Source organism: Alosa alosa, chromosome 19, assembly GCF_017589495.1.
Source record: "Alosa alosa isolate M-15738 ecotype Scorff River chromosome 19, AALO_Geno_1.1, whole genome shotgun sequence".
Lineage (NCBI taxonomy): Eukaryota > Metazoa > Chordata > Actinopteri > Clupeiformes > Clupeidae > Alosa > Alosa alosa.
The window spans coordinates 27665854-27737942 of NC_063207.1; the positions used below are offsets into that span (position 1 = coordinate 27665854).

At 40.5% G+C, this 72089-nt stretch overlaps 2 protein-coding genes across 2 annotated transcripts; both read right to left on the reverse strand.

Annotated features, from left to right (window-relative positions):
• Positions 1-17436: 17436 nt before the first annotated feature.
• Positions 17437-34771, reverse strand: cenpf (centromere protein F). Its single transcript, XM_048227983.1, has 21 exons — positions 34688-34771; positions 33806-34004; positions 33121-33317; positions 32858-32970; positions 32665-32756; positions 32329-32563; positions 31037-31239; positions 30709-30834; positions 30467-30595; positions 30228-30350; positions 29892-30027; positions 25520-28122; positions 24757-25338; positions 22434-24536; positions 22181-22324; positions 21889-22020; positions 21439-21600; positions 20967-21141; positions 20295-20741; positions 19873-20027; positions 17437-17954 (listed from the first exon to the last, which is right to left on the reverse strand). The coding sequence occupies exons 2-21, from the start codon at positions 33965-33967 to the stop codon at positions 17760-17762; spliced, it is 8214 nt and encodes a 2737-aa protein (XP_048083940.1). The 5' UTR covers positions 33968-34004; positions 34688-34771; the 3' UTR covers positions 17437-17759.
• Positions 34772-35901: 1130 nt separating this feature from the next.
• Positions 35902-53411, reverse strand: smyd2a (SET and MYND domain containing 2a). Its single transcript, XM_048228737.1, has 12 exons — positions 52954-53411; positions 51910-51973; positions 50405-50515; positions 42446-42506; positions 41732-41856; positions 40701-40768; positions 39306-39408; positions 38407-38517; positions 37921-38044; positions 37467-37641; positions 37260-37368; positions 35902-36848 (listed from the first exon to the last, which is right to left on the reverse strand). Exons 1-12 carry the CDS (start codon positions 53124-53126, stop codon positions 36771-36773), a joined length of 1302 nt encoding a protein of 433 aa, XP_048084694.1. The 5' UTR covers positions 53127-53411; the 3' UTR covers positions 35902-36770.
• Positions 53412-72089: the final 18678 nt, after the last annotated feature.

The following is a 72089-nucleotide window of genomic DNA, read 5'->3' on the forward strand; positions in this document are numbered from 1 at the left end:
CGGGAAACCCATCAGAGCAGCCGCTCCACAAACATGTCTTAATTAACGTCATGCAGTTAACAAGGTGCAAAGGAGCTTGCTCTTCGCCGCAACCCTGTCTATCACGTCATCAGCATCCAAGTTCATTATAGGACCTCTTTCTCTGTCGCCATCAGCATAAAGGCCTCCAAATTATCCTGTGACAATCGTGTCCTTAAATTCTTGATGAATTTAAGAGTGGAAAAACTCCGTTTGCATGCCACTTGAGCAGGGACGGATTAAACAAATATGGGCCCCTGTGCACAATATCAAAAAGCCCCCCCCCCTCCCCTGAGGCGACGCGCGTTTTGCGCATGCATGCGATGCAAGTGACGTGCGCGTGCAGCCAGCGCTTCTCTCTTTGCTGTGGCTGTGCAGGCTGGTGCACAATTTCACACAATGATAATGTAGTACATTATGTCATATATTATAACTCAGGCCCACACAGAAATGAATTCCAGCAGCTGTTTTTATTATTAGGCTGTAATCTCCCTTTGCTGGCCAAACAGTCTACAGCAACATTTTTCACTAAACGGACCGGACAACAGTTGTCATATTTCTGACAGACCGGTAGCAGGGACGTTGATAGTATTTTGTGAGAGGTGGTGCTGATCATATTACGGGGGGTTTGGTGGTGTCTCCCCGGGAAAATTTCGAAATTCTGGCTGTTAAATATACCCTTTTAACACAGTTTGACACCATTCAGTTGTGCCGCAAATTAACAGACAGAAGCACCGGGCATAATCTAGCCTAAATTCATGGCAATTTTTTCTTTTAAATCCGAGGGCCCCCAATGGCTGAGGGCCCCTGTGCAAGTGCACACTTGGCACAAGCCATGATCCGTCCCTGCACTTGAGTACATGACAGTGTTAGTAGGAATTCTTTGCTAACCATATATAGTTGTAGGCAGTGGCGTCATGCCCATTGAAGTTAAGGGGGCACGTGCCCCCTCGGATTTTTCGTCCCTGATATTTTTTTTGATCATAACTTTGTTCCTATTATGCTCCATAATAAGCCAGAGCCTATAACGACTCAGATGTATTCTTCTAGATGTGTAATAAACCGTAGCAAAATAGCTGAAAACCAGTCAACAGCCCTTTTCCTAAAATTGGTGTCTGTGTATGTTCCCGTAACAACTCACACGTGCATTGAGCTCGCAATGTTTTGCTTGTGTTAAACTGTTACAGTTTAGTAGGCTACAGTTTGAACAGTTGAACTGTTACAGTTACAGTTTAAACAGATACAGTCAATGGTGTTGAAGTGGTAAGTAGTCTAGCTAAGCAATACAAAGTAGTGGAATTATTTGTAGTTGACCAGGAAATTTTGACTTGATGATCAAATAGTTAGAACTATAGATTTGATGTTGGCCGCGAATTCAGAGCATTACGTTAAGGTTAGCCTACATGGTGTCAGTATAACGTAGCCTAGGCTACTCTTACAAATATTACAAATATTTGGCAAAGTCTCCTGGTTCAATTGTTTCCAGTTTCATAAACGAGGGTGTTAGATTTGCAGTGACTACAAAATCCAACCTAATAACATTAGGCCTACCAAGGCATTGCGTTGGGTGTTTCTCCACATGTTCTCTTCACGTATCTGGCTGCTAATCCATGTAATGAAAAGGGATAGGCTACCCGTTCAAAAGGAGGCTTAAAGTTGTTTTATATTGGATCGCTATGACCGTGATGTAGAGGGCAAGAAAGTATAGGCTAATAGTCTCTCTCGTGCTCATAACTTAGGTTATTATCAGGTAACTTGCTCATGATTTGCAGATAGCAACTTACAAATGAGGTAGCCTATCACTTGCCATAATGGTCCTGAAAAATATATTACTAGTAAAATATTCAAATAAGGGTTAACCTTACTCAGCACTGAAACCTGTCAAACTTCTTTCAAAGTCCTTCATCACATGAATTAAGATTAAAATAATTTAATTTCTGAGCACCACAAAGTCAGACCTCAGCAACTTTTTTAATGTAAGATTGTTCTTACAGTAGGTCACATATCAATCAAATCATTACAACTAGCAATGATACTGCTTTTAAAATCATGTGTAGTAGGCCTAAGTGTGTGTCTAAACATGCTTTAATGAGCTGAATTTGAGCTTACAATTCTTTCACCAACCTATGTGTTTTACATTAACTTACAAAATAGATACTTTAGCTTAGTCCTCAGATAGAGGATGGTTGCTGCTTGCTGTTTCTGTCCCTCCCAAACTGCATTGAAATGGTATGTTTAGCAGCCAGAATGTCAAATCTCCTGGGGGAGAAATCCCCTCTAACACGACCCCCATAGACATAATATACATAGACGCCGCATTGGCTGCTGGAAACAAGAAATGCGGCCGCCATCTTGGACCGGTCATACTCCTCGTTGTGTTGCAGCAGAAGACAGAAGATGACAGCACTGTGCAGCATGTTCCTTCTCAAATCGGCGGACCATATTCGGGGGATTTACTTTTCACAAGTAAGATTTAACATAACCGTACTATTGGTTGTATTTTGTGAATAGAATATTACCAGAGAGCTGAGAAGGAGCAATCTTTGATATTACTGTATGAAAATCGTAGCCATCTAGCTAGGCTATGTTTACTCGGTGTTCACCGCTATGAACTGAGACTTGATAAGTCATATTCCATAACACTGACTTAGATTACAACTGACACAAGAAGGCTATTGTAGAAATAAATCATACTAGATTTGGCGGTGAATTTTACACAAGTGGCACAGACTAGCCTATTGGGCAATTGCTAGCTGCTACTTGTAGCCTAAGTGTGTTGGTGGTGGCCTCACTATTTCCTGAATAAAGTAACTTTTCAATAGCTCAACTTCTTTATTTATCAAGTAGCTTAGCCAGACAAGCTACACTTTTCTTGTCATGTGAAATTAGCACAATTTAAAGTAGCTTCCTATGTAGTGAACTAGCCTACTGCTGTGTTTGTGTTAGGCTACTAATACATTTGACTGGGTGGTAGTTTTGTGTAGCGTTTTATTCATGGCAGAGTAACTGATAGTTTAGCTCACTAAAATTTCGAAGTAGCTTGCCCAACACTGTATTATTCACATGTCATTTACCCTAACAAGAATAAGATGCCTCTCAAATTCCTTTTCATTCATTTATTTATTATTTTGTATCTCTCCAGAACAACTGCCTTGTTCAAGAAGAGAATGAACTGAACGGTCTCCTCACACCCCTGGAACTGAGGAAGGTGCAGCTCTTCATTGCAGTACTGCAGGGCATCTGCTACACTGTGACTGAATGTTTGATTTATGAGCTCCACCTTCATCACCTGCATTCGCCACTCTGTGTCCCATTTTCCCATCGTCTGGTTGACTCAGTCCTCTTTTATGGAGTTTACCCAGTTTACTATGCCATCTTATTTGCCCACCTGCTGTCTGAAGCACTTTTGTTCTCAGCCAAAGTGTACCCAAGCAATTTTAGCAAGGTGGGAACATACAAAATGACATGCACCAGTTGTTGAAATCATAGAACCAACTGCATGACGGTAACTCTGTCTCACTGAGCCTGTGAAGACACTCCCTGATTATTTACTGATTGCAATGAACGGGTTGATCTTAGCAGTTTCTAAAATGTTTCTTAATTCCTTTTATTTAATCTCTTCATTGGGGCTGGAACCTTTCTGTGAACTGTAAATAACAGATGCTGTTGATGAACCCATTGACACTGTACAAGTGACAAGTCACCTTTTGTCTTGAATTGATGAACTGTTACACTTACTATGCCAAACCAATGTCTGTTTTTTAAGGATCAGAAACAAACCTACAAACTTGCACTTTACAATATTTATGGAACTTGTCTAACAAAATGCTGTTGATATTGAACCCAGTTACTCCATTTCCTTTATGCCACACCAATGTCTGTTCATCACTTTATTTTTGATGGCACTGAACTGAAAATGTTAATGGATTTTTTTTTTTCTGTAAATTTAACTCATTAAAACTTGTATCAAACCAGTTTTTGTCTATGCTGTCAAAAGTGGATTAGTTATGTTCCCAGTTTTATATTGGATGTCCTCACTTTATAATATATCATATATCAGAATATTCTATTACTGTTAAGCCCACTATGAATATTAAAATACACACAACCATGTTTCCTGTATCATACAGCTTTTCTACTGGGAGGTTTACAACTTATTCTGAGTCAATTTACCCAAGTTTGTCACTAAACCACATAGGCCTACTTGGAATACCCCTCAGATGTCTGAATGGCACTGATCTCACTTAAATGTTTATGGAACCTTTCTGTGGACTGTGAATAATGCTGTTGATGGAACTTTTCTGTCAACTGTGAACTATATTTAACTCATTAAACTTGTATCAAACTAGTTTTGTCTATGCTGTCAAACATGGATTATGTTCCCAGTTTTAATATCGGACGTCAGGTCACTTTATATCATATATCAGAATATTCTATTACTGTTAAACCCACTATGAATATTAAAATACGCTAAATCATGTGTCCTGTATCATAGCTACATGTATGACCTTTGCAGCAAAAAAACGCGTGAGAATCTGTTCGGTATTCAGTGAGATATGATTAATTAAGTGCTGACAGCTCATCTCACCGCCAAACAGAATACACTGAGTGGAGTGGATGACCGGTCCAAGATGGCGGCTCCAAATCTCGTCAGCGCTAGTAAGGAGTAGCGGTCGATGCGGCGTCTATGTATATTATGTCTATGACCCCCCCCGAAAACTTTGCCTCATTGTGCCCCCTCTGAATTTTGCCTTGCATGACGCCCCTGGTTGTAGGCACAGGTAAAGAGGTTTAACTGCTGGAGAAGGAAATAGCAACAGATTGCACAATTCTTGCAGGTAGCACATTTCTTGCTCACCAGGTTTATTTTTGTATCTTCCTATATCTCCGCGGCATCATCAAAGTCCGACGCTTTGACTGTATAGGCCTACTCGTTTAGAGGAGACTTTTTCAGGCTGTCCCAGTGCGTGGCGAGATGTGTCAATTTAGCCTACCTGCTCCACCACTGAGTTCTTATCATGTAGCCTCAATTAGGCTCCACCACTTTCTCACTGTCCCTCTGCTCTGTATGCTTGCTTACATCCTCGTTCAAACTCAACGAACTTCAACATGTTGCTGACATATGCTAGCCTACTTGCAATATTGTATTTTTGAAACTTCTACATTGGTGTTACTTTTTCACTATTGTCACTACCGGCACCCGCCACAATTTCGTGTAGGCAACTTCGATTAACTTTTGATGCGCTCACAGAATCCTGGCTCTGAGCCAAAATGCGAGGGGTGGGGCCTGACGTGAGCTGTTATTGGATCAGTCGAGTGTCAATATGGAAATGTAACCAATGGGCCGCTGATTGTCCTTCCTTTGGGCCAATCGTTGGCCAATTTTTTTAAATTATATAGGCCTATAGCCTATTCTATCGGCCCAAAAGGTGCATCGGCCCACAGGGAAAATGCCCGGTATGCCAGATGGCCAGTCCGCCCATGGGTGATCCTCACAAGGCTGTCAGTCAGCTAAAGGATGACCGGATGAAGGACCCAGGAGCCAGAACACAAGTGGTCCAACACACGTGGCGAGTCTTCACAAACAAATCAAATACTGGATTATTCAACTCATACAGTTGGTTAATCTTACCATTCATCGGGTGTAAACACTATTTGGGTTTAACGATGAAGTGGTGCATGTAGAGCATGATGATGATGATGATAATGATGATGATGATGATGATGATGGTGGTGATGATGATGGTGGTGGTGATAAAGAAGATAAGATAAGTGAAAACCGGTGGTTTAGTGAACCGTTTAGAAAACCGGTGGCCTAGTGGTTTCATTCCCATCGGAGAGCAGTTTATGTGTCAAATCCAGAGTTTTCAAAAAAAAAAAAATGAAACCATATCAGTAAACTTATCAACAACATCAGACATCCCTAGTCATTGCGTTGGGAACAAAACCATTAGGGTGTGATGAGATTACTTTCCCTCCCTATGTAGCAAGGATGATGATGAAGATGGTGATGAAGATGACAGAGATAATGTTGAGAATGATGAAGATGACCAAGATTAAAAAAAAAATTGTGAAGCGACCTTAAGTGTCTTGAAAGGTGCTTTATAAATAAAATGCATCATCACTAATGTATTATCACAATCACTAAAGGAAAATGTTGCTGATCAAGGGGAGAATCTAAAAGACACACATGAAAACACACGGGCACGAAAACACATACACACGCAGACGCACACACACACACAGACACACACACACACACACACACACGGCTCATCTTAAATACACCACCTACTTTTCTCCCACTTACTGTATGCACACACTGTGCCATTATTCAGTGCTGTCTTGGGAGCTGCTGCTGGTTCAGTTGGCAGCCGTCCCAGCCAGGCAAGGTAAGATGTTGCCCAGTGTTTAAATTAATTGAATATTTCACAGCTTCATTACTATGGTGAGGTGACCTCTATTTTTAGACTGGATTGATGCCTTGGCTCAGCATCACTCACATCTCTGCAGATCCTGCTGACTCTCAGCGCAGCGCAGGGAAGGCATAATAAGGAGTCCTGAAATAAAATATCAATGAGGAGACCCACAGAAAACAGAGAGAGAGAGTGAGGGAGGGAGAGAGAGAGAGAGTGAAAGAGAGCTAAGCAGTAGAAAGGTGCAGCTGTGGCTGTCGCCGCTGTTCCCTTTCTGTGAATGGAATGTAAATAGGCTGTTTAAGGAATATACCTACTCAGCCAAACCCACACTCTCAGGCACACACGTTCACAACACACTCACACATCCTTGAGCTCAGCTCTTCCATATGCCCCAGGGCACGTGAGAAAGGGGATGCTTCAGAAGCCAGTAAGCTAAGAGGCAGCAGACTTCAACCGAATATCTGAGACACCAAAGGAATGAAAATAAACCGTGAAGACAGAAAAGAAAAGAGAAAAAAACATGTTAGTGTAGACCGAGTGAGGTTGAGTGTTAGAAAGCCACTTCAACATTGTTGATAAATTACACTTAAAAGACTTCTTAAAATGATGAGTGGAATAGACCTTGTGTTGACACCCCAATCCAAACAAGCTTTTGTTATGCTAGCTTTGAGGCCAGAGGTCAACCAAACATCATCCCTAAGTTTTTTCGCCGTGCTGAGTGAAGTATGGCGTCCAACTGCTCTCGTTTTGTGATTAAAAATACACGCCGATGCACCCAGGTAACATGGAAGTGGAAAGCTTTTTAGAAAACTCACCAGGCCAGATTCACCAACGATGAGAACATTCATTTCTCCTGACATCTCTAGCTCATACGGACATTTCAAAAGTGACAGCCATGTCAGCCAGCTTCCTGCCTCCCCCATGCCCCCAACATGCTCTTTTCAGCCTCTCATATCAGAGTCAACAGGAAGCCTTCATTAAATCACTCCTAAATGAAACCCCCGCTAACATGGAAGTGCATGAGTGAGGATGCTGGAACGGTAAACCGGAGTCATGGCTGAGTGGAGATGGGTGTGTGAGAGAAGCAGTTTGAGCTACTGTGCTGGTTCTCCAAAAACGCTACTCTGTGAGCCACTTCAAAAAGGTCATTTTGAAGTGGTCCGTCCTGGTGAAACCAAAATGCATAGATGTGTGTGGAGACTATTTAAACCTACCCTGTGTAACATACAATTTATAGCTTTTTTGTTTAACTGTGAATTGAAGACTTCAACCACCTCTTAGTCTCCTCTTTTCTGTATTCTGTTTTTTCTTCCTCTTTAACAATCCAGTGAGACACTATAATCACTGTGCAAATACTGTTTTTCTATGTGCATCTATTTTGAACAAACCTATATTGAAGAGATAGATCATTTGATTTGTGAGGCTTGCAGTTACAGTGAGATGTGGTTTTGATGCTTACAGCTTTATGAGTTCCAGCTGGCCTGAGGTATCTTATCGTAGGCCAAGCAGACTGGTCTGACAATGTCTGCTCACCACAGACAAACAACAAACAGAAAGAACAAGCCACCATAAAAAGCAAATAAATATTTAACTGTTCTTTAAAATTTTTGTTTGGCTGGATTCTCGTAAGTGATGTCTAGACCAGCACCTTAAAGGTATCAGCTCTGTTCCACACAATTGTGTTAATCAAGGGATGCCCAACACCTTAATTGCTTTTAGTATTAGGCCTACTTGTGGGATAATACAGAAGTCTAGCCTGACGTAGCCATACTTCGTATTTTATTCAGAATTTGAGTCTGGAACTGAAGCATTGGGGCGTGATTATGGGTTGTGTGTTTCAACCATTACAGGGGGTAAAATGCCTCTGCACACAATTGGATAGACCTAACCAATCAGAGCAACAAAATAGCTTACGTGAATTCTGCAGAACACTGTCAGAACATCCTTCTTCTCGACAAATGGCTTGTCCCTGTTTTCTGTTCATTTTTTAAAGTTATGGTGCCAGCAATATCTTGTACAACAGACACGTTAGCGATATAAACATGTAGCTTCTCTAACGACAAGCTTTTTGCTGTAAACAAAACAAACCTCTTCTCTTCTCACTCTCTCTAACTCTCTCTCTTCTCCCTCCTACCTCTTCTCTCCCTCCCTCTCTCTCTCTCAACTCTCCCTCCTACCTCTTCTCTCCCTCCTCTCTCTCTCTTCTTCTCTCCCTCTTCTCTCCCTCCCTCTCTCTCTCTCAACTCTCCCTCCTACCTCTTCTCTCCTCCCTCTCCTCTCTCTCTTCTCTCCTCCTTGACCCTCTCCTCCTCTCCTCAGCTCTCCTCCTGCCTCTTCTCTCCTCTCTCTCCTCTCTTCTCCCTCCTGCCTCTTCTCTCCCCCTCTCTCTCTCTCTTCTCTCCCTCCTACCTCTTCTCTCCCTCCCTCTCTCTCTCTCAACTCTCCCTCCTACCTCTTCTCTCCCTCTCTCTCTCTCCTCTCCCTCCTACCTCTTCTCTCCCCCTCTCTCTCTCTCTCTTCTCCCTCCTACCTCTTCTCTCCCTCCCTCTCTCTCTCTCTTCTCTCTCTCCCTCTCTCTCTCTCTTCTCTCCCTCCTACCTCTTCTCTGTCTTGACGTTCAGCTCCCTCTTCTTTCCCTTTCTCTCTCAACTCTCCCTCTCTTGCCTTTTCTCTCTATAGTATAACACTATAGTACCATTGATATGCTTATTAATACTAACCATCATGACAATAATACTAACCCACTCTACAGTATATCTCTCTTTCTTTCCCCTTACCTCACTTGTGAGGTAAACCATTACCAGTCATCAGCCATCCTTGTGTTTGGCCCTCAACGCACCTGAAGTCCCATCCCTATGACTGCCCTAGCATCGCCTGTTGCTGTCCCCTTGCCCGGACTCCTGGCCCGCGCAATCTAGTGACCCACTACTTGCCCTACGACAACTCCTAATCCCTATGAGCAATTAATTCCCTACACTGGACTATTTGAACTTTCTGACACTAAATAGGATTCATGCATTATCATACTGGATATGTAACCATCATTCCTCTTTGTAACATACCTCAGTTGGCTTTAAACACCATGTTCTATTCTCTACACCTATAACTAAACTTTCATTTATCATGTATACAGACCTTACTACCCTGTAACTGACCCTAGGCAGATGGGTCAGGCCCTTGAGTCGTGGATCTGCTTGAGGTTTCTTCCTATACTGTATGTATCTCCAGTTTTTCCTCACCCCTGTTACTTATGGGCTCTCTCTGAATGTTTTAACACTGTATAGCGCCTTGAGACCTGTAATGATTTGGCGCTCTATAAGTGAAATAAAATAAAATTCAAATGAAATTCAAATTCAATCAAAGCGCGCTCAGGTCATGTGAATGAAGAGGCACCTTGCTCATCTGTCCATCATTGTATAAAGCCCGCCCGGACGATTCTATTGGTCTCCACAGTTCTCAAGCTTTCATAGAGGCTTGTCAATGGAACAAGTCCAGACCGAACTTCCCAACCTCAAATGTTGTGAGCGGCTAAGTTCGGGCTTTCTTTCCAGGCTAACAAAAGTCATGAAAAGAAGCACAACATTGGGAAGGTCTATTCAAAGTCAGGGAAACTTAGTGTTATAGACTGACTGTTAGTTAGACTGAAGTGGGGTGAGCAGGGAGAGAAAGAGGACATGCAGAGCAAAGGTGACCCAGCGGTAAGTATGAGAACCCCTTACACTGCGTTAATGTGAAGGCACAGACTTGTGTTGTATTGGACTGGTGTTAACATGCCTGTTTGAGAGGCTTTTTGAAACAAACACCAGAGGTGGTCCTTTCGATGGTGCTTTGAGAAGGTGGCGTCAAGGAGTTCTCCTCTGTTCATGCCCGGTCATCAAAGTGAATAAGTTGTGTGCGGTATTGATTCCCCCAGCCCTGGCATGTCATACGCTGGCACAGACACAGGGCGCATGAACCAGCTCTGCACTCCAGTGTAAGTGATCGTCCCTCTCCCGGGACGCTTTGGGTGGGCTTCAAGGAGACGTCCCACTGAGTTTTTCTGTCTTAATTTAGCTCATCCTCTTCCTATCCCCCAATCTGAACAGCGGGGCCCACATCTCTGCATGATAAAAATAGCAGACAAAAGGAAAGTCAGGACAAGGAAAAAGTTCCAGCTTCTAAGCAAAACAAAGAAGTGTGGTTGTTTGTGGGCTTTGTTATGATGGGAACTGTGACCGCTTGTACCCAAATAAACTAGAACAGCATGAATACAGGAGTTGTTGTAATGCTGAAGTAAACAAGTGCTACATCTGTGCTTTTTTGCCTCTTGATTACTCAACCTGGTTGCCTTGGGGAACAGAGATTTCTCTTACCAGCTCTATAGCCAGATCCTAGCTGCACCAATTAAATTACAATACAATTCAATAAAGTGGTAGTGCAAGGGGAAAAAACCCCAAAAGAAAGCGTGAGCTTCCATGGGATATGGAAACTACTGTTTACATTGTGACTGTCGTTTTGCGGCAAGCACTACTAAGCGAGGGGTGCCCTGGCAACCATATTACCAAGGATGGAAAGCTGGTCTTATCTAATGTGGCCGTGCCAATAACAGCAGGCTGGATTTGATATAGTGCCGTGATTGCATTTCGTAACGTCCCTGTGTGAAGTCAAAGTGGAGGACCCTCTTATTTTTTGGAACAATTGACAGCCAATTGGGCAGCTGTTGCGGAGCAGAAAGGCCATTCATCAAAGCCATGCTTCATCCACTGCCCAACAAACCTCAGTTTGGGTCTGTGGTTGTAAGACAGGATTATGAAGTATGTGTTCTTGATTGTTATTCTGAACCATCTCAGCTGTATTTACAGTGCAGTAGACAGTATGCAGTGCACTCTGGGTACATTGCCCCCTCAGCAGAAACAAAATGGCAGTTTTGAGAGGTATATTTCTAATCCCCATTTAATTTCCTGAATGTAAGAATGCAAATGCTTTTTTTGCACAAGAGTTGGCATTTTTTAAAGCATTAGACAACATTGTGAAATGCATTGCAAAGTCATCAACATTTAATGGAAGTCTAGACACTCACTGTGTCTAGCACAGTGTGCTTTGCTCGATGGTGTTTAACCCACCGTCGACTTCAAGGCAAGCGCTGCAACCGTCGACTTCAAGGCACCTCACCCTAGTGCCTTCCATGGAGCGCTGCCTGGAAGACGACGTTGGGGGCTTAAAACACCATCGTGCGAGTGGCTCCAGGTTTACACATGACTCAGCAGTCTTGTCACTTTATTGCAGAGTGCTGGGTTAGATTTCAAAAAATGTAGTATGCTACAAAAAAAATAGATTAGGTCAAGTGCATATCTCAATTGGACAGTAATGTTTGGCACACAAGAAACAACCCCTGACTCAAATGTTGACACAAATCTACTCATAATGTGGTAAGGGTACTGTATTTCTAATTAACAAAACATCCATCATCTTACATAATGGAAAAATATGTAATTACCAATCTAAGAGATTTAAGTAAAATATGACAAGAAAATGGCATCTGCTGATTTTGGCACTTCCCATCTTGTTACAGTCCCTCAGACTCAAGGAGTCCAGGATCCTCTGAAGAAGAGGATGGTTGTTAGGCTCTTCATAGGCTAGTGACAAATGGTCAGAAAGGGCTTTAGTTTTTGAGATACCCCTACCGGAGGTAGAACTAAACCCAACAATGTTTTTCCTCATCTCTAAGGTCTCCCATATATGAAATGGATTCTTGGCTAAAAATATTTTACTGCTAAGATTTAACAGATATTGTTATACACCCCAAAACCAAAAAAGGACTAAAATATAGCCTGTCCGTATTGGAGTTAAGGCATATAAATTAGTGCAGATCAATCACACAAGCTCTGAGACCTTTGAAACTTGGCATGTTTATAGTCAGGAAGTTGCTTTACCTACTAGAAAAGACTGGATGTGAATATATTGATGTATGGAATGAGTAGAGACATGTAAACATACACCTAAAATAAGTGGACATGCAAAAAATGAATATCTATGCAGAATGTTTTCATTTACTTTGTGGCTGCTTTGCCAGGGATTATCATAGAAACACATATGATGGCTTGTTGGAAAGGTGGGGTTGTACTGAATCCAACAATACCAAATATGTAAATATAGTATGACAAATTAGGGTGTTCTGTCACTCAATGTATAAGGTGTCCAAAATGAAAGAAAACAGAACACTGGCAAAATAGTCTCAAGTCCAAATCACATTATCAGTGGTGAGAAGAATGTTGACAAATTCATTGTTACTGCAAGGTAGTTGCTGATCTATATCTACATTTAATAATGATACATTTCATATGAAACACAGATCCAACTGAATCAGGTTAACATTGGAATGAAACACCTTTATTAAAATATTTACATTCACTTGAATTTTGTTTTGGTCAAGTCATTACTGAATAATGGAAAATAATATTGTTAGCTTTTGTCTGTCCAGACCAGCAGTGGACAGTAGAGCCTACACTGCTTACTTCACCCCTAAGTAGCTAAACAGTTAGTTGTAGAAACTACTTTCCCTAGCTAAGAAAGTACTTAGCCCTCTGACTAATGTTGCATGTGTAATTCAACTTGATTTGCATTTCAATGAAATATCTGAAATGTATATAATTTGTCCTTTTCACTAGTCTCTTGAATTATGGAGAATGTCTTATAGACATTGGATCCAAAGCTTTGTATCATTTGTGGAAAACATTTTAAAAAGGGCAAGAAAAAAGATCCCTATGTCCAAAACCCCACAGTAGAAGGCCTCCAACGCATACTTACCCTTGCTCAGCAGAGAGAGAGATGGTGATGTCCATAAAACTCTGGCTCCATATACAGATGATAAAGTTTCATATCATGTATCATGTAGAGCGAACTACTGCAGTAAGACAAAAATCAGTGAGCAGCAGCAAGTTGCAAATGTTGAGAGTGAGAGCACATCTGCACCAAGAAGGCTGAGTAGGGTTGATACATCATTTCAAATACGGAGAGATTTTTTCATTTGTGGGAAGGCCAGCTCTAAACCAGAACCTCTGGTTAAGATGAAGATAAAAAGCGAGATCCAAGGTCTAACAAGAGCCAAGGAGCTGGACCGGAGCACTCAATGCTTAAAGTGATTTTTATTCGACGCCCATGCGTCTTCTTCAGAGTCAAAACCAAAGATGATGAAGATGTACAACTTTGAATTCTTTCATGCTCAAATCTCTTTGCATACGATACCAAATACCATAAAATGCCTTGCACACTACATATCTAAATGAAATATAGCAGAAGCCATAGAAAAGAATAAAAAAGCAGACCAATGTCTATAACAAAGCCTTTATTAAGCTCACTGAAGACATTGATGAAACAGTATTGCCCAAAGGTATGAAAGTGAGGACTCTCAACTCGTTTACTGATAGCTATGAGAACAAGACCATTGCTGAGCAAGAAGGTGTGTCAACACAAGAAATATAGATCAAGGACAGTGGTGTCTACATCCCAACTGTTCTCACTTGAGATGCTGAACATGGAATTGTTGATGCAGCCATCAACAACTTTTACCAAAATGAAGACACCCTTCTCACTGCTTTGGGTTAGTGTGTACTTTACCTCATTGTGTTCACTGTGTGCTCTGTGTGTTCACTAATTCATGGATGGGATAAATGCAGAGACCAAATTCCTTGTATACGCAAGTATACTTGGCCTATAATTTACATTACGCCTGTACCAGTCGAAATGGCTGTCAGAGGTTCTGATCTAGAGCTGGCCTTCCCACAAATGAAACAATCTCTCCGTATTTGAAATGATGTTGTATCAACCCTACTCAGCCTTCTTGGTGCAGATGTGCTCTCACTCTCAACATTTGCAACTTGCTGCTGCTCACTGATATTTGTCTTACTGCAGTAGTTCACTCTACATGATATGAAACTTTGATTTTGGAGGAAATATCAGTAGTATATGGAGCCAGAGTTTTATGGACATCACCATCTCACTCTCTGCTGAGCAAGGGTAAGTATGTGTTGGGGGGTTTTGGACATAGGGATCTTTTTTCTTAAGCAGTGTAGGCTCTACTGTCCACTGCTGGTCTGGACAGACAAAAGCTAACAATATTATTTTCCATTATTCAGTAATGACATGACCAAAACAAAATTCAAGTGAATATAAATATTTTAATAAAGGTGTTCCATCCCAATGTCAACCTGATTCAATTGGATCTGTGTTTCATATGAATTGTTTAATACTGGGACATATGAAATGTATCATTATTAAATGTAAATATAGAGCAGCACTTACCTTATGTAACTTACTTTGCAGTAACAATGAATTTGTCAACATTCTTCTCACCACTGATAATGTGATTTGGACTTGAGACTGTATTTTGCCAGTGTTCCGTTTTCTTTCATTTTGGACACCTCATACATTGAGTGACAGAACACCCTAATTCGTCATACTATATTTACATATTTGGTATTGTTGGATTCAGTACAACCCAACCTTTCCAACAAGCCATCATATGTGTTTCTATGATAATCCCTGGCAAAGCAGCCACAAAGTAAATGAAAACATTCTGCATAGATATTCATTTTTTGCATGTCCGCTTATTTTAGGTGTATGTTTACATGTCTCTACTCATTCCATACATCAAGATATTCACATACAGTCTTTTCTAGTAGGTAAAGTAACTTCATGACTATAAACATACCAAGTTTCAAAGGTCTCAGAGCTTGTGTGATTGATCTGCACTAATTTATATGCCTTAACTCCAATACGGACAGGCTATATTTTAGTCCTTTTTTGGTTTTGGGGTGTATAACAATATTTGTTAATTTAACAATCTTAGCAGTAAAATATTTTTAGCCAAGAATCCATTTCATATATGGGAGACCTTAGAGATGAGGAAAAACATTGTTGGGTTTAGTTCTACCTCCTGTAGGGGCATCTAAAAAAAATTGGGGCCATTGTCACTAGCCTATAGAGGACGTGTCACAATGGCACAATACCATATCGGTAATGCGATACATAGTTATGTTGCCGTTTTCTTCATCTTGGCCATAACCCCTATTGCTATTTCTGTAGACTCTCTTTTCATAAGACCATAAGTCTTGTGCATAAGTCAAATGCATAGTCCCCCCACCCAGAAAAATGCACAGGAAAACCTTCCTAACTGATTTCACCTTAATAAACATAATACACAATACATAAAGTATGGTTCAATACCATACACTTTCTGTACAAATTGACAAATACTATTAAGAGCTCATACTAGATCCAGTGGCCCTGCAGCAAATGCCTTGTGTGTGTGTGTGTCTGGCTGCCTGAACTCTAAACAGGAGATATGGATGAATTCATGAGTCTCCTACAAGCTGTAATTAAGTACAGATATGATCGCTTCCTCCTTTCAAGAGTTTACTTGAAAGCTGAAGTTTACTCAGTAAAGTGTATCTGTAATTATACAAGCTGAGATATAAAACTCCTCGTTAAAGTTGATATTCAATTTAGAATTGGGTTATGAACAAACCATAAGAAAATACTGTCCATAGAAGTTTACCAATGACAGTCCATTCATTCAGCAATGACTAAACTTTGTTTGTAATGACTATAATGAATCCCTTAAAGAATGTGTATGCGCTTTGGGAGGTCACTCAGTCACATAGCGGATCACATAGACTTCCTTGTCACCTCAATCACATAAGCCCCAGTGCGTTCTGACCGGTCATATTTTATTTCTCGGTGGGTCCGAATGAAAGCCCACCAAGTCGACATGAAGGATTGCCCACCAGGAGGACGGAAAATTGGATTTCTGCATGGCCTACACAGGGGAGAAGTAAGAAAGCCAGCTGCTCGCATGTTCTGCAGAGTGCAGTGTGTGTGTGTGTGTGTGTGTGTGTAAAATGATGGCTACCTTGGGTGGGCAGGGTACTCGGGGACATGCGTCCTCCCATCACAGATCTAGAGGTGAAAAAGATTGACTTTGTAAATGGGTAGGCGGACGCTCACACCATTTCGGCACTCCTCACAACACGCCTGCTTTCGGTTCTCACTTTGGAGTGAATGTAATCCAGAAAGTTCTCCCAGAATGTGGTGGACACACAAATGTAAATGTAAATGTAAATGTCTGTAAATGCCCACCAAAAAATCCAAATACTAGTAATATGACCATTCAAGTTACCGAGAATAATGAAATACACTGAACTGCATTAAGATAAAAAAAAATGAAAGCATTTTGCTACAGAGGAATAAAGACACATCTGCCTCATAATGAGAAAAAAAGAGAGCAGAGGGAATTACTTTGCTCTTCTCCAAAACCAACATGGAGGCAACAAGATTACAGCTGGGAGGAGGCCAACATTGGAGGCGGGCAGCAGGGATATTGATTCCCAAAATCTGCGGGATAGAATCGTAAGTAGGACTCAGAGTGAAGTTGACGCTGGCAAATAAAAATCTATCAGAACTGTGAACAAGACGAGAGAGAGCAGGCGTGCGTGTGAATGAGAGAGAGAATAGGGGAGATGGGACACTCATGTATGTTAAAGGGACACCAGGCAACGTTTTCGTGTTAATTACACAGTATATGGTTAAATGACTCATTACAGGGCGAATGAAGACTCTCTCGCCCGCCCCTACTGCCTGTAGGAAGAATATCCCGCTTGCAAGTTCAGTGTATCGTACCCGTTGACCGAAGCAGGATCAGTTTACATCCTGCATCCCCAGCACAGAGGCAGGCTAACGAAATGCTAGCGATTGTTGCAAACGTGTGTATAATGGCAGAGCCGGCGAAGAAGCTGTGAAAACCCTTGACGGAAAACGCAAAGAAAAGGAAAAGAGCTTCAGACCGAGCGAGGGGGAGTTTCGTAGAGAAAAAGCATCAGGCTTGCCTGCTGTCCCTTTAAGGGAGATAGACCAGCCTATGAGATACCACTATGAGAGGGCAGGGTTGGAACGGACTAGTGCTTTATGCACTATAAGTGCCTGTGACATTAACCATTAAAACCCTAAAGACAACAGGAAACTATTTTGATGAAAATCATTAACATGTTTACTTAAAAAAAAAGATGTACAAAATTGAACAAATCTACAAAATTTAATTAGAGCATCATCTATCTGTACAAAGCAGTGTCTAATAATTATGTTCATCTAGTCAATGTTTGTAACATCAACAGGTTTAGAAAGGACGGACAAACACATACATTTTTACTGAAAGGTGAAAGATCAACAAGGGTGAGTAATTATAAACCTCATCATGGAGTGTAAAAACTTGAGTGAATGAGATGAGTTAAAGTATGATATGAATGTGACCAACACACACCCATGTACAAAAGATCAGCGATCAGCACATTACTGCACGTGGCAGTTCTCATCCTGCCTGGCAGAGGTGGCTGGTGGTCGGTGTTCGCTGTGCTGGCTGGAGGCTCTGCGGGAGCTGCTGGAGCGTCTGGTCTTCTTCTGGTCTGCGCTGACCACAGGGCTCTCCGGTCCCCTGGGCCTGGGACTGTTGGTCACTGAGGACAGGATGCTGGAGACGCCTCCAGTCTGAAGAGATGAAGAAAAAATGGTGAAGTTACCCTGTAAACCCATTTACATTTTTTTCCATTTAGCAGACATTTTATCCAAAGCCACTTACAAAATGAAGAAAAACATTCAAACTAGTGTGGTAGTAGGAAAAAGTGGTAGAAAGGAGGTAGAGGAGGGAAGTGTGTGTTAGCGATGTTTATATTATGGCGATTCACCATTTTTCAAGTAGGAAAACGTTAAGTGTATGTACACTCTTCTGTAGTCTTGAGTCAATGTGCACTTTAAAATCAGATACAATAATATTTCAATAACACATCTTTTTTGGTCACTTCTTTATAACTTATCTATATCTGTGTCAACTTTCCAGAAGCTATATTGAAACCATAACCATTCTGTAACCATCACCAATGACTCAGACTCGAATGAACCAGATGAAGCAGGAAGTCATTTTATGAATGGAGTGCCACTCAGCGATGGGAAATTCACTTAGAGAAGAATGGGACTGGAGCTTAGCAACGCTTGAATGATTCCTGGAATTGGCACGTTCCGGGGTCGTCAGCAGAGAAGTCTGAAATTGGTTCTGACCCAAACAGCCAGGAGCCTCATCTGCCTGAATGAACCTGACCCACTGTGCCCTCACCGAACCTGATGGATAAGCCTGAACTTGGGCCGACACAGCACCCCTGGCTAACACACGGTCCTGGTGGACCCCGGTCAATTAAGGGGTGGGGATGGAGTGGGGGAGCAGAAAGGGTGAGAGCCAGAGACCCCATCTAATCTAAGCAGCCTCGTTGAGCAATGCTTTCCCAGAAAGCCATAAACCCCAAAGAGATTAAGTTATTCTCTGTGTCAACACGTGTGAAAGGGGGGAACTCGTACTGGTTTACTTTTCGATTTCCACCACACTGAAGCTCTACAATGGATGTTCCCTTGTACTAGGTCCCTTAAAAAAAAAAAAGAAAAGAAAAGAAAAACAAAACCACCAAAATGTTTGAGAAAAACAGCTTGGGTCAAGTGGGGAAGGTGTGAAAGAGACCTACAGAAAAGGGAGGGACAGAAATAACTTTCCCTCCAGAGTTAACTCCCCATCATGTTCCAAATTGCAGGTATTTCAAAAAGGCGTGTATGGTGTATGAGTATGAGTATGAGTGTGTGTGAGTGTGTGAGTGAGTGAGAGGAGAGAGAGAGAACAATACATTCTATTCAGACCTGAAGCATCCCATCTAAGACACAACGTTTTCCCACATAATGAAAAAAAGAAAGAGCCTAATTTTCTTTCCATCCATCTCCTCTGGTTCGAAAAAAAAAAAAAAAAGAGATTTATAGGAGCGTGACTTCAATGAAAAACTCACACATATAAAGAAATAAACCTAGGTCAGCCTGAGACTGGCAAGCTTCTTATGAACTGACTTCAGCCTCCCTTAAGTCCATCTCCATCATGAGTCCCTGAGTCGGAGGGATAGCTAAAGGTAGAGTGACCCAGGTTAAGATGACCTAACGAGAGCTACGAAGGAGAAGCTAAGACTCACCCCCCTTTGGTCTCCCAAAGCAACACAGAAAATGCTCTCCTTAGCAATGACATCGTGCTAATGCCACCCCACGACTATCTAACACATCAAGAGGTGCTGCTCCTGGCACTGACAGGAATGCGAGTGTGCGTGCGTGAGGATGGCTCAAATCGACAAATTATGCGCATCAAATGGATCTTATTGATCTGTAAATAAAAAGACACGCTCTTCTTACGGGAGTTAACAGTGTAGAATTAGAGGCTTTCACACAATTGTGAACGTGCTATGACTGCGATGATGAGGCTTTAAAAGCCAGAGCGAAATGCAAAGCCGCGGTGGTCAGGCTCTTGTTGAGAGAGAGAGAGACTCTGTGTGTGTGTGTGTGTGTGTGTGTGTGTGTGTGTGTGTGTGACACATGCAAGACTCACTTCTTGCGAACTGCTGTCCTCTGCTGGCTGTTTTGGGCCACATGTGGAGGGGTCGGCCGGAGACCTCCGGGCAGCCAGCCGCGGGCTGCACCTCTGCACTGCTGTCCGGCGCATGATGAAGGGACTCATCTCACCCTTGGGGATGTCAGCAAAGCCTGAGTAGTCACAACAACAGACAGTGAGCGAGAGGAACAGGGACAACAACAACAACAATATATATTTAAGACACACAACTGTTCAAAGAGCAACTTTTTTCCTGAATAAACAGCAGGATTCTTAAGTACTGATGCAATCTTTCATCCTTCATCACAATATCACAATATGGATTAAGCTGTAAAGGAAGGCATTTTTGAGCCGCATTTCAAAAGAATGTGACCTGATGCCACAACAGTGTTGCTCCAGATCAGTTTAAATTCCGGCACCTTTCATTACACGGTCGGGCAGTCCCTCAGGGCTAAACGGCTCCTCCTCCAGGCGAGGCTGGGGTGTCACTCCTGCCCTCAGTCTCTTGGCGAGATTCTCCAGGGCCTCCTGGGCCTTGATCGGGGTTTCGGCCAGCGCCCTGGGCCTCTTGGCCGAGGCTTGTCCATCCGGGTCCTTTCTGCCAGTGGGCATGGTGTTCTCTGTGTCGCTGCTCTTACTGGCTTCTGATTGGGTGGCACTGGCTGATGTAAACTTCCTGGCCTTGCTGGTGAGCTGCTTGAGCTTGTTCTGGAGGCTCTCATTGGCCTCCTCCAGCTTGTGCACTTTGACCATCAGGCTGCAGTAGCGGTCCATGCTCTCGTCTGCCTCCTTGGTCTTCTCCTCCAGAGCCTCCTTCAGCTCGTCCAGCTCAGCCTTCAGGTCTTCATCACTGCAGTCACTGTCAACTGCTAAAATAATCAGAAACAGATTGCAAACTGAAGCTTTCATTTAATTTACCATAATTTCCCAATTATAAATCACACTTTATACATACATTTTGCAAAATGTCTGCAGCCCTGAAGTTAATACTGGGGGTCAGTATATCTACAGGAATACATTTCTTCATTCATCTTTCTGATAAAAGCACGACCCATCTACTATGGCTGTCTTGATATTTCATTGGGCTCTACCTTGTTTCGGTGAGCCCTTCAGGCCTGTGATGACCTCTCCCTGTCTCTGGTTCTCCTCCACCAGGGCTTGCTTCTCGCTCTCAAGCTGCTTGCACGACTTCATCCACAGGTTCATCTTGCTGAGGATGCCGTCCCTCTCATTGGACAGCTTAGCTATTTTTGAGTTCAGCTCATCCTATCAAAAAGTAGCATAAATGCACTATGTGAACTTAATGACTGGCAGAAGGACAGGATAAATGCAAAACAATCTAACCACCCACACACTTTCATAAAAGCATCACTTGATTATTCTCTTCTATTCACATATAGAATGCAGTATTTGAAGATATGGAGATGTTTAATTGAATAATTACAATTCATATTTATACTCTGCTAATCAAATCAACTAAAAGTGCAACTTAAGGATAGCCACACACACACACACACACTATAGGTCACCAGGCTTTCTCTGGTATGAGGTGGCTGGGCTCACCTGGGTGGGTTTGCACAGGTCATGTTGACTCTGCAGCGCTGCTAGGGCAGATGTCAGCTCCTGCTCCCTGGCCCGCAGGCTGCTGGTGTCAGATAAGAGCTCTGTGGCCTTGCTCTCGGCTGCCGCCATCTCCTCCCTCGCGGCCCTCAGCTCCTCCACGTGCTGCACGAGACAGTTCAAGTTCAGATCAAATGCCATTGATCGAAACAGGAGTTTAGTCTTGTACATGGTAACAATTAATGGCAAATACATTTGACAATGGAAATGCAAAACAGGCTAAACACATGAGGATGAAAAGTGAATCATACAGAACAAATATATTGCACATATTACATATATTGTACATATATGTAGATTTTTTGTTGAAAAAAAATGGAGAGGGAATTGCATGCCTAAAAACTGATGTGTAAAATGCAAAAAATTAAAAAGCAACAACACTTGGTCACTCGCCTGTTGCTGAGCCTGTTTCAGGGCATCTTCCTGTCTGATTTGCCTCTCCTTCATTTCAACAAGAGTTTCCTGTATTCCCGCCAGGTTTTTTGCCAGTTCCTCCTTCTCCCCTGCCAATGTTTCTAAAGATAGCTGAACAAAGGCAAAACAAGTTCTATATAAATCGAGCAAGACAAACACTGCAGTAACACACAAATTACTTCTGAAAGGCAAATCAATTGGGAAAACCAACAACACAGAACAGATGTAAACACACAGCAAGACCCTAAAAAGAAAGCATTTAAATTCTTACTTTATAGTTCAGTGCTTCCTTCTGACTCTCTTGAAGTTGAATGTTGAGTGAGTTTAGGTTTTGCTGAAAAACATCTTTCGCTGCACTGCCTGCATTCTCAAGTTGGTTCTGAAGATTCAAGTTGCTTTCTTGTAATGCATTCATCTAAAAAGCAACATACAAATAAGCACTTTAGAAAATATGAAGCATATGAAAACTTATGACAAGTAAAGTGAATTTTGAGAAGTACTTGTACATTTTCTGTCATACACACCTTTTCAGTGAGCTCTGTATTCATCACCTTTGCAGCTTCTAGTTGGGTTTCCAGTCGCTCAACATTGCTTTGGAGGGAAGTAGCATTGATCCGCAGCGTTTCGTTTTTAGTGGACTCCGCCTGTACCTTCTCCTCCCACTCTACGGCGACAGCCTTCAGATGCTCCCTTGCTTCTTCCCACTGTAGCCGCTCATCCACCAGCCCCCGCAACTCAGCAAGTTGAGAGCTCAGCTTTTCTTTCTCCTCTTCCCTCTCGCTAATCTCCTGTTGTCTGAATGCCAAATCATTCTGGAGAGATTGGTTCACTGACTGTAGGCTGGCCTGTAGCTCTTCAGCATTCTGAAGTCTCTGCTCAAGTTCCTCGTTTGCTGTTTGTAAAGACAAAAGTTGACGGGTTGCATCTTGTTCTTTGAGCTGTGTGGTTTCAAGCTCATTTCTGCAGGTCTGAAGTTCGCCCTCAGTGGCACCAAGTCTGGACTGGAGCTCACCAACAACAGTCTCCTGGTTGACCTCTGCATCTTTATTGGCTTGTTCAGCACTAACAAGCTTCTGGGACACTTCCTGCATGGAAGCCTTCATTTCTTCAATTCTTTGGAGGAGCTCCTTTTCAAGTCTGTCCTTCTCTTCTTGAAGGTTGCTCAGTTCCTTGGCCATTTCATCGATTTCCGCAGAAAGAGCTGCCTTCTCAGCTTCAAGCTCTTCAAGTTCTGCTTTAGCAGTTTCTGCCTGCAGGACTGCTTCCTCAAGGTTCTGTTCAGAAATCTCACTTTCTCTCTCAAGCTTTTCAATGTTGTCCTGCAGTGTGTCAGCCTTCCTCTGGGCAGCTTTCAGGAGCTGACTCATGTGGTTCTTCTTCCGTTCATCCGACTCGATGCGAACCTTCAGTTTCTCAATTCCAGTTCTCATTTGGGCCACCTCTTCTTGAGTGGAGTTCAATCGTGAGGCAATCTCCCCTTTCTCCAAGAGGGAAGACTCGAGTGACTGAGAAAGTTTGGCGTTCTGTTCCTGCAAGTAATCAATTTTTGATACCATGCTCTCAGTTTCTCTAAGAACAGTGTTCTCTCCATCTTTTAGCTGCCTAAATTCTGTAACCATTTCAGTTTTCTCTTCTTTGAGGGTTGCAATATTTTGCTCTATTAACTGCACTTCTTCTAACAATTGTTCTTTTTCTTTGACAAGGATATCAATTTTGTTGGAAGCCTCCTCTAACTGTTTCTTTCCTGTATGAATGTCCTCTTCAAGTATTTTTATCAATTCTCTTGCATCAAGATTGTTCTTTTCCAAAATGTCAGCCTTTTCCTTCAACTTCATTAGGGACTGACTTTCACTCTCCCTCTCCTCTGAACATGAAAAGAGCTCTTGCTTCAGCTGCCCTCTTTCAGTCACTGCTTTATTCAGTTCTTGTTCAAGAGAAATGTTAGCTTTTCTGCTCAACTCAAGTTCAGTCTCTAACTTCTGCATCTGCTCCTGCATGCTCTCAAGATCAACCTCCATGGACAAAATGTGTTTCTCCAAGTTGGCCTTCTCCGATCTGGTTCTTTTCAGTTCACTCTCAATCTGGAGGAATTTCTCATCCCAGCCACCTTTAGCGTGTTCTAAGTTCTCCAGCATCTCAAGTACATCTGAGAGTTGAGAATTTGAGGTTTGTAGCTGCAGCGTCAACGAGCTGATCTCTTCAGTCATTGCCTCAACCTGAGACTTAAGCACCTGTTTCTCCCCAATGACAGAGGCCAACTTATCAAGGGATTCTGAATTCTCCTTAGCCAATTCATGGACTTTGTTCTCCATCTCCTTACACAAATCTTTTCGCATAGCCATCTCAGTGGTTAAAAGTTCATATTGAGCGTGCAGCTCCTGCAGATTGCCCTCTTGCCTTTTAATTGTGTCCTGATTTGCCTGTAGTTCCATCGGTGAGATTTCTTGTTCTTTAGGGTTATCTGAAACGTAGTCAGTCAAGGGTTTTCCAGCATCATCATTCACTGTCTCTGGAGTGGTGGATTCATCCAGAGAACCTGGGGCATCAAAGAATTCACCATCATCAAACTCTTCCTCCTTAGGACATTCCTCTTTCATCTCTGCTGGAGAGGAATCTGCTGTGGCTGTCTGTAATGAAAGGATTTAACAGATAAAATTAATTAAAAAAACAAATTGATGAATAAAATGCATACAAATTCCATGTAGAATTTACAGACCAACATATCTAACCCAGTGTTTAACAAACTTTTTTCTCTTACGGCACACCATTTACTATGACAAAAGTCTCACGGCACACCACTATGATATTTAGCATAACCATAGTGGAAAAGGGCCACATGTGGCTTACCTGTGAGACATTGCCCTGGTGGTCATCTGGAAGCAGAGACTGTGAGGTGAGGTTTAGTTCTTCCATTTGTTGTCTGGCCACCTCTAGCTGTGAGGACAACATCTCAGTGTGCTGCCTTTCGTCTACAAGTTTTGCCTCCAGGTCAAGCTTGACACTATCCATTTTTTGTTCCAAGTTCTTTAGTTCAGCAGTATGCTGACATCTGAGCTGTTCCAGCTGAACCTCTCTTTGTTCCTCAAGGGTTCGGACAGCCTCTTCAAAGGCATTGGAGAGTTCCTCTAGCTCTCGTGACTTTAGCTGCAACTGTTCTTCAACTGGTCTATGACCATCCTCTTCACTCCCTGACTCAGATCTTTCAAGAGCTTTAGATTCTGAATTCTCATGAGTTGAACTGATCAGTGTGGGGAAACTGTCCTCAATAGGAATGCTGGTCTCCAAATTCTCAGATTGCTGGGCCACATTGTTTTCTTCCTCAGCATACTGCTGTTGGATTGCATCGTCAGAATTCAGTGACCGATCTTGGTTCTTATTCTCTCTAAGCTGTTCAATAAGTGACTTCTGTTCTACCACTTGAGACTGCAGCTGGTTGTACTGGTCACTGAAAAGAGATTGCTCCTTCTGCAAAATGACAAGCTGTTGGGAGAGTTTTGTGTGCTCTTCTTGAAACTCTTTATTTTTTCACCACTGTGTTCTCCATCTGTTGCCTTGCTTGCTCTTGGGCTGTTTTGAGAGTCTGTGATTCATCTGTAAGATTTTGGATAACTTCTTGAAGACAGTCATTCTTCTGCTTTAATGAATCTAACTCCTCAAGAGCATTCTGGTAGTCCTTTTGAAGTTCCAGCAGATCTTTTTCTACTTTGTGTTTTTGTTCAGTCAGACTGTTATGGATTGTCTCAATATTTGTGTGTTTACATACTTCTGCCTCCAAGGCCATTTTGAGATTTTCATTTGCGATTTGCAAAGACTGTAATTCAGAGGTCAAGACTGAATTATTGTGTTGCTGTTTGTGGATATCTTCCAAGCTTGCAGTCAATTGTAAGATCTCAGTGGTTTTTGTTGATAGCTGCTCTTGAGCACTGTCCAGTGCCACTTCCAGGTTGGATCTTTGAGCTTCACTTTTGTCAAGCTTTTCCTCAAGAACACCAACACTGCCTTTAAGCTCCTCAATCTGGGAGTCAAAGGAAGTAATGCAGGCCTCGTTATCCTCCAAGTCCATCTGGAGCATTTCAAGCTGGACTTTGATTTTGTTCATACTTATGTTCTTCTCTTTCAGTGCATCAGATGCCTTAGACCTTTCCATATCTGCCTCGCGCAACTGGTCTTTAAGTTTCTGAATCTCAAAATGTTTGCTTTCTTCGTTACTCTTAGCTGTATCCAAAGACACTCTCAATGTCTCCAGTTCTTGTGCATGTGACTGGAGCAGTTCCTGTGCAGACTGTTTACAACTTGACATCTCCTGACTGATCTGAACATTGGCCTCACTGACTTCCTTGAGCTTGGAGTTACTTACTGCAAGATCCTCCTTCAGCCTGGACATCTCAGATAGCAAACTGGTAATTTTGTTCTCAACTTCTGCAGCCTCCTGGCATTTTTCCTGGAGCTGAGTCTTAACAACATGCAGTTGTTCCTTCAAATTCTTGTGTTTTTGAAGATGTTTTTCCAATTCAGCAACATGAGCTTCAGCTGCTTCTGTGAACTTTTCAGAGCGTTCTTTAATTTCTGCCTCCAGTGATCCAATCCTGTCAATTTTCTCTTCCAAACTCTTCTCCAAATTTGAAATTAGATCTACAACAGTATCATGCTGTTTTTGAAGGGATTCAACATTGCTCTTCAGCTCAACACAGAACAAATTTGAAGCCTGAAGGTCAATTTTTAGAGTCTCAAGCACTCCTACTTTCTCTGTAAGCTCAGCTGATATTTCTGAAATACGATTTTGTAGATCTTCTTTTTCCTTGCAAACAGCATTGTGAACTTCTGACATGGTCTGGTACATTGCGGACAGATCATCCTTTTCTGTTTCTGCTCTTTTGAAGTTCTCTATCAACTCAGCCTTTTCTCGCTCTAGATTGGATATGTCATTTTCCACCACACTGATTTGAATTTCAAATTTCTCCATTGTTGTCTTTTGAGTCTGTAATTCCTCTACAGTTTGTTTGTGGGTTTCTTGTAGATTCTCTAATGCTAGTTTGCTTTCTTCTGCAGCAGCAGCAAATTCAGTGCATTGATCTTGGAGGGCACTAAGGGACTTCATCTGCTCAGTCAGGGCTTTCACCTCATTCAAAAGCTCTTCCTCCCTCTTTTCAGCTTCAGAAATCTTCTGTGTAAGATCTTCGTTTACTTTAAGAAGATCTGCATGTTTTGACTGCAATTCTGTGCTCAACCCTTTCTGGAATTTCAGTGCAGATTCAAGTGAGGTGACTTGATCCTGCAACAACAGAATGTCCTGTTCACATTTCAGCAAGTTCAGCTTTGCTTGCTCTGCTTCATTGGCTTTTGCAACCAGGTTCTCCTCACACTCCTTCATCAGAGTGCTCTTTTCCTCCTCAAACCTTGCTAATAGCTGCTCCTGCTCAGCATTTGAATGTGATGCATTCTCCTGGAGGTGGGCAATTTCATTTTGATTAAGCTCGATGATGGAGTCTTTAGATTTGGCCAAATCACAGGCACTTTCATACTGTGCCAGCAGTTCACTATAAGACTGTTCCATCCTCTCAGTCTTGTTATTCTCCACTCGAAGTTTCATTTCCAGATCCTTCACTTGGTCCTGGAGCATTTTTATCTGCACCATAGTATTCTCAGCTTCCTTAGCATGCTTCTGACCAGCCTCGTTGTATTTCTGAACCATTTCATCATACTTGCAACTCTTCTCTTCAAGTTCCATGCACTTGTTGAGAAGCTCACCTTTGAGGGAGTCAATCTGATTCTGCTTCTCTCTGTCTAGATCTTGGAGTTTCTGCTGGAGACATTTGTTTGCACCATCCAATGTCACTGAGGTTTTTTCCAATTCATCAATTTTGCTCTGCATCGTGTTCCGATCTGATTCTACATTTTCAATCAAATTACCCTTTTCATTTTTCCACTCTACGATCTTTTCATATTCCCGCTTGACCTCCTCAATTTCATTTTGCTTTGCTTCTGTGGTCATTTGAAGATCATGGTTCTCTCTCTCTAGTCCCTGAAGTTTATTCTGTAGCTGCTCAACTTCTAACTTTTGTTTGTTTAAGTCTTCTTGACATGACTTGTCCTTTGCCTCCAGAGCACTGAGAGATTTTTTAAGGTTGTCAAGGTCTTGAGAACTGGACTGGCTTTGACACTCTAGTTTTTTGTTAAGGGCTTTCAGTTCTTCAGTCTGAGCTTCAGTTTTGGCTGTGGAACAAAAAATTGGGGTTGGACAGGTTAATTTCAATACATTTAGTAACTATTCATCTCAACATTTTCTGTACAATTTATTTATTTCTTTTTATTACATACATACATACACACACACATTGCTGGTGGAATTAACCCTTAGAACCCTAAGCTGTTTTAAGGGCATTTTCACTACCTTTATTCATAAGGATTTATTCTTTTCATTGTGAGTGTCACACACACATATTATATCAGCAGAGTCTAGGCGATCCAGATCTGCCTTGATTTTATTTTGATTTTTAAAGAATTAAAATATAAAAATTCTTATATTTTGACCTGTATCTCACCATAGCAAGCTCATAGCTCTACATGCATTTCATGTGTGTGTAGGGCAGACTGTCCTGAATCGGGCAATATGCCATGTTGGAGGGATACTCTGGGGCTGAGCAATTTACAGAAATATGTGGTGTGTGATTTAAGGAAATAATTTTATTTAGTGATGAAAAATGACCTTTCTGCGCTCCATATCTATAACACAAACTGATCTGACTTGACCCAAGTTTGCGTGTTAGCATGTGTGCCATAATGATTCTCAACTTTTTACTGCATTGCCATGAACAAAGTAAAGGCAAAAAAGGTGTTTCTTTGTTCAACAAATTGGGATGCAATGTGAGCCTTGAATTGGATGCCATGCAGGAATTTGCTAGGATCTCAAAACCGGATTACGAACATGCTTTGCCGCAGAGAAACACACGATAGCGTTGGATTATAAACATGCTTTGCCACAAAAACAGACAAAAACGTGGGGTAAGTCCAGCTATATGAAGTTATTATTTTGCGGTCACTTCGTCTGTTTTATAACCCAGAAGGATGTACTTGGTATCAAATGATAGCTCTGTGTCTCCTCTTTCATCTGACATGCGTGACATATCTATCCGATCACGGGTCCGCGAGTAATTAAAACGAGAGTAATGGGTGTGCAGCGTTGGTTTGTGTATATGACGTTAATATTTTGCAGTCACTTTGTCTGTTTTTATAAGCCAGAAGGATCAATATACATGGTACCAATGGATAGCCCTGTGTCTCCTCTTTCATCTGATATGCTTGCCATATCTATGCGATCACAGGTTCGCGAGTAATTCAAATGAGAGTAATGGGTGCGCAGGTGAACGCAGAGAAGTATAGACTGTAAATATGATGCTATTTGATTTAATTTCAGGATTTTTAAAAATTTTCATACTTGATCGTACAGACAAGTGCGTGGTCTCGTTGGAAAGCCCCACTTCTTCTCTGTCATGCTATAAAGGTTTCATCTCGGTGCGATTAACAGCTGCAGAGTAATGTAACAGAAGAAAGGGTGTGTTTTTTGACGCACTTTGCGTCAATCGGGTTCTAAGGGTTTAAGTAGACTGGGACCAGGTCAACTTGTGAAAAGGTTCAGTGACAAAGTGTGAATCTACCTCAAGTAATTCAACAAAATACAAGGGAGAGAGAGAAAAGAAAAGTCCATCATATTACCATAACTAAATATCAAGTTCATTTGGGGGAAAAAGTGCCATTTCAGCTGTTGTGATTCATTTTTACAAAATCAAAAGTTTGGTTTGATTAGATTACCTGGAATATACATTAAAAATACTTTTTTTCTTGTTTTTGTAAAAATGAGAGTTGGAGCTTGTTTTTGCAAATTAACTGCAATTGTAAATTACCAGCTCTACAATGACAATTTCATTTGTACAATCTGATTATGAACATTAACAGACCCACCCACCCATCCAAACACACCCTACCTTTTAAGTCTTCCACCAAATTACGGCTCTGCTTAAGGCTCTGTTCACTACTTTTACGTTCTTCTTCAAGCTGATTCAGTCTTTTGGTTCCTTGTTGCAGTTGACTGCTAAGGTTGTTGTGCTCTCTCTGCATCTCCTATGAAGGAAAGATAGATGGATTGATAGATAGATAGATAGATAGATAGATAGATAGAGATAGATAGATAGATAGAGATAGAAGTAAGATAAAGAATTAGACACCACAACCATGGGTATTTGCTTTCATCCATTCAAAGAAAATGCATTGGATAAACAATAATGGATGAAAATAATTAAACAAGCGGGATAAATACGTACATCACATTTCTTCTTAAACTCCATTTCCTTTGTTTGACTAGCCTGGAGTCCCTGCTCAGATTTGAAGAGCCTCTGTTTTAATTCTTCCAGATCTTTCTCCAAGCGATTCTTCAGTGCAGTTACCTTTAGAAAAGAAACATGTTAAGTTTGGATGTCAGAGCATAAGCAATTCACTGTGAGGATATGTCAGGCTTTAGGTTACATTTTCATCTGGAGATCAAAGTTAGTTAGTTTAGTACCTTATCAACTTCCGATTGCAACATGTTGCATTCTTTCTTCGCTTGCTGGATCTCCTGGCTCATTTTAGTTTTTGTTTGATTGAATTGCTGATCCAAAGCTTGATGGGAGTTTTGCAGGTGAGCAAGTTCCTGTCAAAGGGAAATGAGAAGAGAAACCACTTAATATGCATAATCCAAGACATTTCACATGCAAGAAAACCAAAAACTGTTACCAATAATTTTGTAATAATTAAGCCATTTACTTTTTGCGACTCTTTCTCCTGGTCTTTGATCTTCTGCTCCAGGGTCCGCCGTGTGCTATCAGAGTTGTGCCTTTGGCAGTTCATCTCTTCAGTCACCTGCTTCAATTTCTGTTCCACTGATGTACACTAAAATGAACAACACAGAGTGAATTTCTTTAAATCATTCAGTGTTATTTAGACCATGTACAGGCCTATACAATAATATTCAGTGCAATAATAAGCATTCATTTTGAATAGTCAGTGTATATTTGGAACAATGGTCAAATGAAAAATAATATAATACAAACATTAATTACATTTACAGTGAAGATGTATTTGCTACTCTTACCTTTGCCACAGCCTGCTCATGTTGTGTTGTCATTTTAGCCAAGTCATCCTTTGACTTAGTCAGGGCCCTCTCCTTCTCGGCAAGGTCCTTTTTAGTCTTGTCCAGCTGACTTTGGGTCTCATTAAACTTATTCATCTGATTCTTGATGTCCTTCTCCTGTGCCTGAAGACGGTGCTCCAGCTCCGTGACCTTAATTTTAAGATCTATGAAAAATGATATAAACATGTTTACACAAATATGAACATTTCTAGTCATACAATGAACATGCACAATATCATATTTAAAGGGACACCAGGCAAGACTGATGCTTTTTCTCTACGAAACTCCCCCTCGCTCGGTCTGAAGCTCTTTTCCTTTTCTTTGAATCTTCCGTCAAGGGTTTTCGCTGCTTCTTCGCCGGCTCTGCCATTATACACACGTTTGCAACAATCGCTAGCGTTTCGTTAGCCTGCCTCTGTGCTGTGGATGCAGGATGTAAACTGATCCTGCTTTGGTCGGCGGGTACGATCCACTGAACTTGCAAGCGGGATATTTTTCCTACAGGCAGTAGGGGCGGGCGAGAGTCTTCATTCGCCCTGTAATGAGTAATTTAACCATATACTGACTCACGAAGATGAGTAATTAACACGAAAACGTTGCCTGGTGTCCCTTTAAGTTATCAAAAGGAGAGGCCATGGAAGTTACAGCACTCTCTATATAAAGTGTCACTAGGATAAAACGTTTATATACGTTAAATACTCAGATCAAGGCACAAGTAGGGCAAAAGGGATTAACAAACACCATGTTCACCAATCGAGAAAACCATGCAGGCACAGTATATATATAAAAAACACAACCAGCATAATTCACAGCCATCTTACACATAAATGTTAATATGATGTACTCTCCCATTCAACTAGGCAAAATATGAAGTACTGTGTTCTGGCTTTGACTACTTCAACTTACTCCCCTTGCTGCAAACTGTTTCTTTTTGTTTTGTTAACTTTTACTTATTTTTACCTTCTTGCACTTGTTTAACCTACATGCACAGGGCAGTGTGTTTATGACACTCAAATGTTCTTTGGTATTGGTATTAGTATTTAGTAATTATTAGTAATAAGTATTTTATTTATCTTCTCTTACATTTCCAAAGCCCTCTGTAAATAAAATCACTTATGAGAGCAGCTGTGTTTCAGTGATAGCAGAGCTTCAGGATTATTTGTTTGGAAACACTTTGATCAAATGTTTGGGCATACTACACATGTATTACACTCTTGGCAACATTATAAAATATTTTTAGGAGACATACAAACCTTGATTCAGTGCCTTGAACTGCTCCGCTTGCTGGACGTTTCCGGTGCTGTCTCCCTGTGCCATAAACGAGCTCTGCTGGCTCTGCCGCAGTGGGGTTTCTTCTGCGTTCCACATCGTGCTGGTCACGGCGTTTCTCCTTTTGGAGGGTGTCTGCTCCTGTTGCCATGGGAATATGGAGGAACCAGTCTGCTGCCGCGCAATGTCCTTGTGACTGACGGACGACTGGTTCAGCAACTTCAAGATGCACAAACAAAAGAATCAATTCAAGATGAGTCATGGTAACAATAGAGACCATTGCTTACCCCTTCAGAATGAAAATACGCTTTGGGGCTTACTTTGACTTGTAGGACTTTGAGCTCAGCTTCTAGTCTTTTCCTTTCCTCAAGTTCATGGCTGTATTTTTCCTGAAGCTCCTCCAACCTTGACTCTGTAAGGCAAATACAAACACAAAAGGACCAATTTTTCAAATCAATTCCATGTTGCTCTCATTAGTAGCAATGAGAAGTGAAGTAGGATATAGAACTGTACCATGTTGCCTATAGCTTGGAGTAGCAGGGGCAACAAAGGTCTTCTGCGGAGTACTGTATGGCTGTAGCTCACTGCTATTGGAGCTCTGAGACCTATCCAGTTCATTTTTGTACCTGTAAAGCAAACACACATATACATATGTTCAGGAAAATAGTACATTGACAAATATGAAACAAAGTACATTTTAGTAATTGTCAGTATCATTATTTTGAAATAAACACATTACTGTAAAACACAAACACAACACTTGCATGCTCACTCACTTTTTGAGCTCTTGTTCCAGTCTTTCAATTTGTTTCTTGCTGGTGTTCAGCTGACCTTCCAGGAAATTCACCTGCTGCTCCTTGACTTGGAAATCATGGCTAAGTTTCAGCCTGGCCTTCTCCAGGTTGTCACATGACTCAACTAATGACTGATTCTCCCTCTTGGTAGCAGCGGCTTCACTTTTTTCAGAGTCAAACTAATGTACACAAAAGAAAACAGGTTGGGACTCAGACATCTTGCAAAGGTATCAAGCTGGGGCAACTTTTTGAGCAATGCTGCTGTGGAATGATACCTCATACTCCTAATATTCTGATGGGACAATTGTTTATTTCTGATTATTCAAAATTCTCCAGATAAAATTGTGTTGCTAAATATCAGTGAGAAATTCCCCAACGACATTGCCTGACTACAATAACAAACAAGTTAACCATTGTATCACCACCTTTACGGTGGCAACAGTTTGTTATGTTTTTATGGGCTATGTTTGCCCAGGTTGTTTTTGTTGCCGTTTTTGGTGCCTGGGCTGTCCACAGAGATCGCGGTTTTTTACAGTGTATTCAGGACACAGACAGCTAGCGGTTGGTTAGGTGATATTTGCAGTAAGTGACATAAAATGTTTTAGCCTAAAAAACGCATGGTATCGCTTACAGCACCTTATCCGTAATGACAAGAGAGTGTACCAACCTTCTGCTTCTGTTTCTGAAGGGCTGCTTCCAATGATTCCAACTGGAACTGTTTCTGTTGTCGTTCCTTCTTTAGTTTGTCCAACTGGCTCTCAAATTCTTGTATCTTCTGAAGGGCTTTTCCAGAAAGACCATCCTTCCACTCTTCCACAGCCCAGCTCATTTTGATTAAAATTATAGTCTACTTACACCAGCATAGTCTGCAGACGAACAAGTAAAACATCACACCAATTCAAGCTATGTAAACACCCATGAACATTTGATTAGTTTTTATTAAGTTCTAACATTACTATCAAAAAATATGATTTCCCAATGGACGTTTTACTGTCAACAAAGTAAAATACCATTAACAAGGAGGTCTTTTCGGCACTGGACCGTACAACAAATTTAACGTTACCCCTCTTGTAAAGCTATGCACACAAAGAACCTTCAACCCTCTGTTCAAAGATCAGCTAGACACAAACGAACAGTTAATTAGCTGCTAAAAGAAAACTGATTAACTTATGGCAATACGACATCGACTGACATAACCTTAGCCGAAAGCGATTTGACACAAGGATATCAACACGACTAGACGGTAAACATGGTTTAAGTTTAAGAGCAATTTGCAACGTTAACTTATGGTTGTCTTAACATTAACTGATCAAAGTAGTTGCACATAATTGAAGGCAAAGCAAGTTATCTTTATGTAGCGACAGCTTGCTAACGTTAGCGATAGCAATCCTACAGCTACTTTTAAATATACTATTCATATCATAGCAGACACCACCACTAACAGAAAACAACACAACAAGCTGGCTAGCAAGAATAATGTATTCATAAAATATACGTATTTGCTTGCGTTGGCCTCACGCTAGGATTTTAAAAGCGCACAACATCCTACCTTGTTTGAAAGCAGTCTAAATCTAAATCCATGTGTGACTGAAATAAACGATTCAGTACACACATTTCAAAAAATGTTCTTTTTGTCGTGAGCCACAATCCAGTCCTGTGATTGGTGCTTATTTTTTAAAAGCACTGTTCTTATTGGATGTGTCAATGACGTCATCAAAATCTCTATTTTGATTGGACAAAACATTTAAATCTCACCCCACCCATCGCGGTCTTTCTAAACGTTTGGCCTCTTGTCATTCTCCTCCATAGTCCGCAACGGTTTGTGCGCATTTACAATGTGCGCCTGTTTTAAGTAATCTCAATGGTAAGTATTATTAGTGCAACTCTATAATGCAAATGTACAATTTACGTAATGAGGACATGGAACTGCTATGGATGGAAGATCTTCAAGTTAAGCAGTTGACATGGTTTGCATTTTTTGTGTTGTTTACTGGACCCTTGCTTAAAATGTTATGCTGAGGCACATAGATAGATAGATAGATACTTTATTGATCCCCAGGGGAAATTCAAGGTCTCAGCAGCATACATACAACACAAACACATTCTTTAACAGCAGAAATAGTAATTAAAGTATATAATATAAAAACACAACTAAGTCCATTGCATGTTTCTTGAGTTTGCTCGCTTTTAACCACAAAATAATGTTTTCAAAAAGGTTACCTTTAGCAGTCATGCTTTCAACATTGCACGCACGCTGTCTTGTTGCATTACTGTAAACAAACAGCAGATGGAGTTATGTTGTCCACAGCAATCCCAGTCAACATGCCACCATAAGTGTGTAGGCTAGACCTATTCTTACACCTGCTAGCGTTATCTTAAACAATATTTACCCTTAACTGTATTACACAGTTAATATAGTTTACTATATCAAAATAGTCACTATTATTATGTGGTTATTTTACTGAGACAACTCTCAAATGGAGATGCATTACAGCAGTTTTGATGTCTGTGGAGACCAGTCAAATACCCATAACCACTGCAGTTACATGTGGGAAAGGGAAACTGGCCAGACACAAAGTGCAGATAAGTTGAAGCAACTTACAACGATGGAGTACCATTGCCATAGTTACAGTCACAAAGCATGTCCACCTCTTCATATACTTTTACAAGCTAAATAAATAGGCACAACCATAAATTTGCACAGGACCAGCGACAATAACCTTCAGATAAACCTAAAAAGAATAAACAAAACAAACAACAGTGTTGGTTGAAATTGCATTTGGAGTTTATTTTTGCAAGTTTGATGCAATAACGGTATACATTTTTTTTTCTGTCTTTTTTTTTGCATTCCAGTATGGCCCATGCCACATGTCAGGAAACAACAGAACAACAAACCAGAGACAACATTTCTGAAAATGAAACTTAAGAGAGTGGGCTTCCAAAGTGTGCTCTAGTTCTGATGACAGTCAATTAAATAATCACAGATAATCAAGACATTTCCACTGAATTTTATGCATTACCGTAATGCATGTGGTCTGTGCAAAATGAATCATGCAAAATCTTTGATTTTATCAACTGGCAATACTGAAAACAATATACATTCTTATCTTGTTCTGATTCACAATAGTGTTTTGCGTTTCCCTTCCATTGCTACAATAGGCAAGAGGACAGACGGATCCATTAAACAGTATGTTTAAAAACGTGGTGAATTTTATGTTTTGTTGTCTTTTAAAAAAAAAAAAAAAAAGAAAAGTAAAGAAAAAGCCCTTGTTGTCTTAGGCCTAGTGCAGAATATTCTTCTGACAAGGTGCTGTAGCAAACACTTAACAAATCCACAAAAAGATGTGAGACACAGGTGTGTTACTTGCAATGCTGAAAGGTGTGCACCACCACAATTGTCCACGTGTAACATTTATTAGAAAGAGTTGAATATTGTTCTGACATCGCTTGGTTGTAAGGACTGAAGTAGAGGTATAAGATGCATGCCATGCAGCTTTGTTGGTGCAAAACGTCAGGGTGGTCAGGCTCATAGATATATATATAGATAGATACCGCATTGGACTCGTATGGACGTATGTCAATGCGCTATCCATGTATGTCTATGGTCAGGCTCTCCTCCGCTCCTCTCTTTTCTATTCCTCCATCTCTCGCTTGACCTCGGCTACGTAATGGTGATCTTTGCCATGAGCAATTTCCATTATGGCCAGTGCCTTGAGGATAGGGAAGAGACATAGTGAAAGATATGAACATGCATTAAAATAACATCAGATATATTGATCCAACATTGTAAGGAAGGGTGCACTTCTTAAGAGAAAAAGACCAAGGTCCTAAATATGTTTGTCATAACAACATCAACATCAAAAAATAGGGAGGGGCATCCTGACAGCTTTTACTGAGATGTAGTGACTATTTCACTTCACTTGTGAATTGAAATACGGTGCATTTTTGATTAGCAAACTATAATAGATGAGCAAATCCCATGACAATTTTCTGAACATAGAAGTTGTTCATCTATATTGTAGACACCCAGAACAATCCCAAGTGCCTACACAATAACTCTAGGCAGCAGCACCAACGTCTTTATACAACTACATTTTTTGGGTAAAATTAGGACACTTTACCTTTTTTAAAGCCTTGACTCCAAGTGACTTCTTTTCCAGTCCTAAATATAGTCTACCTAGCTTCAGGTACATTGAGGCTGTGTTCAGAGAATAAAGAGGATAGTGCACGCTGCAATAACAAGGACAAGAAGCAAGAAAAAGAAATCAGCTCACAATCTTCCAACACAATGCACAAATCAGTAACATCCAATATCACAACTGCATTACCTGTATGGCTTTGTGATTTTCTCCCCATATTTCATGGCTCCGTCCCAGTCTTGCAGGTAGAGGCACACTCCCATGGCTTGGTACATCATGTGAAGCATGTACACATTTGTGTCTGCAAAGATGGCGCCCATCTTCTCCAGACTCAATTCACAGATTTCCAACAGTTCATTTGGGGGTGCAACAAAGTCAAGGGCTAAAAATAAGGGTGTGTCTACTGACTTTATGTATTGATCACTGTGTCAAAATGCTTGTCATACTACTTATATACTGTGCAAATTAAGTTTTGAAGTTGTTAAGTTTATAACAAGTTACTGTGGCCCCATAGTTCTCATGAAACAACATATGTTCACATATTCTGACCTTTGAACTGAGAAACCTACAGTAGGAATCATATTGACAAGGTTATGCCACACAAGTGTGCTCTAGAGGAAAGCAAGGGAGCAAGAAAGGATATTCTTGTAATGCTTTGCCTTCCGGAACTCCTCGATGACGTTCTTGGCATACCTCACCATTTGTCTGATTTCCTCTGGCTCTGGGGGCGAGCTCAAGTTCTTCTGGAGCTCCATCTTGGCCTTATCCTGAGGAGGCAGAACATCGAGTCAGGGACAAAGGAGATCCCCTTTTAGTTATGCATTGTGACTAAGTAATTTGCAGTAAAATGCTGGAACTTGATACCTGATACTTGAAAATCTGAATGAGATTGAGGCTAGCTAGTAAAAGGTTAACTGCTGTGGTGTCTTGTTTAATTTAGTTTCAGTCAGTGCTTGCACAGTAGTCAAAAAGCCAAAATAGGGTTTTCCCCGTCTTTGAGAAAATGTAAATGTAGTCCTTCAGCTAAAAAAGGGCTCAGACTTTCAAATAATTGGATGTTTCCGATAATTTAGTCGTACATGTGGCAGTGGCACTGAACAATTCAACTTCCTTGGATTGAAGTGCTGACCTTAGACTTTGTGGTGCACTCCTTACAGTCACACTCGAAGAAGTAGGAATCAATCAACCTCTCATTCCGATCTTCCGTGGGATAAAGCAGGTCAATATAGCTGTTGAAAATCTAAAGCAAGTACAAAACAGGGATAAAACACATTTGCTACTAATATTAGGCACAAACATTAATGGAATGTTTTAGAAACCCATGTGTCCGCAAGGAAATAAAAAAGTGCATGCTCATATGTTTATAAATGTACTGGAGTAGGTGTAGGAGTATATTTTTAATGTAGGGGAATGTGAACTGTGTATTTACATGCACAAGCAAATGTGGGAGTATGTGTTGGTACAAGCCAGAAACCCTGTAAAACGTTGCAATGTGTTTTTTTTTTTTCTATTGCCAAGACAGAAAAATGTGGCTAAACATAAGAAATGTGACATTTTAAAGGCAGGATAAAGTTTTAAGTCTTTTTACACACTGCAAATTTCTTAAGCAATGATAAATGTAAATGGAGGCATAAAAACACCTGAAACAAAGAATGAAGATGCTAATTGGAATACAATTAGCATGGTAATGTTCACTTCTCCTGTCCTGTTACAAATGCAAATTATGTTGGGTCCGGAAATTTATGTTTTTGATACCAACCTCCACATTGCACTTTTAAAGTAACACAATGTAGGAAATTCCCCTTTTCTGAGAATTCTCAATGTACAGTACTGGATAACTATTTAGTGTTAAGTTGTTAGCGGCTATCCAACCCATTTAAAACCCATGAAAAGGGTCATGTTTCTTCCTGTGACAACACCACAATACCAGGCGTTCCAGGTGCGCATGGGCAAGATTAGAGACTTCACAATCACGATCATTGTTGATTTCTTCTCAGTTGTGAAGATGCTAATGCTGCAGAGCCTCACCTCTTCCCCAGGACTAATGTCCTGCACTGCCCTCACTTCTGCTGTTGTCCCTTTGTAGGTCACAATGACATTGGGGCTACAGCTGTGGTTCATCAGAGCAACACTGCAGGAAGGAGAGATGGAAGATTTAACCGAGTGCAGCCTCAAAATAGAGAGTGATGCAGAGGCTCTGTGCAAGGTGAGCTAAAATAAAATGTCCTCAAAATGCCAAAACACAAACAAGCAACACTAAAAAAAAGAGCACAGTCATCTTTTCAAAGAAGCCAGTTCAGTGCGGACCACCATAACATCAATGTACTGCATGCCTAGACCAAAAAACATTCTCCTCATGTAACATTCATAAACACATTATTACAAAGCCATAGCTTTCAAGAGAGAATCTGTAACAGTCACCTCATTAGTCATCCATTTCTCCTGATGGACTCAATCAACACTTTGTAGCAGGGGTAGCTTTTAAAAGCTTACTCACATCCCAGTGTCAGTCAGATTGAAGGATGTCTAATGCCAGTGTAAAAAGGCTTTATGGTTTGAAAACCTATTAAAATATTTCTAAGCCTTAACATTTTACCCTATTCATATGTACAAAAACTAGGCCTGTCAAACGATTTGAATTGATGCATTTCGCGATTGAATTTCGTGATTAATTGCATATTTTATTTCCAGAAGTCCATATTAACAGTGTAAAGCAATTCTTACCAGTGTATCTTGATCGTTAATCAAATGAAAGCAAAGAAAGTTACTTTATGAACTTAACTTTAAAACGTATTTGATTATTTCAAATACAATTTCAAAAGATGTACAGTGGGCCTGAGGCAACACAATGTATTCTTCTATACACAGGCACATCTATTAACAGGCATAACAAACAAAAAATACTCCATATAGCCTATATTCCTTATGACCTGAGATCAGATGAAAATAAGGAACTTTTCATATTGAGAAATATGCACAAGTGCATGTGAAAAATGCAAAAAAAAAAAAAAAAATGACTTAACATGGTGGCGGCAGCAAAGTGTGATGCTGGTGTGCAGAGTTGTATTGAAAACAATGGAATCTAATGTAGGCCTAGGCTAATTGAATGTCGAAAACGCAGTGCGCCACACTCATTAAACGCCATTCAGCGTTTAATCGATTAATGCGATTAAAACTACAGATTAAAACTACAAACAATAATATAAGGGATGATGATGCAAGAGTAAAATTACTGTCTAAAATAGTTTACTTTGCAAGTGTGCACATCTTTCATTAAAGTCCTGTTGAAGTTATTGTTATTCTGGAAAAACTAGACACAGATTAAAACTGCACTCAAGAGGTTCAAAAGTTATGTGTGAACTGTAGACTATACTTGGGGACTGGGCAATGGAATTATTGTAGTAACTAAAACAGGAGACTTACTCTGGAAATACTGCGGAGCCTAAGTGAGACAACTCTTCATCTTCAATTGTGAACCCATTGTTGTTAACCTGTTGGCATAAAAAGACTTTCATTAAAATGTGACTATTAGTGGATTGCTCAGTGATTATGTAATCAACAGAATATGATTCCAGAATGTAGAGTGTAGAACTACTGATTAGAGATCAATGTATTGACTGATTAGAGAGTGAAACTGTCAATTCATTGGTTTTATTCAATGTAATACTGCAGGAAGATTGGCACTTGGGAGTTACCAGTTACCACAGTATAAGTGCAGTGTCAATTGACACCATCAGCACTGCATTAACAAACAGAGCAGCTGAGAGGTGAAGAGTGAATGGGAAAGGTTGGGGGTGATCCTAGGAGGGAGGGGGCGAGAGAGAGAGAGATGTTGGGAGTGGGGGAGGGTCCTAGAGTAAAACTCGAAACTAAATCCATTAAGACGCAGAGAGTGAATCTGTGTGTGTGTTTGTGTGTGTCTATCTGTCTGAGTGCATGCATGCTTGAGTGTCTGGTTGAGAAACAGAAGAAAGTGAAAGTGACTGAGAAAGCTGTAGTGGAAGCAGAGAGAGGAAGACCTAAAATGAGCAGTGTATATGTGGAAGTGAACGAGTACATGGGTACGTGGTGGCCTCTGTGGTATGTAGTAGTGGAAAGGCCTTTTAAGGTGGTGAGACCTCCCAGAGGAAGAGGGGGGGGGGGACAGCTGGTAGTGAATGGGCACAAGCAGCTGGGACACACAGGACATTAGGGGATACCACATGGACAGCACCACATGGGCGAAGCCATCTTGGCATCAATCAGGCCTTAATGACTTGGCCAATGCTGACACATTAACATAACTCTGACTAGTGACTGCTGACATGCTGCCTCATGCAATAATAAGCCCCATTTTGTACTGTGAAGTATGCCCATCACCACAGGAATTAAAGAATGCCTTAAGATTTTACAAATATAAATTCTCTCACAACTGCAAGGCTAGGTGACTAATATTTACATATATGCTCCATTACCCCAGCAAAAAGCTCATTGAGAGTGGCCTTGTCGGGGAAGTCTAGGTGTCGGGAGTAAAAATGATGAAGTGCGGCGATGTCGGCTTCATTCATCTCGTTCTTCTCATTGTCAAGCTTGTCAAGGTCTGGGGAGAGATGACGGATTCCTTGAAAAATAACCTCAACCTCAATATACCACAGATTTGTTCAAGCCCAGCAGCAGTAGGCAATATTATTCTGACATTTATAAGCAATATCTAGCATGGCTTTTTTTTTATTATTATTATTGGACTAACTTTTGTTGAAATTGTGAAATTGAAATTGTATTCCATTTTCATACATAATTAATATGATCAAATGTATAAATGTACAATTTGTATTTATACATTTGATCATATTAATTATGTATGAAAATGGAATACTAGCTATTAAAACATAGGAAACACATAGAATTGCAGCCTAATGCTGCAACGGATGTCTGATGCACTGAACATCTCTGGCCGTCCTGACTACAACAGAAGGTGTCTTCGATACAGTTGTATGCATCTTATTACAGCTCAAAATCATCAAGTAAAAAGCAAAGTAAAAAGTATTCAAGTGAGCTCGTAACTCAACTTCTGACCATTTTCCATGTTATGAGTTTGTGAGGTCACCTAACACTGACAGTACATTCAGAAAATAAACACTTCCTGGTAATGTTCATTGAAAGCATCATGATTGTTCAGCTGTGCTTACGTGACTCAAACTCGCTCAGTGCTAACAACCGCTCAGACGGAGTCCTGTCTTTTTGCAGTTTCTGTTGAAAAGGAAAACACAAAATTATGATTTTCACAAATGCATTACAAGGGCTCCAGCTGGAAAAAGTACTATTGATTAATTCAATTTATTCCAGTTACGCCCTTATAGGTGACAACTCGCAGTGAATGCATCTGGCTAGGACTACTGTGACAGTTTTGCTAAGAATTTCGGTTTGCCATCTGGAAGTGTATGTTCTGTTCTTGCCCAGTTACATGTGATTGAATGAATGTACCTGTGTGTACAAAGGTTAGGGTTAGGTTAGGGTAACTGTTGTCAGATAGAGAAAACTATAGAGACAGCATGCAACAATATGCATTTGAACTTTTTCACACATTTGAAACATACTTTCATCTTTTTCAAATAAATGTTCATGATGTACTTTAATGAAATCATAAGAAGGATAGATAAGCACAGCTGTTGTTCCAACTAACCGCCTAGTCAATGTTCAGTGTAGTTCTGTTTGGATTGGACCACCCTACAAAAATGTAAAGACCTTGCCAACTAAAATGCCTGCAAATACTTTTTCACGGGCAGCTGTGCAGTTGTTGGTGTTTGTAAGGCTTTTTCCAGGCTTTTTCAGTAGTTAAATTGGTAGTTTTTGACCCAAAACAATTTACTACGGTTTTAATTCCAAGATATTATGATATAGCATAACAAGCTCGCACTCCCTGACTACATGTAAAAGTGTGCTTCAGCAGCACTAACTTGCCAACTCCAACACCTGTAATTGTATTTCAGAGGAAAAACACAGAAGGTTCTCTTTCCTATGCTACATAGAGCTAGTCTTCTGGTGATCAACCACTAGTTACAGTTACACAGGTAGCCAGCTCTGCAGTTACAGTTCATGACAAGACATAGCCAAAATATGCCCACAGTGATGCAATGTGATGTGTGAGAGACTTCATCTATCGCTACAAAACCTGACCAGACATTCCACTCCTGTCGACATAGGCCAAGTGAGGCTACTTTGTATTGCCTTGTCAAGTCAACATCTTGTGGACCTCAGTGGACGACTATTATGGATGAATGAAACGAGAGCACTAGACCTCTTCCCTGTTGTCTCTTTCCCCAGCGACTAAGCACAAGTGTTCACGAGCACCTCACCCACACATACACTAAAACTAACAGCAGCCAGAGTCATTTCACACACTAAAAATCATACCATCAGTTTGAAAGAAAAAAAGACTCATATATAGATCAGTCTGGTTAAGAATATACCTTTATATATCAGTTATGGGGAACAGGAGGGATTTCTGTGTGCATTTCCAGGATATTTTTTAAACAGCTTATATTTAAACCCCCAGGCCAATGCTCTGATTAGTTACAGTGATTTGGTTTCACAGTGTTTTAGATAACACTGGTCGTCTTGATCACAATCAAGTTGAGTGGTAACAGTACATGGATCAAACGGAAATAGCCAGACTCAGAGCCATATAAAGGTAGAGTTGCGACAATGGGTGTTCAAAATTCGTCACGTCACGTTAAGGTCACGTGGTTCATGTAAACTTCAAAAAGTTCCCAGAAGTGATTGACAATGGATTAGAAATTAATGCATTAAATAAGCTACTGTTCAGAGCCACAGTTTTGGGTAATTGACAGACAATAAATGCATTGATATACAATATTTATAACACAGTGTAATTATTGTGTAAACTGTGTAGTTATCCTACCATTACAACAATATTAAATTAAATTCCAGACCGCCTGCTAAATATCGGAAGGGGACCTTTTCTTCTCCCTTTTACGTATGTGTCACTTAATATTAGTTTCTGTACAAAACCACGACGGGAGATTCTTTAGAAAACACAATAGCACCCACCCCATAAGTGTAGCCTAGTCCTATCTAAATTATCGTTATAAAAAAATGACCTAGTACGTGACTCAAGAGCTGTAAACAGTGTTTTTGAGACTGCGTGTAGCCTACAAAAGCGCATGGAGATTTTAATTTTGCAACGAGAAACTGTAACACAGCTAGTCTAAGTCTAACATTAACTTGTCTGAGTTTTCTCCCCAACGTTTTCTCTGGTAGTTCTTCACTGATCTGAGATAATGAGCGAACTACCTTAAAGGATAATTCCGGTGTGATTTTGACCTAAAGTGTGTTGAAACATGATACCAAGTGTGAACGTATGTCTCGTAGCTCACCTCGGCTTGTCCCCTGCACTCAGAAATCTGGCGCTAGTTAGCCAATGCTACCAACACAGTGTTTCGTTGTGGTGCCTCGGGCATCGGCCTAGCCATGCAAATAAATCACTGTTTTACACCATTTACGAGGCTCAAAGTAGCTCCATAATTCATTGGTAGACTTCCGAAGGCCTTGACATTTAAAACGAGACATAGAGAACTTTGAAAAAGCACTGGTAGTTTATTTACAAGACGATTTATACTGACAGTACCTTAAGGAATTTTACAGTTATAGACGCCATCTTGAATTTAGTCACGATAAATCGAGCGAGGAGTACGAACAAACAGGTATGATAAAGGGATCAGATTCCAAAAATAATTCCGTAAAAATGCATGGATTACAGTTGCTGCTACTGGAAGCAACTGAATCCATGCATTTCCACTGGATTATTTTTGTAATTATTTTTAGGAGCATTAACCCTTTGAGACCTTGACTTTGTCATTGTAATCTATACATCCTATATCTTGTTTTTGTTTATTTTTCAGGACAGTCAGGGATTTGTACCCATCTGGGAAAGTATAATGCATAGCCTATGTCTCTTATGTCAGCCTTAAGAGAAAACATTTGTGTTTTTATGTCACCAGGAAGCATGTCAGTAGAAATAACTTTTCATATTTACGTGGGATAGATTGGAATCTTGAAATATAATAATCGTGACGCTGGGATATTCTGTGGCTTACCAATTTACGAGATATATATGTACTGAGTGAGACAAATATTTTATTTATTAGGCTAATTGCTTTATTCACTTGAGTAGCCTATATTGTCACTATACCATTGGACTAAGCATGTGCATGCCGAGACCATTTTTTTTTTTTTAAGGACAGCAAGTTCATCATCTTGGGTTGCTATTACTTGTGGTTGGCAGGTCAATTGTCTGCAGCAGTCCTGTATCTTTAGAAAAAAATGTATGTGTAGCATACTCGCTCAAATTGATAACACTCGTTAATAATAAGCCAATTTCCATTCATTGTTGACATGGTCCATGGAGGCTCAGACGGGTGCCCCGGGACCTGATGAACACGGCGCTAAAAAGCACAAACGAGTGCGAAAGTTGCAGCCGTGACGACAGGGAAAGTGCAGGCAGCCACGAGAGTGATTGATCGTGTAAAATGAACATTGCTGATGTCTGGGTTACACAAAGCTATAATGACACAATCATTATGTTTTCTTAATGACCGACAGTTTAGTTTAGTTTAATTTTGCCTTAAAGTAAGATAGGCCAAACGCTCGTGAAAAGGCTTGATTTACACACCCTGTAAAGTGCCATAATGGTTTACCAAATGACAGACAGTTGAATTTCTGAATAAAAAGAATGTTGGTACAGTTTTGAAATCTTAAACGTGTAACCCCACACAAGCATAACGTGAGGGAGGGAATGTGCTATTTTGGAATTTTACCCGGATACGAATAGCCTATTTTTTGATTGGATGTCGGTGGCCATTTTTTTTTTTTTTTTATTTGTCTGGTGAGTGATGCGCTAGTTCTGAACCCTGCAAGAAAACCTCTTGTATCCCTTTGTTTCGCCTGCCTCGGCGATTCGCTTCCATTTCGCCCAACCAGGGCGAATTTCGTCTTCATTCAACCTCAATGAGAGCGACGCGAAATTTCGGTATGTGGAAACACACCATAAGGCCGACAGATGTGAATTTGTGATGTCAACGTAATTGATCCGGCTGCCATATTAGATTGAATCAAAAACACCTAAGTTTTCAAAGGTCACAAAGTTTATCCGATTTTCACGAAACTTGACGCAGATGATCGCCAGACCATGACTCATAAACGCATTCCTTTTTGGAGCCATATTCAAAACCTGTCGCCCGTCACGACCAATCAAGCCAAACTTGATGGCGAAGCCGCCAAACAGGAAGTGAAGTGATATCTCAGCAAGGCTTTCGCGTATCAACACCAAACTCAGTACATGGTCTCAGGACCCAATTAGGAGAAGGCTCAAGAAATTTGGTGCATTTTGACCCTGTGATTATAGCGCCACACAGTGAAATATAGTCATATTTCAGCAACGCTTTGACATATGAAAACCAAAGTCTGTACATGGGGTCAGGACCCAATAAGGATGAGGCTCAATAAATGTAATGACCCTTGACCACTAGGGGGGCGCTATAATACCCGGAAATGGGCTCATATTTAAGCAATGCTTTCACGTATTGAAACCAAACTTAGTATATGGACTCAGGACCACATCCTAAGGAGACCAATAATTTTAGCAACCTTTGACCACTAGGGGTGCTATAATTTGCAACACTTTCTCGTATCGACACCAAACTTGGTACATGGACTCGGGACCACATCCTGAAGACGCTCAATATATTTAGCGACCTTTGACCACTAGAGGCGCTATAATTATCAACACTTTCTCGTATCAACACCAAACTTGGTATGTGGACTCGTGACTACAACCTGAGGACGCACAATCAATTTGGTGATGTTTGAGGTATGCGTATGTGTGGGGGGCTATTGGGGTGTGTGGGAAAGGAGGTTTATCCATGTTTATGTGTGTGTGGGACGGGGGGGGTTAATTGGGTGTGTGTATAATGTAACAACATTGGGTTGCCATGACAACTCCTGCTAAGCTGCTTGGCCCCCACATTGCTGCTTGCAGCTATATTTATTATTATTATTCGGATGAGGCAAAGGAATGTAAATCTGAGTCTGAAATGTTGGCTACAAACAGTCTATACTGCTGTAACTGCACTGCTGTTATTAATTGTTAACTTCCCGGAACTATTTCAGGCTTCCATTAGCTGCCATTGTTGGAAAAAAATGGAACATTAGCGTCAATGGAGTTGTCGCAACTCTACCTTTATATGGCTCTGGCCAGACTCATTGAACTCCCATTCTATGTTGTCAGCTCCCAGCACGGCTTTAACCCTTAGAACCCGATTGACGCAAAGTGCGTCAAAAAACACACCCTTTCTTCTCTGTTACATTGCTCCGGAACTGTTCATCGCAGCGAGATGAAACCTTTATTGCATGACAGAGCAGAAGTGGGGCTTTCCAACGAGACTACACACTTGTCTGTACGATCAAGTATGAAAATAATAAAAAAAAAAATCATGAAATTAAATCAAATTGCATCATATTTACAGTCTATACTTCTCTGCTTTCACCTGCACACCCATTACTCTCGTTTGAATTAATCGCGAACCCGTGATCGCATCGATATGGCAAGCATATCAGATGAAAGAGGGGGCACAGGGCTATCCATTGGTACCATGTTTATCGATCCTTCTGGCTTATAAAACCAGACGAAGTGACTGCAAAATAATAACGTCATGTACACAAACCAACGCTGCACACCCATTACTCTCGTTTGAATTACTCGCGGACCCGTGATCGCATAGATATGCCACGTATGTCAGATGAAAGAGGAGAGCTATCATTTGATACCAAGTACGTCCTTCTGGGTTATAAAACAGACGAAAGAACAGCAAAATAATAACTTCATATAGCTGGACTTACCCCACGTTTTTGTCTGTTCTTGGCTCACATTGCATCCCAATTTGTTCAACAAATAAACACCTTTTTTGCCTTTACTTTGTTCATGGCAATGCAGTAAAAAGTTGAGAAATTTTTATGACTGCATACACACAGGCACGCAGGCTAACACGCAACCTCGGGTCAAGTCAGGTCAGATCAGTTCGTGTCACAGATATGGAGCGCAGAAAGGTCATTTTTCATCACTAAATAAAAAATGACATTTATTTCCGTAAATCACACCACACATATTTCTGTAAATTGCTCAGCCCCAGAGTATTTCTCCAACATGGCAATTATATTGCCCGATTCAGGACAGTCTGCCCTACACACACATGAAATGCATGTAGAGCTGTGAGCTTGCTGTGGTGAGATACATGTTGAAATATAAGAATTTTTATAATACACTTTTTATATTTTAATTCTTTAAAAATCTAAATAAAAATCAATGCTAGTATTAATACATGAAATGATGGCAGATCTGGATAGCCTAGACTCTCCTGAAAAAAACAATATATATTATGTGTGTGTGGCACTTACAATGACCAGAATAAATCCTTATGAATAAAGGTAGTGAAAATGCCCTAAAAACAGCTTAGGGTTCTAAGGGTTAACCAACATCTACAAATTAGATTTGTGAGCCTTTTATCACAGTCTCCAAAATAAACCTGAAGGCTGTGCTGCAGATTTATAAATCACCTGCATCTTGAAACAAATACCCAAACAGTCTATGCATTTTTTCAAGTATGGCAAAGATAGGTAGACAATTTCCTGAGATTTGTTGATCACAAAATAGGTAATACACTAGTAAAAAACATCATCACCAACAGAAACACTTCAAAAGTTCAACAACTTTGAGAAACAGAGAACTGAACAAGACTCATCTTCTTATGCGTTCATGCAGATGAGGGGCCATGAACTCTTTCTGAAGTTCAACAAGAAATGGGGATATACCGGTAGTATAAACTAAACTGTACTAAACAGTCATTGCTAGGGACACCTTACCAGAAAGACCAGAAGCTATAGATATTGCTCTTGATAATGTACCCTCAAAATAGCATTGTTGGTAACACAAACCGTCAGTTAACATTGCCGTTGTTTGAATTCTCGTGTGTGTAGAGATTTTAAACAACTGTTGTGTGGACAGAATTAACATCGTTTTATTCCACTGCTTGGTTGAATTTCCCATTGTCCTACGACCATTAACCGTATGTTATTTGCACACCTATGAAGTAGATAAATTTTTTTGGCCGTATCACACTTGTATATTAATTCGCCGAACTCGTTGTGAAGTTTAAATGAACCGTCACGTTGCCGAGCTGTAAAATGCAGACGTTCAGAACATTGTAACATTGTAGCATATGACGGAGGTGGCTTTTAGCTAGATGGATGACAGCAGGCTAGGTAAAATAAAGTTCAAAGCTAAAGTTCATCAGAATCTTGGGATCCGCCCGCTTGACAACGGGAGAGATAGAACTAACGACTGGCCTTTGGCCGTAGCAACCATCCATTTAGAACTAGTAACGGCAGTTTGTCCTGCAAGTTGAGAAATTAATTGATATGTGTCGGAAGAAAGTAGTTCTACAAACAAGACAGTTTTAGCAATTAAAACGTTTAAATTGTAACAGGAAATGAATACAACGCAAGTGGCAACAGTGGAATAAGTGGGATAATGGACTCCACGGTGGTCTGTTCACAGAAGTTAATGCACTACGAGGTTTAAATGGCCCTCCGCTTCGCGTCGGGGCCATTTTACAACCTCGACCGTGCATTAACTTCTGTGAACAGACCACCGTGTCGTCCATTATCCCTTACTTGTTTTTCCCTGGAGAACTTTAACCATCTGTAGGCAAATTATCACAATGATCCAATCAGAGCACATGGAATGTGTCATGTGGTTGCCCAGCAACATTGTTTAGAAAGTGGCCCCATGTATCTTCAGCTTGATGTGTATTTGAATTATTTGTGCCCCCTCTGCAGTAAAAGCAACCCTGTTTTTATGTGGGTCATAAAATTACATTTGCTTTTTAACACCCACAAACCTTTGGGGATCCGTTGTTTCATGAGGGGTGTCCTAAACTAACCCCTTTTTTCAGGATTGTGCACCCTTGTTGCCCTCATTGGCATCTTCAGCTGTCTCCACACAACAACTTTATCCCTCCCTCCCTCCCTTCTCTCCACCATTCCCCATCCCTTCTTTTACTCCTCCTCCTCACCTGTTTCACAATGATTCTTGCCACCAGCCTGACCGTCTCGGAGGGGCACCAGTTCTCACCGTAGGCGCACATGGCTGAGCACTCCAGCTTGTGCATGGGCCAATCGCCTTTCTGTGGGAGTGACATGGGTCAGTTTTTAAAAAGTACAACGCCCAGTCAGGCACAAACCATCTAGCTGTTTACAGACAAATGCCTTGAAAACAAAAGACAAACACTCCCCTGCTGCTTTTTTTTCTCTTAACGAAAAGCTAAATAAATACTAAATTCACCCCCGCCCCCCCGCCCCCTTTGTTGGTGAGTCACGCTTTACACAAGAAAAGGACAGAGTAGCCTAAGCGGGAGAATCTCGGGAGAGAAAAGACTGAATTAATCTTAACACTGCCTCTCTGGTGGCTGGGTAGAAAGGAATATACAAAATCCTGCATCTTGGCGAATAAACAGCAAATTGATCCCTAATGCAAAGGGATGGATTGCCATAGCAACGACAAGTTCAGATCAAATGAATCCTTTCCAATAATCAGGTGGTGTATGGAGCCGTGTTTTCAGGCCACTGTTTCCTATTTTCCTTCTCGGTATTATTTTTAAAACTCTGCAAATGTAAGCTTTTTGGGGCCTAATTATCTACTTTTCCTCTGATACACACTGGATTAGACTCTTCATTAGGGTAATATCATATCGCCACTTGCGCAGTATATTATATCTTTCGCCACTGCTGCCAGTGGCGAAAGATATCATTTTTTTTTTTAAAGCATTAGGCAGTGCAAAAAGGTCTATACAGCTGACTATTGCAGTATATTTTATTTGTCTGCTGAGTTATCAGTATAATGTGATGTACATATTATACTGCCCAGGTGGTACACAACAAATGGTATTTCCAGCTCTATTTTTACATTTTCGGTAAAAAGTATTGCAATATATCGCAATATGTATTGTATCGCAATATCCAAATATATTGGACAATACCTCCCATCCACTACACAACTTACTGGTCAAACAAAAACGTGTTTTCAGTTGGAGGCTACGCCAACTAAGCTGTAAGGACAGATACAGAAAGACTTTTTTTACCCACTGCAATAGCACTTTATAACTGTATTGTATCCTGACCCATGTATTGTGATGCCTATCGTATCATGAAGTCCTTGCCAATACACAGTCTTACTAAAGTAAACATAATTTGAATCCATAAAACATGTGACAATAAAACAGTTAAACATGGGGTTAAATTGTGATTCTGTAATGACAGAAATGTGCAATTATGTATAATTATCTGCATTTCCTTTTTCCATTATGTCTTGAGGTATGTTCAGTTTAGATTTGTAGTCATGTTGGTACTCAACCAATATTTATATTAGCTAATTTTAGCAGTCTGTGTGTCATGAAATGGCCTGGGCTTAGCTCAGGCGATAATGGTTTCTTGTATATGGACAATGATGGCTGATGATGTAACTGAGCATCTCTCTTTAGATGTATGAAAAGTGGACTTGTATGTATACGTCTCCCTTTACCTGGCAATCCACATTGCAGTAATACGCCTGTTTGCATTTTCCACACTTGGACAGGCCTTCTTGTCTGTAAATCAAAACGAGAAGGAAAACCTAGGTTATCAAAAGAGCACTGCATTACTCTCTCTGTAAGAAACACATTTCAAGAGGGTCTTAAGTGACATACTGTCTTAGGACGTGCCAAGACATTTATAGGCACAACCTTCTCAGTGACCATTTGCCATTCAGAGCAACGCTGTTTCTAGAAAGAGCTCCGTCTCTACAAACTTTGGAGTCTTGGAGACATTGGGCATAGTAAACGGGAAGCCAATCAAAACAGGCTGTAGCATAAGTCTAAAATTGATAAGCTGAAATAGTGAACAATTGCATAAGATATTAAATGTTTTAAGTAACAGCTGGTTAAATACATGTACGCAATTTTTTTTTTACATAGACCTAGATCTGTTTAACAACCAATAAGCACAATGTAATTGTATTGATGAAATAACCAGTTACAAGTAATTTCCTTTCTTTAGAAATCCATCGATGTAATCAGCTGATTGTAACATGCTGGCGCCCATATTCATGACAGTATCACAATGTGAAAAGGCCCATGAACTGCCAAAAATAATTACGACGAAGCACAGGCCAGTGGTCGCAAATGCTTGCAAATAACATTAACTCCTATGGCAATCTACTGACATTATGCACATTAAGATAGCGTTACCTAACAGTACCTACTACTAGATAATACTACAGCCACAGTCTGCTGTAGCCTTTCTGGCATTGCTCATGCCAGTGTTGTATTAAGTTAAAGACTCTTTACTGCCTGCAGACTCGATATATGTCATCATAGTCATGATACAATCAATTGTTTTTGCATGTTGCTCTGATAGACAAGCTAGTTGCTCCCTAATTGAGTTATAAGTGCCTCAGATGGGCGTGACAGTATAGGTAAAATAAGTGTCGTGTTTGCCTTATCCTTTGTCTTCATCACATAAATCATTACAGATCTACATAGTGAGGTAACAGTAGCAGCAACACTAACCATGATTTTGAATGACATACCTCGTGAAGCAGAATTCACAGTGGGCACCTCTCTCATTCACTGTCAAGACGTATGCGTAAGCTGGACAGGAGAACACGAGGTCCCCTACTTTGAAATGTTTCAAGGCTTTTAGTCCTCGACCTTTGCCAGGGCTCAAAAACCTATCGGTGCCTTCTATTCCTTCACTTTTCATTTTGTCTTAAGCCCTTTCTGTTTTTAACTTATAGTGGACGACTCCAAGATCAGTTAGCTAACGCTCGTTTCTAAGCTACACACAATGCAGTGAGCTAGCCAACAAGCACACTCAATGCGTGCGGCTTATAACATGAACCCTCGCGGCCTGTAGCTACTTGAAGGATGATGATGTTCAGCCGATATATTGAGGCTTGCTAGTGTGACTAGCTAACTAGTTACTGCAGAAACCGTGCTTGATACCACCCTTGCTAGCCTGCTAGCGTCGTCCTAGTAAGTGGTCAACCCTGTGAGCCAGCCCAGCCAACTCAGTGGGCTAAGCCAAGCTGATGCTTCATGATTATGGATTCCGAGCTGTCTTAAAGCCCGTTAGAAATAGCCGTATACGCGTTCACTGCTCATCAGAAGTTGGCTAGAACCATCGGGTTGCAGCTGCCAAACTCATATGACAGTTTTTCTCAGTCGCTTTGGTGCATTTCTCGAATCATCATTAACGCTTGCACAACATAGTGCACCTGCATCACAGGCCTACAGTGAGTGGATTACCCTCAATAGCGCGTAGCCTATGTTGCACAAAATGCTTAGTCTTAAAAACAAGCAAAACTAGCATTTAATGCTAATGGAACTGTTAGAATGACAAATCCTTACGCGATTGTTTATAAGTAAGATTATTTAACGTCTTTTGTCATGTTATCATTATGACAGTTTAGCCTACTCTGTAAGTATTCTCTAATGAATAATGCACAACAGCTACATACAAATCAGTACTAACTGCAAAGTTACACATTATTGTATTGTGTGTGTGTGTGTGTGTGTGTTTTGGTCGGGGGGTTGATTGCTAGACAATGGATATGTTTCAAAGTTATTACAGTGCTGAAGGCCTGTTCATAATTTGTTTACAGAAATCAAAGGCCTTTACTGTACTTTACAGCAAAAGGAATATACATGACATCTAGTTATGACAAGTTTGTTTTATGGGGTAGGACTATTTAGCATGGAACCAGTATAGTGCATTTTGACCAACATGCCATAGCAGTTGAAAATGTAAAAAACAGCAGACATTTGTACCAAATTAGTTGCATGGATGTACTGAAGCATTTGCTGTCTGTTCAAGGTCGGGAGAAATTTGCTTTTATGATGTGCACAAGTGACAGGATGACATGGAGTTTGAACAAGTAGTTTTGAAAATTTCAATTCTGATCTGAGAAATGCACCAAAGCAACTGAGAAAAACTATTAATTGATCATCTGATTAAAAAAAAGTCCTCTGGCTTACAGCACAGAAGAAATGCATGTGACTCAGTGAAAAGCAATGAAAAGCAAAGGCAATCAACTCAAAATGTGGAAGAAGTACACAGTCTTTAGCTCTACTTGTTTTATGCTGCCACCATGAGGCCATTCAGCTAAATTCCTCTCTTGGCTCCATGCAGCAATTTTTGTCATAATTTTATCACGTTATAAGTTATTAAAAAGTTTTTTATCTTGTAGGCCGACACATGAATTCATATGCCACGTGTTGTTTTGGATTAATCAATGCTTTGTTTACAATGTTATTGTGTTTGTCATGTTGTTCTCATTAAGGCTTATGTTAACCCTCGGCCATTGCGCTCCTCCAAAGAAGGTCGTCTGGTACACATATGGCAATCCAGAATATTCTCATCTGTGGTCCCCCGATGGTGGAACGACCTGCCAAGTGCCACCAGAGCAGGGACGTCCCTCTCTGTCTTCTAGAAGCTCTTAAAGACCCAACTCTTCCAAGGTTACCTCCTCTCTTAATACTTCTAACAACCTAACACACTTACAATGCACTTCCCTCTCCCTTCCTCTACCCACTTCTTCTACCACTTTCTCCTCCTACCACACTTTGACAAGGACATAATGTCCACTCTTAGCCTCTAGTAATAGTATTGACTGCAGTAGTAATTCCTAGCTAAGGTCTCCTTTGCACTGTAGTTTCAATCTTGTTGTCTTTCTGTAAGTTGATTTGGATAAAAGTGTACTAAATTAATAAAATTAAATGTAATGTTTAAAGTTCACCTCTAATTTAGCACAACTATGAATATAGCAGCAAGCAGCAATGCGGGGGTTGTAGGAGTCTAGCTGGAGGACGTGGCCATGAAAGTATCATGGTGTTATATCAAGGACAAATTGGTAAATACGCTCAGCAAGTTTAGCCGAAATATTAGAGCCCGACCGATAAAGGATTTTGAAGGCCGATACCGATACAAATATTTGTTGATTTAAAAATCCGATATTCCGATATATCGGCCGATATATATATATATTTTTTCAGAAACGCGCAACAAAACATTAACAGATTTCCCTAACGTTAGTTATTTGTAGTTATTTATGAGTATTGACAAAAATAATATGATAATGCCATTTATAAACACAAAAACCGACTCGGCTGGATCAGCAAGTTGCAGGATGTGTAGCGCGTTATACACAAGTGTTGCCAGCAGGGACGGTGTAGAGTGCCCTCAGGTGGACAAACTATACAACGCCAACACTCATGACATGGTTGAAGGGTGTTTCGTCCGTTTTTATTTTATTTTTAAAATATTCATTTATCGGCCATTATAAATGCCGATACCGATAGTTTGGAAAATGCCTAATATCGGCCCGCCCATAAATCAGTCGGGCTCTACGAAATATTGGTGCATTCATGGCACCTGGGAATGACAAGGACCGCTCCTGGGATTACTTTGTTTTTCCCACAGCGAGTGTTCATGTGCTTTGCCGTCGGAATGTGTGACAAACATGGATGCCACAACATACGCTCACTAATCCTAAATAAACAACTGTATTTGCTTAAAATATAGTCGCTAAGACGCTTGTGAAAGCTTTCAAGTGAGAAAAACGGCAAATTTCCAAGTTCACATTAAAACTGTTGGACATGGACTACAAACAAACTATAATGTGACGGCAAAAGTGATGACGTGCCCCTAACTGGGCAACTCTGTTAGCAAAATCTAGCCCCAGTTTCCGACCTCTGACTCACACATGACGTGACGTGAATGATGCGGAATGATGACGTTTTCACTGGGAAAAAGGTTTTTCTGATGCCCATGAACGCTAGGGAAGACCATGCTTTGGTGGCTATGCCTCCAGTTTTGATTGGCTGTATTGGGTGAACACTATCCTAGAAATCTAGACGCACCCTAGCGGCAGCAAATGTGATTTGCAGCCAGGGTAGTCTAGCAACTCTCCGTTGGCTTGCGAGCTGGAAAAAACAAACTTCGGTCAGGCCAATCACATCGTGTATATGTAGCAGGGTTGATTGTGTTTCCCTGAATTTCCTCAGTGTAGTTAATTTCCCTAAGTTCTATGTGCACATTTTCCCACGCCTCTGGGGTACAGTAGGTAGCAGGGGGTGTGGCGTGGGTGTGGCAGGAGTTGTTTCCCACGGTAGAGACCCCTTAAGTTTTCATGTAGCCCCCTCCTCTGCCTCTTTTGCGACTGTCCTGAGGCAAAGGGGTCATTCCACATCAATTCAACCAGAGCCCACGCACTTAGGTCTCAAACAAATCTGAAACAATTACAAGGTGTACCTATGTTACCCAGGAGACATACTCTTTGTACCTCTTTTTTTGTCAAAGTTCACAAGCCCTTTGAGCAAGAAGTAAACCATGTAGGAGGCTCAAATTTTGCATGCTGGTACAAAAATAGGAATAGTATGTAGCATGTTTGGCATAGTATGCATGTAGTATGTAATAGGAATAGTATGCAGCAAATCGTCATGTTTGGTCTGGAAGATCCTGCATGGTCATAGCTGTCCCTCAAAGTTGATCAAAATTGTATTGTAGTTTTTGGCTGGGCTCTGTTTAGGCCTTCAGAAGACATTTGTACTCAACATAGGCTTTTGATTTATGTTCCTGAGATAAGTAGAAACACTCTCACAAAAAGCAATGAACAGAAAATAAATTACTTCAGGGTCTGAACAGCAGACCTCACAAGTCTGAAAAATAATTTTGGTTCTCATTTTCAGAGCACCCAAACACCTTGTGGGAATATACACGAATCCGGCGAAACTACTGGAAGTAAGCGGGCGCCATTACTGATGTGTTGCTGGGTAGCATTCAGCATTGCGACTATGATTGTGCCAGTGCCTCCTATTGGATTCCTTGCGTCCACTGGGATAACAGCCCGCGATTTACGACTGTCTCACTACTTCTTTTATAATGTCGAGTGGGAAAACATGTTCCGTTTTCAATTGTTCCAATAGCAGCACTAAAATTATCAGATGGAACAAAAAAAAAAGTGAGATACACAAAATACACCAGGTTGACTGCCCCTGTCTGGTAGCCTAACGTTACCATACGGTTTGCACAGATAGCAGTTAGCTGTACCATACCCTTTTGAAATGTGAAAATTAGATAAACAATGGTCACAAATGAAAAACATGAATTAGTTTATTTAATATCCATTCATTTATTGTTGCCAAATGGACAGATATTTTTATAGTTTCCTCGTTAGCTAGCCTAGCTAGCATAGTTATTGCTGACGTTAGAGCTACAGTAGTTAAGTAGATTTAATATCAACCTAGTCCCAATTATGTCTTTATTTCCTCATTCTCTACTCTAAGCTATTTTCATAAATAATCTGTAAGATCGCTTGTACCTTCATCTGTGACCGGAGGCCACTGTCTAACATCATCAACCCAAAAGCCATACTGCCTGGCTGTAGCTGTCATTGAGGGTGCGTTATCACAGAGGTTTGTTTCAGTGTTTCCTCTACATTTACTTCAGCATGGCGGCCCCCCACGGTTTATTTAATACCGCCACGGTATCAGAATCAGGGCAGACACACATTTGCTTTTTAAATAATCCTGCGATGTATCCTCCCCTGTTGGCTGCCGCTCACATAGCAATTTAACAATAAGTAGCCTAAACTAGTCAGAGGTTATTATGGCCCGTCCAGTTTCAGTTCACTTATTATATATTGTATTGATGTAGCCTATTTAAAGCATTAACTTTCTTCTCAGTGTTTCCTCTTCATTTAGCGGTGCCACTGCTTCCGAATTAGGGGAGACGCAAAATATTGTCCGGAAGCATAGTAGGCTAAATGCCCTCCACTGGCTGCTGAAATTTGCAGTTTATGAATAAACAGCAATGCTAATCCGAGGTACCTGTCTAGTTTTATTCCATAAATATATTGTTTTTATAGATGTTAGTGGCATGGGCTATCAAGAGCTTCCATGTGCTACGCATGTTTGTCAACATCGCAAAAACTACAATTTTCGCACAACTTGGTGGAAAGGTGTAGCACAGGCCAAGGAAAACCCATTCATTTCTGAAGCTGATCGTATAAAGTATTTCCCATATCATAGTCTATAGGCCTAAGCTCGCTTGCAACAACAGCAAAAATGAAACTGGAGAGAGGATGTCTCCGCAAAGACACCGCTGTTACATTAGATCGACACTCAATGTGAATCGGCCTTGAGTAAAAAACAACGACTGCTGGGAGTAATGAAGGTAAATTGCAAAACATTTTGTATGCACTCGCGGTGATGGCCTAGTAGGCCTAATGTGAATCGCGGACTATAAAGTAAAGGAGATTTGCACCAAATAAAGGCAGTGTTGTGGGTTGTGTTTTTACAACGTGTTGGTACAAAACTTAATTTCTGTCATAAACGAAGTAAGCTAAGCGTTTCTCCATTGTCAATGTGAACTACCGGTATGTTCAAGCGTTCAAGTGACAATGTGGTTTAATGCATGGGTTAACCTGACGTGAGTCAGACAGAAGATGGGCCTGTCTTAGTTCCTGAATCCTGTCCCTCTCAAATCACGTTAGGCTAAATGGTGTGATTAGCCACTAGAATTAAAAAAACATCCCGCGAGTGACACCCGACCAGTTTCTTTTACTAACCTTTTTTTTCTTGGGAAGGGGTGCTCTGTGCTGCCGCCGCTGTTTAAAAAAAAATCTAGTGGAAACACTGTGTTTACATACCATATTGGATTGGTTGTGTCCACTGGTAGCTGTAGCTGTCATTGAGGGTGTGACATAATATACACCAATCCGCCGCAAACTTTATGGGCGCTGCCATCTTGCCTGCCGCCATTACTGCGTGCCTGCGGAGTGTGACGATGTGACACTTGCTGGTGCCTTCTAATGAAATTCAATGAAAGCATCCTGTCAGAGAATATCAAATAGGAGATCCTGCTCATGAAAAAATGTCAGGTGATAATGTATTAAGACGTGTATTAATTAATGACAACAATAAGCCGAATGCTATCATTAGTAGCTGTGTTGCTAATATGTTCACAAGCTTCAGAAGTTGCAAATAACTATTAGCCACGACCACTTGTAGCAGTAAATACATGTTCTTACAGGTATTCAGGATTATTTTATTAATCGTATGTATTTCATCCACTTTTAACGCACATCTTGGTCCTCCACTCCACAAGGAACTCTGTGTAATCCATAAGCCTGTAAACATGGGCACTCAATGTGCAACAAAGGTTTGTGAATTTCACAAACGGTTTAATTCTAGGTCTGTATCCTACTGTTGTTAAAACAGCCAACCACACAACACGCTTTTCCCGGCATCACTGGACAGCATACGTACTAAATAAAAATTAAGAAAAAGAAGATTTCGCATCTACAGCTAACGTCTGCTACAGCCGCCTACAGGACCAACACATTACTTCGCTACTTCCTTAGCAGCAAGGCAACGCAGTAATGGCGGCGCTGCTTTACTTCCGTGTTTCGCCGGATTTGAGTATACTATGTCTATGCCAGTAACAGCTCAGTACAAGATGGCAGCCTCCACAGAACGCTCGTCGGATTGTATTCGGAAAATATTTTTTCTTTATTCTCCATGATCCCTTCTTTTTAAAAACACTAATTTGACTTGTCTTATGCAAATCTTTCTTCTTTACTTTCCACCCTGAACATGGGCAAAATGTACCATTGAGATCAATATGTATAGAGTTACCACAGGTTACTCTATATAACCACAGGTGGCACTGTGGGAACTCATGATGATAAAACATATTGATCTTGTGCATTTTGCCCATGTTCAGGGTGGAAAATAAAAAAGTAACTGACAACTAATTTGGGCAATCTACCACAGAAAAAGAGAATTAAGAGAACAAATGAAAGTTAAATATGAAAACATCTAAAGTAAGTCATAGTTATAGTAACAGCGCTCCACAATGGCATTGATGGCAGAGTTGAATGAAAAGAGATAAAAATGATCGTAGTCTCACAATGAAAGCATAGGAAGCAAGGGAAGTCTTAGGGGCCTAAATTGACCCTGCTTCTTACTCCTAAATGACTAAAATCTCCTAGTGTTTCCCCAACATCAGGAAAAGTCAAAGACTTAGCTCATATTTCCATAAAAGCTCATCACCAGGGTACAAAGACTGCCGTATGGGTAATTTTTTACCTGCCAAATGACAACCCTAACCCTAACATATTTACAGACACACATTTCTGACATGTAGGACAAGGGTATAAATAATAGGAAAGGGTTAAGTTGGAGAATACAAAGATTCCTAGGTCCTCTCTTTTGCACTCTCCTCTTTAGCTCACCCCACTGGTTGTTGATCAGGACTGAGATGGCCATGGCGGAAACTTGATTTTCTGTTCAGCAAACCATATACAAACTATACATACAGCGGGGGAAATAAGTATTGAACGTGTCAAGTGTCTAGTATTTACTCAGGTAATCCACACATATAAAAAATTCCAAACATTAAAGTCCATAAGTAGAGTTATGTGTATTAAAGTGGAATGACACAGGAAAAAAGTATTGAACACGCTAAGAAAAAGGCAAGGAACAAGCTTGAATCTATAAGTAGTTAGAGAATAATTATCCCTCCTATCTGTGCAAATTAATATAAGCTGGGTTAGTACACATTGATGGGCTATAAAAAGGTTTTCGTTACCAAGGTGTCATACAAGAAACATTTCATGATGGGTAAAAGCAAAGGGTTCTCTCAAGACCTTTGCAAAACATATTGAACTGATTATAATGCATTTCAAAATTTCAAAATTTCAGAATCTTCTAGTTAGCAGCATTGGGGCCATTATTGGGGCAAGTGGAAGGAACATCATCAATCGGCCACGCACAGGATCTCCTCATAAGATTTCTGACTAGGGAATCAGAAGGATAGTCAGAAAAGTAGCCCAAGAGCCAAGGACCACTCGGAGAAAGCTCCAGAAAGACTTGGAGGCAGAAGGTATAATTGTTACAGAGAAAATCATAGGTAATTCACGCCACCGCCATGGCCTTTATGCACGCTCACCCTGCATCATATTTCATACGAGATAGAGAAAAATATAGAGTGTATGACATGTTTAGCAAGTTGTGGGCTATTTAACAAAAAAGACTGAATTGGAATATCATTAACCTTTCAAAAGTTATGATAAATTTAGTGATCAGTGTAAAAAAATGCAGGAAACGGGATTTATAATGTTGACAGAATTCACATTCTCTTTCTCACCAAAAACATAAAAGTATGCATAAAAACTAATAATGAAGTCAGACACAATGGTTTAGATTTATTTGGTCCATAAGAATAAACCATTTATTTGTATATAAGCAAATGCTACAGTCAATAATAATGATATATAAAAGAAAAACATGTACCTTACAGTAATACAGGAAGTAAGTATACTGTATATTTACTGAAGATCAATTCTGAATAGAGACATAGAATACATTTGATTCAACAGATACAACTTCCTTATATAAATTAGTGTAATATGAAAATGATATACATCTATAAAATGTATTATTTATGAAAATACAATCAACTTCAACATCACTCAAAAATCAATGTGTTTGAAACATTTGAAAGTGGATTACATAGAACAAGCATGTTGAGAATAAACAGCTACACACAAACTCACACACACACACACACACACACACACACACACACACACACACACACACACACACACACACACAGAGGAGGATAGGAAAAGGTGGGGTGGGGAACCTGAAGGTTAAACACAGAAGACCTATGACTAATAACGAAACGCATCCCCTTCTGTAGAATACCAAATCTGACCGCAATTTTGTTTACCAAAAAAACAGTCACCTACCGCTAAACTCCAGGCCATACAAGCTACTTTAATGTTATTATGTATTGTTTTTATAACAAAGCCAACAATTTTTCTTTGGCTCCTGCTGTACAGGAATATGTACTTGATGAAAAGACAACAGAGAAGTAGTTGGAGCAGCTGAAGGGGAAGCTGAAATTTTGACGGAAATGGCTGCCAGCTGTTGTGATAGATTTTCACCAAAGTCTTTCTGGCTGTAGCTACCAAACCTAGGTTCAACACCAGATTCTGCATCGCCAAACTTGAAATAATAAGAAACTACTGACAACGGCAATGTCAATGGAAGAAAAAGTGTACACAATATGTATTTCTCATTTGGTCAACGCTCCCTGATCCCTTCAGAAACTTCGTTCCCCAGTGGCAATGGATATTAGGGAGGAAAGTGAAGTCCCATGTCAATGATCAATCCCAGAAAACTGTGAAACTCTTCTGGGGTCTCTTCGTCCCATGCCCCTGCACTGTGTGTTTGCATACGAAGGCCTACTAAGCACAACCTCCCACCCGTTCCGGTTGGTAAAACCACATATGCCTGTGACAACAACATATAACCGCCTGGACAATAAACTGGACTGGTCAGCCAACACTGACGCACTCTACAAGAAAGGGCAGAGCAGGCTGTACTTCCTGAGGAGGCTGCGGTCCTTCAATGTGTGCAGCAAGCTCCTCAGGATGTTCTACCAGTCTGTTGTGGCCAGCGTCCTCTTCTATGCAGTGGTATGCTGGGGAGGAAGCACAAAGAAGGAACGATGCTGGGCGGCTTGACAGGCTGGTAAGGAAGGCTGGCTCTGTAGTGGGAGCTGAACTGGAGTGCATCACTTGTCAATATCTGACAAAGGGACCCTGAACAAACTGATCAACATCTTGGACAATGAATGCCATCCACTCTACAGCAATATTAAAAAGCAAAAGAGCTTGATCAGCTGGAGACTTCGCTCACTGCCATGCACAACTGAAAGGCTGAGGAAGTCATTTGTCCCCAGGGCCATTGAACTGTTCAATGCTTCACTAAAGGGCAGAGGAGAGATAGACTTCCCTGCTTAGTCTGTCTGCCTCTCCACCCTCTCCATGTTTGAGTACTGACTGCCCACTACTGCTTTACTACTATTTTACTACTGTTTTACTAATGTCCACAGCCTAATGTTTTTACTACTGTTTTCCTACTACACTGTTTTTCATGCTATATTAGCACACATGATCAATGGCTTCTGCTACAATACTGAATAGCTGTAACCCTATTACCTCAACCTGTTCTTGCACTGACAGTTTTTTATAGTTTTTTATATTACCTTGTCTACATTATACTTTACTCTCCGATTTGTCCATATTATTTATGCTGGTCTCTAGACCTTATTATTGCACTGTTGGACTAATGTTGGACTACTTTTTGCACCTTCACCATGACACTCACTCTCTTGAGCACCTTACCATGCACACATAACTAAAGGACTATTGGACTACTTTTTGCACCTTCACCATGACACTCACTCTCTTGAGCACCTCACTATGCACACAGAACTACAGGCCCTGTCACTACAAGCTTCTCATGCTTGATCACCCTCAAGCGCACTGGATTTTTTACATTTATTTATATAGTATATTTAGTATTTAGTTTTGTTAGTTTTTCTTATCTCCTACTGTCTCTTTTGTACAGTGGAGTTTGGTTATATGTTTATACTTATACTTATATTTACCATTTCTGCTGTACCTTTCTGAAAATCACAAAACTACAAATGCGTGCGTGTGTGCACATACATACACAAGAAGAGGTAGCCTAAACTATTGAAGCATTCTGAGTAACTCAAATATTTAGAAGTATGAAAAGTCGTTTTATTACACATGGGTTTAGCTACCCTAAATCTGATTGCCTGGCTGGCATTAAGATAAAGACAGATTCACCTAGTAACTAACTGCTGAAATGCAATAATGACATTTCTGACATAATATGTGATTTCACATCATGTTTTCTATAACTACATATTGAGAAGAGTAGAATATCAAGTCATGCCATCTTAGAAAATGTTGAGACAAGCACGTCTGATGTTTGTCATTTAGAAGTTTAGAAGTTTAGAAGCCATAAGTTAATTAGCACTACATTTCTGACAGAATCCGTGATTTCACATCTTGTTTTCTACAACTACATAATGAGAGGAGTAAAAATATCGCTCAACTTATTTCATGTAAGAGAACGCAACTTGGAAACGTGGCGCCCATTGATTTATTATGACCGCCGCTAGCGAAGCGAAGGGATTGTCAAAGTTTTTTTTTTCCCCCGTCATCTACTTCCTGAATTTTTGGTCAACGATACCCGGGACACCGAACCACCGGGGCACATGAAATTTGGTGGGTATGTAGCCCCACTAGACTTTTTTTACGGAAACATTTCGTTTTAGATCCCGGGGGACACCCCGTGCTGGGCCCCCAAACCGCAAAAAAAAGCAGTTTTTCCTAAATAACTACCTGAACCGTGGCACTGAGGATGAAGAATCTTTTATGGTATGTTGGTCTCAAGGGCCCACATCAATCTGGCCCATAATCACTCATTTGTGATTTACACCCCCCCGGTAAAAAATGAAAATGCAATATTATTCTGCTTTAATCGCCCCTATCTTCAGTTAAGATGTTCAGAACTGCACCAAATTTTATGTGTATGATTGACCTGGCATTCTCTGGGGGTATGCCAAGTTTCGTAGAATTTCATCCATGGGGGGGGTCTAAAAAAAAAAATAGGTTATGTGTACATTTAGTGACTGTACACTCATTGGCCTGTAGATGGCGGTGCACACATATACACATGCACACACACACAGGCACCCACATACTATCGGTATTAGAACAGCCGATAAATAATTACAAATTCAGTAGGATTAAAAGAAAGCCAAAATAAATATTCATCATCATCATCATGGCTGCATTTCCAGTATTGGCGATAAGTAGTCGTTTGTCCACTAGATGTCGCTTCGTTGCAGTGAGACGTAATTTTGTTGGAAGTTAAAAGTGGGTTGGAAAAACAATGGATGCTTCATACAAGGAGTGTAGTTTACCGCAGAGAACGTCTAATAAGGATAGGATGATGTTCACATGAAATGTAATTTCCATTTCTTCTTGAAGCCGAAATATGATGTTTATCGGACATGCTTGGTTTTTACTGCAGGTACGTTAATCTTATAATATCAATAAGGACCTAGGTAATGTTACCGTTAGCATTGGTTGAGTGATGGAGGCCAAGTTGATTGATTGCATTTGTAGAAAACTATAAATGCGGTTATACCAAGCAAATTGATAGCAGCACTGTAATTGTATCTTTCGACTGTCATTTGTTGCACGTGCTACAAAAATCATTCTGTGCAATGGAAGATTTACCAACGTTACACCGGTCTGATACAGTTTTGCCTATACATGCGTGAGACTGAGACGCCTGTTTATTTTGTTTTAAGTGCGTGCAGGGTGTGAGAGGGGAATCGATGTGCTTTGATTCCAGCTTGGTAGTTGTAGTCTGTGAAATTAAAAAGCACGTGTGTGTGAAGTATCCAATGACCCCTTCATTTCATTATGGCTGCTTTAGCAACACACCTTAAAGGGAAACTTGGCAGGATTTCCCCCTCTGCTGGAGAAATTGCGCATTATGCTATTTTAAACTGTGGGAAAAGGTAACGATAAAGCACATGGATTTGTTTACAAGCTAGCGAACGGCTAGCATACGTTTGGCATAACTATGTGGATGTTACAAGGTAAGAAACACGATTTAAAACAAGTTTATTGTTTCTCACTTCTCTTTCCGGGACGGTAAGTCTCAATGTTGCAAGGTTGGTTTTCCGCCTGGGGACGCTAGGCGCAGCGGTGAAAGTCACCATTTTCACCGGAACAGGTCATTTAACCATCCAAATGATTTCTAAACGGGTTTATTACGTTGAAATAGTTGCCAAGTTCCCCTTTAAGCTACTGTGTAGTGGGTCCCATTTAGAAGTGGCTACTTCAGTCGCGCTTTCCTTGACTCATGGAGCTGCGTGAATTTTATTACAACTTTTCGCCACGATATGGCAGTTTTAAGTCCGCTTGATACTGTAAGGCATACGCCATTGGTTTCCAAAGGAGATTTTATTTGTGTCGCCAGCATAGCCTATTGACAATTTATGTTGTAAATAGGCCTACCTTATAAGCCTACCTGTAGCTTAGGGAAGCTAACAGCTTTCTATTAGGATCTAGTTTGTTAGTTACAGTTTTGTCATAATGCATTTTTGCATTTAGAATAGCCAGAGCGTGGATATCTCAATCGGAAAATTAAACAATATTGGGTGCCTATGGACTAGGCTGGGTGAACCCAGCCTGATCTGCCCGCTATTTATTTTTTGATTTCTTAAAAGATTGAGCTTGATCTGGTGAAAGCCAGACTAGCCATGGACCTCAGTTACACAATGCAAGGGAACATGAATCAGCCTATATTTGCACGAACAATAACGGACAACAGCTCTTCAACTTTGGCCCGTTAAAATGTGTATGAACAGTCTAGCGACGCATTTCATCAAGGCCCATTTAGACATGTCAGTTATTTGCACCACTGGTTAGATGTAAAACAGCATTTCGTTTCACACTACTGTTACTTAATTTGTGCATTAACAATAACGTTTCAGACTACTGTTTCTTAATTTGTGCATTGACAATAAAGTGTTACATGAACTAAAGATGACTAAAATCTTATGTAGAAGAAGAAACATTCACAAAAAATCCATCCATCCAAAAATGACCTTTGTTTTTGATAGCTGTTGAAAACGGCATGGAACTGACAGAGATGTTTTTGTTTATAAATAAATAAATAAATAACATTATGCTGATACCTTTTGCTTTTCCCAAATACAATGTAGCCTACAGGTGTAAGTGACCTTTAATCAATCCAGTTGCAATGGATGAACTGTGATGAACTGCCCTACTTGTGATTGTTTAGAGATTTTAAAGGTTTTATAACAATGCTACATCTTCTTTGGCTATTCTACAATCTATTCACCTTTTCAGCACCAGTAGGCTACTTTCTGTGCAGCCGCACACACACACTCAGGCATGCCAAACAAGCATGCACAAAAGTTTCAAGAGTGGGGGATGGACTAAAATATGGAGACAAATTGAAGTGTGATTTATTTTCGCGGAACGGATGTACAGGACTATGCGGTACATCTAGTTCAGCTTTGGTATGCTATACTGACTTGCCAATATAATGCTTACCTAACAAGCAAATTGGTACTAGAAAACAACTTACCTACAGGTTATATACTAACAGGTTTTTAAATGAAATTGTCAAATGAAAATAACTGATATCAAAAGCAAACGAGAATACTGCAAGCAGTTCAGAGTAATGCAGCTAGCTAAAGTTACATGACGATGCACTTAGCCCCCGCTATGCCATAATGTTGACGCTGATGAGAAAGCATATTACTGTCAAATAACATGATTTTATGACAACAAATTAAGATTAGCCATAACTAGAAGCGATGTAAAAACATATATTACCTCAGTTTATCCAGCTGTGTGGTTTCCAGTCGAGGTAAACTCCAACGAAGTGCAGGTGGCATCTAGCGGTCCATGTCAAAGTTTTTTTCACGACTCATCTTCAAGTATCCAAAACATTTCGCGCCATAAAACCCTTAACCAATCATATCAAATTGAAGCTTATGTTGTCAGCATTACTGGGAAGATTTCAGAAATAAAATCAGTCATTGACAGCTGAGATATTAGATGATTGGTCATCGTTAAAAATGTAACGAAATTAGAACGGTCGGGCTTGTAAGGGTTAAGACGTGTTTTCGGATTACAATAACAGCTTTTTTAGAATGTACAGTGTCTATATCTCCTACTTGCAGAATGATATGAAAGACGTAGGGCCCTATTTTCACGATGCAAAACCCTATTATCCCGACGCAAAGCGTATTCCTATTGTACACTTGAGTTTTTCACCATGCCCTTCTCTTTTATTACACGATGCGCTCAGGGGTGTGGCAATTAACAACCTTAGGTGTGGTCTTGGTGCATACGGTTTTGCGTGCAAGGAGATTCCTTCAAATACACCGCTGACTATCAAAATACAGATGCGCTGTTTGAAGTTGCGCTGCTTGCTGTTAAAGAAGCATAATTTTAGCAAAAATTACCTTAATTATGCAGGTTGAGAGTCGTTATGATGGTTCTACAACACTTTCTGGGTCGTTTGGTGGGTGCTTCATCTCCCCCTATCGCTTCTCCGTGGGAAAAGCAGATATGCAACTTTCTGTTCCCGGTCCAAGGAAATGTAGTTTGTAGTTTCGAAGAAGACTGCAAAACAGACACCGACTTGGCTTTGTTGCTGTTAAAATTGTAAGTAGCCCTCCCTTGGGTGTACTTCGTTTTTGTAATGCGGTTTGATAGTCTCTTGAACAATGTGTTTGCTCGAGCACTATTGTGAGCCCTGTATGTGTTTAGCTTGGTTTTTTGATGGCTAGCTTGCTAGCTAGTGGGGGTTTAACGTAGCAGTCACTTGCTACCGAAGCTGCAGGGGGAGCTGTGTTGTGAAAAATGTGAGCCCAAATCCTGCGAAAACCCAGAAACAGTGAAGGAATAATCAGACCTGCATAGTGCTTCTTTAAAGGAAATGACAGATGTAATTTTCATTGGTTTAAAGGATGTTACGCCCAAAACACACCCACGACTGATTAAGAAACATAAGAACCACCTTTTTGTGCCATGCACCGACATTTGATAACAAAACCACCCCCAATGTGGACTGGACAAATCCTGAAATTTGTTCAAGCTATTTGCCAGTGACCATGCGGTTTAGATCGCCAAAATATAGCCCGTAAATCAAAGGCACAAAACCCATTTTCCTTGACAGCGGTCTGTTATACATAGCAACGGTCTGTTATACAAAATGATCAGACCTCCGAACGTTGAGAAGGCCTATTCAAGTGAATGGAGCATTCTACAGCACTATGAAGAGCCATATAATAATGATGTAATATAATGTAGGTCAGTTGAAGGGCATGTGAGCAGTAGATGTTGCTTGACAGTAGATGTTTCTTGGCTGTGCTCAATGATGTAAGGCCGGTCCTGCTCCCCATGCTCTACCCACCTGTCCACATTCATGAAGCCCAGCCACCTTGGATCATTCTAATTATAGTTATTTATCTAATTATAATTATTTTTCATATATGTATTGTATTCTTGGTACGGTGCCAATTGAATGCTGTGGTTGGTCACCCAACGATGATGACATTTGAATGAATTATTTTAGGCTTACTATAATTAGAGGTGTTCCTATGATTTGTTAAGTGAAGCAATAAGGTGGTCAAGGCCCCATTCAGTTGGGAAATGGTAACTGGAGCCAGGGCCAGCTGGGACAACAACAACAACAACAACACTTGAGTCAAACAAGCAGCAACATATTTTCTCAATATCAGCATCCGTTGATGATATTTAATAACATTTAATAACAATGGCAGATGACCAAAGTGCTGGTTTCCTGTACATGGGTTGAGCCTAGTTCTACACTACAACATACATTGAAAATATAGTTGTACTTGGTATAACTAAAAACATTTGACTTACAGTATATAATGGGTCAAGGGCCCATTGAGCTGGGACATGGTAGCTGGAGCCAGAACTGGCTGTGACAACAACAACAACAAAAACAACAATAACAACATTGGGTCCAACAGGCAGCAACATTTGACATTGACTAATTTTCTCAATATCAACATCAGTGTCAATTTCTGCAATTTAAGGACATTTAATAACAGTGGCAAATGAACAAGGTGCAGTTTCCTGTATATGGATTGAGCCTAGTCCTACACTACAAGACAACTTCAATGAAGATCTCCATTGAAAATATAACTAATAACGGAATAACTAAAACCATTTACTTACAGTTTATGATGGGCATGTTTCTGCAAAGCATAGGAGGAGCATCTTGCTCCGTCATTTCCCGCCATATCTGCACAACCCAGCCTGTTAGAAAAGGTTTGAAAAAGGTTATCTGTGAGCATGAATAAGCAGTTTGTGGTCAATGCCATGCCCATAAAAGCTAAACTGTAGAGATGGTTATGGGATTTGGAAGACACTTTTGTTCAAAGCGACATAAAAATAAAAACAATACAATATTTAAAATGAACAGTGAACGTTTTTTAAATGTTGGTAAGACTACATTAAGGAGAATATCAATAATAAACATATTAATGCAATCAACAGCCTAATGACATTAAACAATGAAAATAAACAAATACTATAATATACAAACCATAACTCATAAGTAATACTTAATTAACTAAGTACATGCACTGATATGGAATTTTGGGGCCGATAACCATAACCAATATTTATCTGTTTGTTGTGGCCGATACGATAACTGATTATGTTATTCTTGGAAAAAGAAATTGAAAAGTGATAATAAGCAGCATTTAATTTTACATACCACCAATGACGCACAGAACTCATAGGCCGGTCCTTAATGGTACAGCAGCAAAATGTCATTAAAGTAGCAGTAGGCCTACGTATGGCTTCTTTAAGGTGAACGTGATGTCAGTCGGTGAGTGAGTGTCTGCGGCCAGCGAGATGGTGAACGGAGATAAATGAAAAAGCTAGAATAGGACTGCAACTCCTCGGACTATGTAGTCTCAATTGCAAAATCATGTTGGTTTATCCTTTACACATTGAGAAGATCAGACCTAATCTGACAAGATTCCACACAACTTCTTGTACAGGCCATGGTTATCTCTATTGTAATTCACTGTTAGCTGGCCTACCTGCTTTTGTAGTAAGATCGTTACAACTGAATCAGAATATTGCAACGTTCCTGGTCTTCAATCAGCCAAAGAGACACATGTAACTCTCCTAGTTACTCCCCACTGACTCCCTATAGTGGTCAGAATTAAATTTAAATCTCTTACTTTGGCAACTGACTGGATCTGCTCCCTGCTATCTTAATTCAATAATCAAGATATATATCCCCAACCCACTGCGGTCTTCTGATGAGTGTCTGTTTGTGTTGGCCAGCCATAATCGCTAGGTCAAATTCAAGACTCTTTTCCTCAGTGGTTCCTTGTTGGTGGAATGAGTTGGCCAGTGCTCTCCATTCCTGTGATAGTTTTGGGTCTTTCGAGAGGGGTCTAAAGGCATACTGTATCTGTTCAACTTGCACTTAATTTATTAAGCGTTTCTTATGCGTTATGGTTTGTATACTATGGTATTTATTTATTTGCATTAGGCTATTGATTGAATTGACATTGTTGTTTATTATTGCTACTCCTTAATGTAGTCTTACCTACTTTTTAAAACTTTGTATTGTTGTTATTTGTATGTCGCTTTGGACAAAAGCTAACCATTACCATAAATTATCAATATTATGTAGGCCTATAAGCCTTTATATATTAAGCAACTGTATTTTCATCTGATTCTCCAATACTTCAATATCAATATGCAACACTACCAACATTTTTGTTCAGTCTGTTCATTTCAAAGTTTGCATGGGGAATTTAATGTATTTTTTTTAAACAAACAAACAAAAAAACAACAACAATTTTTTTGTGCAATTAATTATTTAGGTTACAATTTTTAGCATCACCCACCATTAAGAAGTCAGAGGCTGTTTAAGTTCTGATTTCAGTGGACAATTTGGTTTTAATATTACCATAGCAATTACCAACACCACCCTATCGTATGAATACGCCTTTTATAATTATTGCTCATCTGAAATCTCTTCATGATCTGACAAAAAAGTTTTGTTTTTCGCTAGGTAATGCACAGTCCTATTGCATGGCATGCATGCCTCAAGATTTTCAGCGCTATTGCTACACCAGTACAGCCGTGGCCTACTGGTTAGCGCTTCGGACCTGTAACCGGAGGCACCTAACCCCTCTCACTGCTCCCCGCGCTGCTGT

Coding starts and splice junctions, on each gene's coding strand:
- cenpf (XM_048227983.1), bottom strand. CDS start 33,967: ATGAGCTGGGCTGTGGAAGAGTGGAAGGATGGTCTTTCTGGAAAAGCC. Junction 33,318..33,805: donor TTCAGAAACAGAAGCAGAAG/GTTGGTACACTC, acceptor TGTGTACATTAG/TTTGACTCTGAAAAAAGTGA. Junction 30,835..31,036: donor ATGAGCAGGCTGTGGCAAAG/GTAAGAGTAGCA, acceptor TGTTCATTTTAG/TGTACATCAGTGGAACAGAA.
- smyd2a (XM_048228737.1), bottom strand. CDS start 53,126: ATGAAAAGTGAAGGAATAGAAGGCACCGATAGGTTTTTGAGCCCTGGC. Junction 51,974..52,953: donor TGTGAATTCTGCTTCACGAG/GTATGTCATTCA, acceptor TTTGATTTACAG/ACAAGAAGGCCTGTCCAAGT. Junction 38,518..39,305: donor ACATTAGTCCTGGGGAAGAG/GTGAGGCTCTGC, acceptor TACTTGCTTTAG/ATTTTCAACAGCTATATTGA.